Source organism: Rattus rattus, chromosome 5 (genome assembly GCF_011064425.1).
Source record: "Rattus rattus isolate New Zealand chromosome 5, Rrattus_CSIRO_v1, whole genome shotgun sequence".
Lineage (NCBI taxonomy): Eukaryota > Metazoa > Chordata > Mammalia > Rodentia > Muridae > Rattus > Rattus rattus.
In genome coordinates this window covers 127,859,320-127,931,408 of record NC_046158.1, presented here as the reverse complement: position 1 = coordinate 127,931,408, position 72,089 = coordinate 127,859,320, and positions in this window count along the sequence as shown.

Here is a 72,089-nt window from a genome sequence, read left to right as displayed (position 1 = left end):
GGGAGGGGAAACTGTCAGTGCCCTGTGCCCTGGGTTCTCAGCTCTGTCGAGCCTGGGACAGATCCCATCAATTTCTTTTAAAGAGAGAGAAAAAAAAAGAAATGACAGTAAATCTCAGTAACCTGGAAGGCTGAAGCTTGGTGCTCTAAGCCAGCCCACCTCCTCCTTCAGCCCAGCTGCCACAAGGGTTCTTCACAGGACACTCACTCTGTCAGCCCATTTGGGAAGTTCATGGCCAAGTTTATGCTTTCCTCAGAGAGGAGTGCAGTTGATATCTAATCTCTGCTGTCCTCAGCCCATCTGTGTTCTGTCACGTTTTCCCCGGGAAAGACGGGATGACAGCGTGAATCCTTAATCTTATCTGCAGCTGTCATCTTTGAATAGTTAAACTAGTGTCTTCATTATTCATGAGGTCCCAAATGCTGGGTGATACCTCCCAAGCCCCTGTCCATCATTCTCAGTGATTTCATCCATCTGCTTCCCCATAGGCAATGAGAGAGGCCTCCTTATAGTTGTCTTTATTGAGAAAGTCTGTCTTACCCTCATAGAAGAAACCTCTGATGTCTTCTGGATGTGCCTGAGTGATCTCTCAAAGAGTTAAGTTCAAGGTCACTGTTTCTTTCACAAGCACTGACGCAGTTTCATCAGACATCAGACACAACCAAACGATATATACCTCTGTCCTTCACACCAGACTGTTGGTCACTACTGCCTGTTGTGCCCTGCCCTGCCGTGCTTTGAGCCTGTGCCGAACAAAGGTTCATATGGAGGATGAGGAAGGGCGTCCTTCAAGCATGTATTCTTATGACAATTCCTAGCTATGTCTGGGAGCTCATTCTGTCTCAGAAACAAAGCAAAAACAAATAAGACCAAGGCAACCTGACCATAGTAGAAAGCAGGACTTAGAAGAACACAGATAGGACTCATCACATCCACACCTTTTATCTTGTGCAAACACTCAGAGGGTGTAAAAGAAGGTTTCACTCCCATCTTACTTGACAAGACTAAATGTGGATAGGTTATTTAACTTCTGCTAGAATAGCTCTTAAGAAGGTGTGGGAAGCTGAAGGGATTTACAGTGCACGTAATCTCTCTGCTATGTAAGAAAACTCATCTTAACCTACTGAAAGTGACATCATTGTGACCTAGAAGCCCTGCTTTTCAGCTAGGTTCTTGTGAGCTGTTATCCATCCTTTCACTGGGGGCCCCTTCCTTCTGTCCTCCTGACAGACATAGTTGATGCTTCTGAGTTCTGTCTCCACCAGCCCCTCACACATAGTTCTTAAGGTCTTGCCTTCCAGAGTGTCTATGTCTTTTACCTTGGCTTGTCGCCAGGGCTCTGAAATCTGGCGCTCCCTCACCAAGGTCCATGGCGACATCTTTGATGCTGTCCAGCATGCTTCAGATAATAGTTGGTGTCATCTCCAAGGAGTTATAGCTTTTGGAAAATACATCCGGATAATTCTACTCTCGTGCAATCACACACTCTCTTCTGCCACAGCTTCCTGTGGTGTGAGAAAATGTGGAGCTTTGGGAGGAATCAATAGGGGGAAATATCAGCTGAAATTCATGAGTCAATGTCTCCACACCATAGCTCTCAACTATGATCAACCAGTGACTCTGATCATCAGTAATACCTAGATAGTCAGCACAGATTGAAGAGGAGAGAAATAGCAAACTGACGTGAACCTAGAAGATTCCGTAGCTTTGAATCTTATGCTGCGGTAAGCACTGAAGAGTATTCTGGCTCCAGGAAATGTCTCCTAAGTCAAGTCAAGGCTTTTGGTCATTGCTACCACAAGTGACCAAAACGCCAAATTCCAGGACATGTAATTCATATGTATGCATGTATGTATGTATGTATGTATGTATGTATGTATGTATGTATGTATGAATGAATGAATTTATTGTGATGGAGTAAAGCTCAGGGACTTGTGCATATTCCTGCTGGGGTTCAGGTTCCTGCTCTAAGGGAAGAAGTGTCACACACAGGAGGTCATGCTAAGGCTGATGTCCAGGGATAGAAAAGAATCATATTGCCCAGTCAATTAGATAGCTTCCAATATTGCCTGTATTCCTCAGACCAGAGAATGTGATTTCTAACTGTGGACTTTGGGGAGGCTTTTCAAGTGCATAGCCATTTCTGAACTGTCATTTTCTTCATAAGCTCCAAAGCTGTTTTTAAATGCTGAATTCAGAAACTAAGGTTTCTAGGTGACTTGAGTTTCCTCTTTCCTTAAAGCTATAATTTGGATCTGAGTGTCTCCTAAGGTCCATGTGCTAAAGGCTTAGTCCTTTACATCACGGGGAGCAGGCCTCAGAAGGAGAGGTTGGGACCCTGATCCCTCCTTTGTCTTTCTTTCTCTCTTCTGGACATCATGAGATGAGGAGCTTTTTATAGCACCATCCTCCCTCCAACCACGGTATTCTGTTTGCTCAAAAGAAGTAAGAGACAACTGACCAAAACTGAGAGAAACCTCTGAACTCATAATGTGAAGCAATCAATTCCTTTCCCTTAATACATTGATCATCTTAGTATTTAGTCTTGGATGTATACTTTTCTAAGAGTTATAAATTAATCTTTAAAAAAAACTTTTTTGAGTATGACTGTTTGTTTGCATGTTTATATTTGGCCACACATGTTCCTGTTACCCAATGAGGCCAGAAGAGAGCATCAGATCTCCTGGAACTGAAAGTACAGACAGTTGTGAGCTTTCACATGGGTGCTAAGAATCAAGTTCAAGTCCTCTGCAAGTGCAGTCAATGCTCTTAGCTGCTGAACCATTACTCTACATACCTCCCCTATATTAAACTTTTAATTGATAATAATGGGTTACTTTGTTGGGGTGGTTCTTTTTAACTTGGGAAACTAGAAAACATAAAGGAAAAAACCCCTTATTCCATTAGAGAAAGAAATTACTTCATGAATTTTTCTCCCCCACCACTGTTACCAGGCATACTCTAGAGAGATGTCTGCCTTTGCTGCCGTCTGCTCTCCCAAAGGTGGCAGCAGGTTCCCAGCAGTGGCCTGAGTATGGATTCATTTTGACTTGTCTTGAAGATTCTGTGTATTATTCCCTGAAAAGCCACTTCAGTTGTATACAACTGGGCAGGACAGGTATGTTGGTGGTTATAGTGAACGTGTAGAGGCCATTGGACAACTTCAGGCATCAGTTCTAGCCTTCCAACTTGTTTGAGGAAGGATCTCTGTCATTTGCTATTGTGAATGTAAAACTAGCAGGCCTGCAGGCTTCCAGGGATTCTTTACTCCCACCCCACTCCACCACCATTAAAGGCCACTGGGAATGCAGGCATACTCTGCTACTACTACTCAAGAGAACTTCATGTGGGTTCTGAGGATTCAAACTCAGATCTCACACTTGCGTGATAAGAGCTTTACTCACACCCATCTGCCCCAGTCATCGCCTCAGCTCTGAATGACCTCACAGAGGATTACAGTGTGTGGACATTGCACATTCCATTTCATTCAATCTCTTAGGTGTTTTCGTCCATCTTAAGTACTTTCACACCAGGTTTCCTTATTAGTTATTTGCAGGCCTGTAGTTTTTCTTTTGTAGAAATAGTTTTCTATTTCTGATTCTTCATTTCTCTTTCCATTTCATCATCTTTTCTTTCCCAAAACATCATAAATGCACATGTAAAAGCCAGTAAATATTTTTGTCCCCATGTGATCCTTGTAGAGCAGAATGAAGTTGAATTTCTTTGATAGGACTCACACTCTGATTTTGCTGCCAGTCTCGTTATCTCTACACCCTGGAAATTTGTGCACTTCCCTAGGGGCTTTGTGTTCAGTCTGTCTTCGAAGAAGATATAAAGCATGAAGCTGACTTCACTGGTGTCATTTCTTATCCTCTGTGACAGAGCCACACACTTTTGTGTATGCCCAGTGGGTGACGGTGGGTGACTGTAAAGTAGTCAACCTCTCTTATATCTTGTGAACAGCTAGAAACTTAAAGGAATGACAAGGAACTAGATTCAACGAACTACACTGATCCAACCAGTACAACTGTGTCCAGGTACTGAAAGTCACGCTGTCCTGCAGTTGCAATTTTATTGTGTATTAATTTTTAAAAATCAGGCTGAAAAGAGACGTGTGGCAGTAGCAGAAGCTCCAACCTAGATGACCGTGGGACACTTCCTTCTCGGTTGGGGGCGTCTCCAAATTTTTCTACCTTTGCCTAGAAACTAGGGAATTTTGGAGTCTCTGAGAATCCTCAACTTCAGATTCATCTGAGGAACTTTATAAATTGCTGAAGAATTGCAACGCCTGACTCTAGGCATTTTCCCTGGATGTTCTTAGTGCCAATGAACCTGAGACTTCTCACTCTAAGCCTTGTGCCTGAATGTGGAGACCTTGGAATAGTTGGCCAGTTAGGGATCGGCTTGCTAGGGTTTTTAGATTTACAGCTCCGAACCTTGTTCACTGTCTTCTCTTCAGCACTTTGAGAGCTCTCCATTGCATGGAGTAGAAAAGAAAGCGTGCAGGACTCTTTTCCTTCTAAGGTCAAGAAAAACATAGTCGAGGAGTTGGGGGCATTGCAGAGCCACACACCTCTGTCTCCCAAGTGCTGGGATAAAATACATTCAGCATTTGTCTCAACGGTGATTAGCTTTAACTCTTGCTATAGCTGGCAAGTTAGGCTTGCAGAACAAAGGCCTGGATCCTAGCTGGTGGCACTGCTTTTGGAGGTGGGGCCTGCCTGGCCAAAGTAGAGCACGTAGTGCCTTTCAAGGCTCTGCCTGGTCTCCAGTCCCGTTCTGTGCCTTGGCCTCAACTATGTGAGATGCTATACTACTCTGACTGGTCTTCCCTGGCACAAAGGAAACTGTGTCAAAACAGATCTGTCGCCTGCTCACCTCCCGCCCCAAGCTGTTAATGTCAAGTGTCATGTCCAAAGAAAATTGGCTAAAATAGAAAACTCCCAAATATGCTGTTCTGCGTGAGCTGGGGTAAGTTAATCTTTCTATACAAAGGGTCCCCACCCTGGCCTCTCTGATGAAAGATGGAGCTAGTCACACCTACCACAGGGTATTCTCATGAGGATTAACCCATACCCAGAGGATGGTACGAAAAGCTCTTTGCACTACAGCAAATGCACAGTAAGTGCCAAACAACTACTATTTAACTATATCATTGAAATTACACACACATGTATTTATTGCAAATTTATTTTCCAAGTTTATATGGTTATTTTTACTCCTTCAGCGTGTGTTCCCAGAAGTCAATCTCTCTCTCTCTCTCTCTCTCTCTCTCTCTCTCTCTCTCTCTCTGTCGAGTGTGTGTGTGTGTGTGTGTGTGTGTGTGTGTGTGTGTGTGTGTGTGTGTGTATGTATGATCACATGCTGCAGATGTTGAGTGTCTTCTTTCTTTATCTCAGTTTTTGAGACAGAGCCTCTTAATGAACCCAGTACTAGCTATTTTAGAGATACTGGCTGGTCAAGGCCCTGGGATCTGTCTTCAACACCATCCCCAGTGGCACCACACCATGCTTGGATTTTGAATGGGTGCTTGGGATTCAAATTCATGCTCGCACAGTGATTTTACTTGTAAGAGAGTCTTTTGTTTTGAGATTTCTGTTTGTGTACTGGTTTAACTAAAACCAACTCTTATTTTTGTTAAAAGTTTTATCATCGTGCCTTTTACACCCTACCTCTGATTTCTCTACAATGACTTCTATGTATGATACGAAGGTCAAGGTTCATTTCTTATCCACACAGATCAATGGACCAAGTACAGTATTGAGTAGATCCTTACCCACATACTGCCTCTCAGGTTCACTCCCTTTGTTGTGAATCAGATGGTGGTCTTGTCTACATCTGTGCTGTTTTAGCGGCATACATATGGAATCTGCAAGGAACTCTTACAGGAGACAGGTACATATAAATGGGTTAATGCATTTTATAGAAATTCAAATCCATTCTCATCCTATGTTCATATTTCCTAACTTCTAATTCATGTACTGAGCATCCGCTTCTTAACAGTCTAATAATAAATATCTGTGTATGTCCCACTGAACACCTACATAGCTCCCCATTTGGGTGAGTACTTTGGTTATTCCCATTTACTTTTGCTTATGTGTAATCACGCATGTTTCTAGATTGTAGAAATCTTGCAGCTTCAGTCACCTTATTTCATGTAGTGTTTTACCTTGTGGTTTTACGTTTCTGGTTAATGGTTCTGAACTAGGCAGAGAAGCAAGAGTCTAAGGAATTTGAAAGTTCAGGCCCTGGGTCAAACAGAAGCATTGGGAAGACAACAGTAGGACCTAGAATGGATTTGAAAGTCAAGGGTACATGGATGGCATGAGGCTCTCAGACTCGTGTATTAGGAGATATTTATGTTAGAAATTAGGAAATGTCCTATATATAGTCTAATTGTTATAAAGCCAAATGCTCGAAGCATTTCTGAAAACAAAAGGAAAATGAGACCCACCCTGGATGTGTTTTCTGGAGAAAGTAGGAGAAGAAAGTCCAAGCAAACCTGGACGATGAAAGGAAGCCAAAGAACGCCTGGCAGTGGTCGACTTTGTCTTCTAGCAGTGGGTTTACGAACATTTGGAGCAAGATAGTACTCACCTCACTGTGAACACTTCAGTGTGCTGGGTACAGCCTCACCATTTCAGTACTTCTGGGAATTCAGTGATAATCCTGTCAGGCCTTGTCAAAAGACATCAATATCACAGACATGAAGCCATTGTGTTTAAGATTAGAAAGGAAATTGTGTTTTTCCACTTATAACAAGGACTAGCCAGAAGAAGGAAGGAGTATAAGGGTCTTTCTCTTTCTCTCTCTCTTCCCTTCTGTGTGTGTGTGTATGTGTGTGTGTGTGTGTGTGTGTGTGTGTGTGTGTGTGGTGTGTGTGTGTGTGTGTGTGTGTGTGTGTGTGTGTGTGTGTGTGTGTGTGTGTGTGTGTGTGTGTGTGTGTGTGTGTGTGTGTGTGTGTGTGTGTGTGTGCCCCCATGTCTAAATGTCAATGTCAAATGTCTTCCTATTTCTTTCTGCTGTGCGGTTTTTGAAACACAGTGTCTGACTGAACCTGGAACCTGACATTTTGGTCTTAGCCTGCAAGGACTGGATATTCACAGAACTACCTGAGATTTTAAACACCTTGTGTTAGAGAAAAAAAAATCTGCCATTTTGTGATGTGACATTTAATGTGCTTAAGAGTGGTACGTCACTTTGAACATGGACTTTGGTTGCTATAAACCAAGTTTCCAGAAGGATTTTGAAACAGAATCTTATGGCTTTATGACTTGCATTCTCTCAGTATAATTGGAGGGACAATTATTTTTTTTTCACTTAGGAATATTAGTCTCCAGGGATTTGTGCAACATTCGGTCTTCTGAGTAGTGGCAGATGGAGCCAACTTCAGCAATCCCAAGTATCTTGAGGTGGGTGTGGTGGGTTCTGGCTCCTGTGGTATTATTACATTGTGTTTCATTGTTTTGAATGCTCAGACAAAATCAGCTCGTTGTAGTGTCAACTGAAAGCCCTCTTCAGAGAACACTGAAATACACAGTTTGAGGAAGATGTATTAGGTTAGAGACTTGAGTGCATTCTTCAGAGAGTGTTAAGGACAGTCCTTCCTCCCTATACTAAATTTAGCAGATAAGTATACGAAGTCAAAATACCTAATCTAATACAGAGGGGATTTCTATTTCATCATATAAAAGGGCCAAAGTTCATCGGTCATTCTGTTTAATTAGACAGTTATTAGAATATGATTTCTGTATGACGGGGAACAGGGGAAGGTTGAGTCTGTATGTAAGGACTCAAATGAAGGATGTAAGGACTAAAGTATAGCTCAGTGGTTAAGCACGTGGCTAGCAGGTACAAAGTATGGGTTTGATTCCCAGTACAGGGGACAAAAGGAAAGAAAAGAAGAAGAAAAGGGCACAGCTCATTCAGTCTGCCAAATACCAAGTGTGTCTATGAATCTGCAAGACGGTCGCTACTAAAGGTGGCTGATCACATTAACCAGAACTGTCATATATATTACGGCATGAATAGCATCTCTCAAAGCACAGAAAGGACTTGGGTCCATACTTCAGGAGTGGCTCAGATCCAGGAGTCTCAGGGCTGAGACTCTTACGGGATGCGGGGAAAGTGCAGGAAGCAGATGTAGTAGTCACAGCTCAGGCAGTCGTATCCCAGCTCTCCGGCCTCCTGCCTTGTTTCTGTTTCCCTCTGCACTCACATCTCCAGACTCCCAAGTCAGTTCTCTGCTTATCACAGCTTTGGGAGGAAGATGAAATGCCAACCTGCGGATAAGTTTGCACCCGACCTCTTGCCACACAAGGACAACCTGTTTTGAAATTTGGGCACAGGTGACTGCTTTGGCTTACTGTGCTTTGGAACGCCGCAGAGAGAACTCCCCGTAGGGTTTGAGCCTCACCCAACATTGCAGCAGTTTGTATGGAGACTGGTTGATTTTGTTGAACGATGCTCAGGCCTCAGGCAATGCTGTCCCCTTTTGTGTGTTTCATTGATGTCAGCCTCTCTCACTTCGGTGTACGCACTTTACTATTTACCCTTTCACAGCTGCATCATCTTCCATACAGTGTGTTCCTCTGTCCACATAACTATCTCCTTTGGATGAGTATTTAGATTCTTTGTAATTTCTTTATGAAGTTCAACCACATTCGTTACTATCAAAAGTCTCAGTTTATCTGTTTCTAGATTGTAGGAATCTTAAAATACCAACACTGGATCAAAGGTTATGTGGCCTTAATAACTATTGCTAGATACTTGCCCAGATGAATTTAGTAGTCAGCATAACTATCAGAGTGGTGTGAGGGGGTTTATTTGCTATCCCTGTGCTAACAGTGCTCACTAATATTCTTCTGAGGGAACTGTATCAAATTATTGTTTTAATTTATGTATGTGTTGTTTTCCTGTGAAGACTGGAGAAGTTAAAAACATTTTAAGCATATATTGCTTCTGTGGATTTCTTACAATCATTTTTTTTAATATTTTAGTGACTATTGTTCTCTTTCTGTATGATATTATCAGACTTTTCTATGCTATTGAGATATTGCTTTTCATTTCATGCTAATACTCTACGAAAGGTTCCCTAACCCCAGCATTAATCATGTTAACTTTTCCCCCTCTAATTATCTTAATTTTATGTGGGGTTGTTTGTTTTTAAAATAAATAAGCCAGGGCTTCTGAGCTTCACCTAACCCATCAGAGTGTGGATTCTTCCCAGCTACAGACAGCCCTTCTCCCCTCAAGAACTTCTGCCTCCACATCTCTACCGCAGCTCACCTCCCTCAGGGCCCAATTTGGGCAAGCTTCTTGGTTCCTTAGAGAAAATTGAATGGGCTAAGGAGTGTAGTGAGTCCCATCCAGAGTAGATACTGTTCCTATTTGAGACACTGCCTATCATTTCCGCTGAAGCTTAGCCCAAAAGCTCCCACGTCCTGAGCTCATAGGCCTGGTGGAGGCCTGAACCCAGAAGCTGATAGGAAGATGTGGCTCAGTACCTCAAGTTTCCCTGTGGGACCCTGGTATCCTTTTGTCTTTAATCTCAATGCAGAAATAGGAAAAACTCTGGCTAAGGCTTGGTGGGTTTGATCATTGAGGATGTACGTTGTGTATGGTAGCCTCACCTCCAGTCCAGTCCAGTCCTTGGGGCTGCATTCTGTGTGCTCCCAGCAGGGAGAGATTCATTTAATATGGCACAAGGATATGCACTGCTGGCGAGGAGAGGGACTTTTGGCAGATCTCTTTCAGTAGGGCAGCCAGATGCTGGCTTCAAAGCCCTGAGCCACCTTAAGCACCTTCTCAGAATTCTGATGTGTCAAGCACATCTATAATACACTCTCTTGTTCCAAGGAGAGTCCACTTTCCTGTGAATGGTTTATTGAAAAACACATGGGCAGAAATGCATCTGGGCACAGCATAGAGACTTGAAATCCATGAGAATGGGCACGGCCTCCTCCTCATCATGTTCCCTTTATAGGGTATCCCAACTGCTGTGTTCAGAGTGCTTGTGAATCCGTTTCTAACTTTGATGTATTACTAGACTGTACTCACAATAAAACTGCACAAATTTGACATGATAGGCTTAGAGGGAGGAAAAGGCTGGCTTAGATGATCCTTCTTAAGATCATTTAGTTCGTGCCTTGTTGCAACCACTTTCCTGAGATCTGGAAATGAGCAGAGGAAGGAAATGTGAAGCATGCATAACACTCTCCCTGGGTGTGGTTCTTCAGTCACTTTTCAGTGCAATTTGTTTTTGGAAAAGACCAGTCATTCTTTCCATGGGCATCTGCCTAATGGACAGTGGGCCAGAGGTGGGCAGAAGTTAATGTGTGTGCTGTGGACTATGTTTGCCCCCCAGAATCACATACTGAAATTCCGCCCCCAAGGTAATGGTGTTCCCAGGCATTGCTTGGTGGAGGTGATTATATAATGATGACAGAGTCTCCATGACTACAATTAGTAACCATGTAGAGGAGATTTCTGGTCTCTTCTGCCAAGAGGACACAGCAAGAAGTTGTGATGTATGAGCCAGGACTGGCCTTTCTGTTTCCAAATCTGCCAGCATCTTGATCTTGAATTTCCAGCTCTGAGCGCTATAGGCAATATATTTCTGTGGTCTGAAAGTTGTTCAGTTCCTGGCTTCTTGTTATAGACCAGAATGGACCATACCAGGTTTAAGTTACTTTTTTTATAGGAACAAGTGGCTTGGACTGGTTAGGCGGCCACCGTCACAGCCTGGAAGAAGAAATTGGGTCCATGACTGCCAGCAACTAGACACTGCCAGCCTCATGATCCACTTCAAAGACAGGTCTGAAAGGCTGGACTGAACTGTTGCTTCATTCTAGACTTTCCATTCTGGGAAGACCCTAGCTGGGTATGAGGAGAGAGAACTTGAGAGGCAGCAGGGCTTCTACTGGAAACTCCATGAAATGCATGTGAGAGCTTTTCCTAATTATTGAGGGCATCTTAGGAGAAACTTCTGGTTAAACTCAGGCAAAAATAGATTCAATTGTCCCAAACTGAGATAACATCTGTGTTAGGCTACACATGGCCAAAGCACTTCCCCATCCATAAAACTTACTGACTCAGTGAATGGGATGTGTTGAGAAGGATGTTTAAGAAGCACAAAACAGTCGTCTCTTTGTCCTGTGGCTGCACATGGGTTTAAGTTACCCAATTAGAGGCCATTTTGTTCCTTAAAAAATCATCTTCATCCTTTTCCGGCCTGGGCTGGCCAGACAGCCTTTTTGACTTTGTGGTGATGGGTGCCACAAGCTTTCCTTGCCAATCTCATCTCTGGACTCACATTTCTTCCTTCTTCTGTTCTTTTTTTGTTCATTCCCTCCATTGCTGGAGTGCCTTTGCTATTGTCCTTGATACTAGGACAGAGTTAAGCTTCTGCATAGAGCCACCATCTTTGCTGAGTGGGACATGACGGTACTCAGTAATTGTGTGTGCTATAAACATGACAGACTTCTTTCCTGAGTCCTCTTAGACCTGACCCATCACTTACATTCCATGAAGCTTCTGCCTGAAGGATTAGTATGGGATAAGAATATTCTGGTCTTAGGGGAGACTCAAACCTCAGCTCAGTGGTCCTAGGGAGGGTCTTTTCAACATTAACCAACCACAACACGCCACATGAAGGGTCCCACCCAATGTATAGGACCTGTCCTTTGAGTAGGGACTTGCTCCTCGCTGTATCTGGACACACTAGTATAGTGTATCACACAGCACAGGGACATATTTGCCACTGGTTCAATGAAGAAATATACCTAAATTTCAGTGTGCATGGCTGAGCCTTCCAGCAAGGCCATTCTGCATTGTCTGGGGACAAGCTGCCATTTAAAAGCTCCCACTGAGATTAATTAACAAGCAGCAGAGCCTGTGCATAACTTGGGTGTAGCTTCTGAGATCATTCAGGAGACCAGGAATCTTCAATACTGTGCTGGAGGCAGACAGGATATTTTTGTTATAGGAATACAAACCAAATTGCTCCTTTCAACTCTCAAAGTGCTCTCTCTCTCTCTTCCTCTCTACCCTCTCCTCACACACATAATTTACACTCTTGTTTTCTGAGACAAAGTCTTACCATGTAAACCAGGCTGCCCTGCAGCTATGTATCCCAAACTGGCTTCAATTTTTCAACTCTACTGCCTCTGCTTCTTGTGTGCTAGGATTATAGGTATACACCAAGGTATCTGGCTATAGACTTGCATTTCCTTACATTTAAAAGTGTGTGTATGTGTGTCAGTGTGTGCACGCATGCATGCCAACACATGGAGTGGAGGTCCTAGAACCACCTGTGGGGGTCATTTTCTCCTTTTGCTTTGTGAGTCCTGATGTTTTAACTCGGGTTATTAGATCTCTTGGCAGTAAGTGCCTGTATTTGCTGAACCATCTTGCCTACTGGGGGTTCATTTTAAAAGTTGATAGAATATAGCTCTTTTGTGGGAGAAAGAATGCAAAATATTTTTAAAACATTAAACTTGAAAGGGCATCGGAATCCCGCATGAGCGCTCAGATGACTGGTTTTTGATCCAGCTACATTAGGCGTAGTCCTATAATGGAGTTTATGAAATGTTCCTGGGGGATACTGGTATCCTGTTATGAGTACCATGCTTGTATCCCACCAGAGCCAAGTCACACCCAGGAGCATAATGCCTCAGAGCACCTCCCTCCTCAAGACACCAAAGGACGTAGCAGGTTGGACTTGAATGACCCAAACACCATTTTGAGTTACCAGCTGGAACCAATATGAAACTGTTGTTTTTATATGCAGCAGAGAACTAACCCATTGCAGAAGTCTCTCACAGCTGAGGCACAGGAGAGAGAAGAAGCGATACAGGAGCAATAGAGATCGGGTATACAGCTGCTCCTCAATAATAGGGTTTGTGGTTCTGTAAATAACTGGTCAACATCTCTATTACCAACACGGAACAGAGGAAGACCTGTGACCTCTCTCAGTTATCACTCCCATCATGCTAAGCCATAGTAAGATGATATTTTAGCTTCCCAACTTCGGAAACTGCCAGAAATGCCATTTGGATTAATTTTTATTTGGGAACTGGCTTGAACTGGCTACATTTTTAAATGCCTTAGGATAAACATCATAGCATTGCCATTCAGATACACATTCCCTGACTTAGGTTCAAATAGGCCATTACAAGGACGTGAAAAAATTGTTTGAAGTCCCATGACATATTGACTTCTCTTCCATATTCAAAGTCAACCAAACTAAATTTCTAAATTGTTGGCATGCAGTCCAATATATTATACTCTTCAGATACGTAAAATTTCAACTAGCATTTCTTTGTGGGAATTCTAGCATCATGTATAGATTAAAGAGCAGCCCATTTAAAGTGGTACTGTAAAACTGTGAGGAGTGTCAGAAAGTTGATGTTTCCAAGCACAGCTAACATTGACAGTATCTATCAGGAATCTTTCCCCTTGCAGACTATGTTTCAGAGAAAACATAAATGGATCTTATTCTCTGCTTCAGCTTGGCTTTCAAAGTTGTACACATGAACTATCGAAAAATAAATTAGTGTATGTTTAAAATAAAGGATGAGAATTGATGTAAAATCTGAAAAAAAAACATTGTTGTGATTACTATCCCCTAAATTTATTTGACTGTTGCACTGGGACTTTAAGTAGAAAAATACCCTGGTCAAATTTCTGGCTGTGTTTGGGTATGAATTCCTTCCTTTGTGTAGATGTGAATGGAGAGAGGGAACCACATTGAGGAGAGGCTGTAGTCATCCAGGATCTTGATAGCTGACCAGTAAGTTAGGCATGAAGCTCTGACTGGCTCTGACTATCATTTCCACAAAGAAGACTGTGGAGGCTTCCGCACAGTTTCCCTCACTGTAAGAGATTTGTATGTGGGAGCGGTCATTTTTGTTTCTAGATGCTGGATGTCAAATGTACAGATTCACTTGCTGGAATTGCCCAGGTCAGGTCATACACAAGGGGACAAACTGAAGAGGAGGCAGAGCAGGGCAGGGGGGCTTGAGTCCTGGATGACAAGGCTGCTCATCATTCACTGGGTCCAGCAAAGGTTTTAGTGTCTGTGGGAAAGCCTTCTTTGCCTGCCATGAAGGCATCAGAGCTAACAGAAATCAAAATGGGAAACTTGGGGACCTCCTGGAACCAATGTTTCATTAGCTTTACTTCATTTTCACAGCACATCTTTAAAACAAGCCCTGTGATGATTCGTTATTTAAAACATCCACTGGGTGAAAACAGTTCTAATCAATATGATCAAAACTCACATGCACTCACAGAGGCTGAGGCAGCAGCACTCACAGAGGCTGAGGCAGCATGCACAGGGCCTGCATGGTTCTCCTTCAGGTCCTCTCAATATTATGGCTTCTAGTATAGTGCTTTTATGGGATTCTTGAGCATGTGAATGAGCAGGTCTCTGATTCTTATGCCGTTTCTTGGGCTCTGTTCTGCTGTTTGTCTTGTCCAACTCCAATGCAATAGTTTTTGTTTTATCTTAATTGATTTCATTTTGTTATATCTTATTATTATTCCTTAGAAGCTTATTTATTTTCCTAATGAGAGACAGAAAAGGAGTGGATCCAGATGGGAGGCAATCTGAGGAGGAACTGGGAGGAGTAGAGGAAGAGGGAAATGTAATCAGGATATATCATGTGAGAAAAGAATCTATTTTTAATAAAAGGGAAAAAAACAGAGCTCTTACCTACAGATTTGTCTAGATTGAAGAGATATTCACTTACCCAACTCTCCTCAGATGAACCATGAATCATTGCTTAGTTGATATCCAATTCAGATCATATCTCTTTCCAATTTACCTCCCATTTTAAGACTATCGGGGGGCTAGTGCAGTAAAAGCACGTCTTTTATTCATTTGTTTGGATGGTCTGTGGTAATTGAGACCAAGTGTGCTGTAAGTGTTGCTAAAATTTGTGACATAATCATGCTTATTATTTAGCCAGGAAACTTGAATAGCCTTGCCTGGGGGCTGGAGTATTTTTTGAAACTGGACACATGTCCCATTCCATTCCTTTTGATCTTTGTGTTTTTCTTCTGTTTATATGAAGCATGAATGATGGATCTCATTTACTCCTGGGTGTTTCCCCATGATTTGCTCCCATCACAACCCACTTTTACATCAGTGCAGAGTTACCATTCTCACAGAAGTGAGGAGAAGGCCCTTATTCACCCAGGTGTTGGTTCATTAATTGTGGTTCCACATCGTTGATAAATGCTCAGCTGAGTACTAGTATCTAGGCTGTAGCTTCTCACTTATAGTTCCTTTCAAAGTAGTGATGGGAGCCTGCTTCATGAGGAATAAAGGGTTTCCGTTTATTCTTGAAAGGAATGTGGAGATGCAAATCCCTAAGAACTACTGTCTATCTCAACCTTTCCACTTCAAGAAAAGGAATCTTGGAGTCATGCTGGCTCAAACATTGTCAACACTACCATATTATAATCATTAGCTTGATTAAGTTTAAGCAAAATGATTGAGTGTTTGTAGTTTTTCCAGGACCAAATGAAGCTAGCCAAAATTTGGAGCATGCAATTCAACAAGGAGATAAAAGGTTTAATAATCAGCAGTCATAAGAATGTGAACTCTAGATACAGCCTTCTCCACACATCTTTGGAGTTGAAAGTGGGTTGCCATGATGGGAGCAAGTATTGGGAAAATCCAGAGGTAAATGAGATCCATCCTTTATGCTCTGTGTAAACAGAGGAAAGACAGAGTGAACAAAAGAATGGTGTGGGAAATGCCTCAAGAATACTCCAGCCCTAATATCCAAAATATACAAAGACCACAAGAAGTTAGACTCCAGAGAGCCAAATAACCCTATTAAAAATGGGCTACAGAGCTAAACAAAACATTCTCAGCTGAGGATTATCGAATGGCCAAAAAGCACCTAGAGAAATGTTCAACATCCTTAGTCATCAGGGAAATGCAAATCAAAACAACCCTGAGATTCCACTTCACACCCGCCACAATGGCTAAGATCAAAAACTCAGGTGACAGCAGATGCTGACAAGGATGTGGAGAAAGAGGAACCCTCCTCCATTGTTGGTGATATTGCAAACTGGTACAACCATTCTGGAAATCAGTCTGGAGGTTCCTCAGAAAATTGGACATTGCACTACCTGAGGACCCAGCTATACCTCTCCTGGGCATATACCCAAAAGATGCTCCAACATATAACATACAACAAAGACACATGGTCCACCATGTTCATAGCAGCCTTACTTATAATAGCCAGAAGCTGGAAAGAACCCAAATGCCCTTCAACAGAGGAATGGATTCAAAAAAATGTGGTACATCTACACAATGGAGTACTACTCAGCTATCAAAAACAATGACTTCATGAAATTCACAGGCAAATGGAATGAACTAGAAAATATCATCCTGAGTGAGGTAATTCAATCACAGAAAAACACACTTGGTATGCACTCATTGATAAGTGAATATTAGCCCAAAAGCTCGAATTACCCAAGATGCAATCCACAGACCACATGAAGCTCAAGAAGAAGGATGACCAAAATGTAGATGCCCCCACTCCTTCTTAAAAGGGGAAAACTATCTATAGGAGGGGATATGAAAGCAAAGTTTTGAGCAGCGACTCAAAGAACGTCCATTCAGAGCCTGCCCCACATGTGGCCCATAAATATACAGCCACCAAAACTAGATAAGATTGATGAAGCTAAAAATGCATGCTGACAGGAACCAGATATAGATCTCTCCTGAGAGACACATCAAGAGCATGTCCAATACAGAGGTCAATGCTAGCAGCAAACCACAGAACTGAGAACAGGACCCCCTTGGGGGGAATTAGAGGAAGTATTGAAAGAGTTGAAGGAGCTTGCAACCCCATAAAAACAACAATGCCAACCAACTAGAGCTTCCAGGGACTAAACCACTACTGAAAGACTATACATGGACTGACCCAGGGCTCCAACTGCATATGTAGCAGAAAATAGCCTTGTTGGGGCACCAGTGGAAGGGGAAGCCCTTGGTCCTGCCAAGGTTGCACGGCCAGTGCAGGGGAATATGGGGAGGGAAGTAAGGGGGATGTATGGGGAGATGGGAGGAGGTGGGGGCTTATGGACAGAAAACTGGGAAGAGGAATAACATTTGAAATGTAAATAAAGAAATATATCTAATAAAAAGTTTTAAAAAAGAATATTCCAACCCCCAGCCAAAACTCAATGCCTAAAACTGGATTGCATGCTTGTTCTTGAACCAGGGTCTGAAAGGGGCTTCAACATGACACTTGGGGATGGGAAAGTTGTCCCCATGGATTTAGTCAGGTCCTTCTTGCTCCTAGTACTGCTTTCTAACAGACAAGGGTGGACTGAGAGTGAGGGCAAGGTCGTAAAACACCATCTCTAATGAGCAGATCCATATCTGTGTCATATAGGCAAGACTTTCTCTTGGGTTTTAGAATAATACTCACAACTATACACATTCAGAAGGATCAGCATTACTTATGGTTCAGCCTTGTCCTTCTCTTGGCTACAAACTCACATTGTCCCAGACCTCTGTTCTATCTCTTGACATTCCCAGGATCAAAAATTTCTCAAAACAAAAATAAACCCACAAGTGTGCTTCTCATGCATTGAAGAAACTAGACACAGAAGTCAACACAACTTGAATCTAATTAAACCATGAAGGACATAAAAGAACTGTGGATGCACAGAATCATAAAGATGACAGATCAGAGCAAATGGGAAATAAACACATGGTTGAATATGAACTGTTTCTCTTTGGCTTCTATGTCTGAAATCTGAGTAGAGCTGTTTGAGGAGACTGGGGAAACTTTGGACATGGACCTAGCTTAGCAGACCCAGGGCACTGGAGGAAGGTGTAAGGAACACATCCCAACTCCCTGTTCACTTCTATTCTCTGCTTCCTAAGCTGCCAATATGTCAATGACCTTTGTTTCACATTCATGCTGCCATGTACTTTATCTTGTCTTCCTTCCATGAGGACTAGATCTCCTTAACCAGGATCCAAGGATCCCAGGTTAAAAGATGTGATAGAAAAAGGTTTTTAAAAAGTTAAGTTAAACTCCTCCATTGTTGGTGGGATTGCAGACTGGTACAACCCTTCTGGAAATCAGTCTGGAGGTTCCTCAGAAAATTGGACATTGAACTACCTGAGGACCCAGCTATACCTCTCTTGGGCATATACCCAAAAGATGCCCCAACATATAAAAAAGACACGTGCTCCACTATGTTCATAGCAACCTTATTTATAATAGCCAGAAGCTGGAAAGAGCCCAGATGCCCTTCAACAGAGGAATGGATACAGAAAATGTGGTACATCTACACAGTGGAATATTACTCAGCTATCAAAAACAGTGACTTTATGAAATTCGTAGGCAAATGGATGGAACTGGAAAATATCATCCTGAGTGAGGTAACCCAATCACAGAGAAACACACATGGTATGCACTCATTGATAGGTGGCTATTAGCCCAAATGCTTGAATTACCCTAGATGCACAAAACACATGAAACTCAAGAGGAATGACCAAAATGCGAATGCGTCACTCCTTCTTTAAAAGAGGAACAAGAACACCCTTGGCAGGGAATAGGGAGGCAAAGTTTAGAACAGAGGCAGAAGGAATGCCCATTCAGAGCCTGCCCCACATGTGGCCCATACATATACAGCCACCCAATTAGATAAGTTGGATGAAGCAAAGAAGTGCAGGCCGACAGGAACCGGATGTAGATCGCTCCTGAGAGACAGCCAGAATACAGCAAATACATAGGCGAATGCCAGCAACAAACCACTGAACTGAGAACGGGACCCCCATTGAAGGAATCAGAGAAAGGACTGGAAGAGCTTGAAGGGGCTCGAGACCCCATATGAACAACAATGTCAAGCAACCAGAGCTTCCAGGACTAAGCCACTACCCAAAGACTCTACATGGACTGACCCTGGGCTCCAACCTCATAGGTACCAATGAATAGCCTAGTAAGAGCCCTTGATCCTGCCAAGACTGAGCCCCCAGTGAATGTGATTGTTGGGGAGGAAGGTAATGGGGGGGAGGATGGAGAGGGAACACCATCGAGAAGGGAGGGGGAGGGTTGGGGGATGTTGGCCGAAGGAAACCGGGAAGGAATAACAATTGAAATGTAAATAAGAAATACTCAAGTTAATAAAGATAAAAAAGGAAATGTAAATAAGAAATACCCAAGTTAATAAAGATAAAAAAATATATAATTTATTCACTGATAATATAACATGATACTTTTCTAATCTTTCATTAATGTCTTGTAATGGTTCACATACTAAGCTAAAGTAAATAAAAGTATATTTCAATGATAGATATTAAAATTATTGCATTCTGACTATAGTGAAATAAATAAAAAGTGAAAAAAAAAAGAAAAAAAAAGTTAAGTTAAAAACGCAATAAATCTGATTCCTAGAAACAGAAATCTGCGAAAGTGGAAATTTCTCTGCTACCCCTGATATCCATCTGCTTCTGTCAGGTGATTTCAGTTGTCTTGACCATGAAGTATTCTCACCAGACACTGTGTAAACCAGAGACAAGGTCTGGAAAGTAACTGGAGGATGATTTAAGAGTAGCCAGAGTATGGCTCAAGAACAAGTAAAAAGGTCTCCACCCTTGTTACCTTGGTAAACTAAAAGAGATTGCAAGAAGTACGTCATGGATCTCTGAAGAGTATCTTAATGGTCCACAAAAGATATTAAGATGGGTGTGCCTTCTTCTCCACTCCCCATAACCTCAGTCATGGAAACTGAAGTGGCTGAGATAAGGCGATCTTACCCTGACTCATTTCTATGTATGAGAAGGTGGTTGTTTTCAGTCTTTGACAATGCATTCTGGACTTCTGGGAACATGACCACGGCTCAAGTGCATTACCAAAATACCTACTGAGTGTATAACCAAGATACATATTACAAGTTCCCCTGACCTATACCTGACAATGATGTTATTGTTGGTTTTGTGGGGTCTGTCTTTAAAAATGCTGTACTCCCGAGTTTCTGTATCAAGAGTCTTTCTGAGGCATCAGCCCACTCTTGATTGCCAGCTTAAATGAAGGACTCTCAATTACGCTTGTGCAGTGATCTGTAACTCTCACCTGGACTGTAGGGGAAGCCCCTCCACAAAGGCAATTCACTCTCTTGGTATAACTTGATAATGGAAGCTTCAGACCAGTAAATTCTGTCAGAAAGCAGACTTCTATCACAAAGTTCCTTCTCATAGGCCAGAAAGCACTGACTTCAGTGTAGTAAACCTTCCCTGATTTGTGGAGAGTGATAAGAATGAGGGTCCAAGGAGAGGAAGAACCCATGTGATCACCAGGAGGAGAAAATACTGAATTCTATCAATCATTTGAAAAAGGCTTAACAGTAATACTTTTCAAGCTGTTTTACAAAGTAGAAAGGGCAGGTACATGACTAACTTCATTCTGTAATGCCAGTAATACCCTGATACCTTAAGTGGTTAAAGACAATAAATGAAAACTATATATTTATTTTCCTCATAAAATGATGCACACATTCTCAACAAAATGCCTACCAACTAAATTCAAGAATAAATCATGACAAAGACATTTTCATCCCCACATGCATGGTTGGTTCCATTAGCGTAATACCAATAAAAATAAACTTGAGAACAGAAATCGCATGGTTATCTCAATAGATGTATACAGGCATTTGAAAACTTTGTTATGCCTCCATGTTAAAAGAAGAAACTAGGCACAGATGAAGCATATCTTAACATAATAAGAAATATGTATGACAAACCTGTAGCCAACATTATATTAAATGGGAAAACTTGAGAATATTTCCTCTAAAATTTTAAATAAATAAGGATATCCAACTCTGCTCTTGTTAATATAGTGCTTGAAGTCTTGGAGCAATAAAATATGAGAAAGAAATGAATTGAATACAAATAGGAAAAGCAGAAGTCAGATTTACAAATAACATGATTTTATAAATAAAATTTCTGTTCGTTACACCAGAAAGCTCTTAGATCTGATGAAACTTTCAGCAAAGTTGCAACTCACAATCTAAATATGAACAGCAAGTGGTTTTCCTATATACCAATAATGAACCCGTTGATAAATGTTAGGAGAAAATCTGTTCACAAGAGAAAAAAAATCTAGGGACACTTCTTTTGTCTCTTCACTAGATGGTAAGACTTTATTGCTGAACATACCACACCCTAGAATTGCAGGACACAGAGAAATGAAATTTTAGCGGAACAGTAAACTCTTGGCTGGCTAGCTTTGACAGTGCTAGAACGTGCTGTGCAGACTGTTAAAGGAGAAAATTACCAGTAATGTTATATAGCACCAAACCCTGCATGCTATAAAATGACTTAGCCTGAAAGATGTGCCCACTGGTACAATAGTGGCAAGGCTGTTTATAGGACTAACCAATTGCTCTCTCAATTGGATCTGAATCTTGCTGAACAAGGGAGAATTCATGCCTGGTACTGTGGATTTGGTCAAAATCCATTGCTCATACAGTCTCAGGTCCTAGAAAAGAACCTAATGATGTTGGTGTTGTTTTGTTGGACAGTCCTGTTGTCAAATAACCTCCTAAATATTTATGTCCATAGTATTGTGCTGATCTCAATCTTGGTCAGAGAAGGTTCTTATTGCTGAGGGTAGTGATTAATGCAAAGATGCATAACTGCTGAAAAGGGTGCGACTAAGTGGTTAAATGTGTTCAGCTTTAATTAGGGCATCTACATCTCCCCGCAACCGAGGCTCAGGGAACATTGCAGAAGAGGAAGCAGAGAGGAAGTAAGAGCTGGAGGATGGGGAGGAATACAGTGAAAACCTGGACTCTGAACATCAAAGGGATCTTCTACACATGAACTCATAGCAGCTGTGGTAATCTTCACAAGACTCCCCTCCCTCATGAACAAGTGTTAACAATTTTAGCATGGAGGAGAGAAGGCTTCTGATACTCAACCCTAGTCAAAGAGCTAATGGCTATGGATGGATGCTGAGAGAGAGAATTGCTTTTCTTTGTATGTATGCTGTCATTGATAGGGTACCCATTCCTAATGAGTGAGTCCACATATATGGGCACATGAGCAGCACTTATTGGACTTAGTGAGCTATAAAATTTAAAAAGTCATAAAGTGGGGATATTTTGGGAATAGTGCAGGGAGGTGCTGAAGGGAGATAGTTGGATGATGGATATAATCAAGTTATATTGTAAACATCTATGACATTTGCAAACAACAAAATGAATAAAATACTGAGTCACCATGGCTTTCATCAAGAAAACAAGTAATGGGCTGGGGAGATGGTTCAACAGTTAAGAGCACTGCCTGCTCTTTCAGAGGTCCTGTGTTCAAATCCCAGCAACCACAACACAGTGGCTCACAATCATCTGTAATGAGATCTGATGCCCTCTTCTGGTGTGTCTGAAGACAGCTACAGTGTACTTATATATAATCAATCAATCAATCAATCTTTGGAAAAAAGAAAACAAGTGACAATAAAATGCTGGTAAAGTTTAGGAATCAAGATATTATTCTTGGAAATGTAAATTGGTGATATATATATGTATATACACACACACACACACACACACACACACACACTATAGAAACCAGTGTGCAAGTGTCTTGTCTGAAATTAAAAAACAAACCAAACACCAAACAACAAAAACCACGAAATGAAACCAAAACCCTAAAAATACACCTGCCAGATGACCCAACTATTCTGGCATCACCGGAAGGACTCTTAAGTTTTACCAATCTTGTACATCTGCGTTTAGTCACAACAGCTAAGAAGTGGAACCAACTTAAATGTGCATAAATAGATAAACGGACAAAGAGAATGTGGCACACATACACAGAGGAAGTGTATTCAGTCATAAGAAAGTATGACGTTATGATACCTACAGACAAATTCATTGTATTAGACAAAGTAATCAAGGTTCAGAAACACAAATGGCACGTGTTTTCTCTTATATGATGATCCTAGTTTTAATTTTTATACATGCATATAGGGGTGAAATAGATCATGAAAATAGAAAGGGGGTTGTGAAAGGGGAAAATGAAGTCTTGAAGGAGGAGGAGGGCAGTAGGGTGGGGAGAAAGGGTAATATGATACATGTGTCCTGAAAGTGGAATGAGAGCTACTTGGAAGGGGCAGGAGTGGGGCCAGGGGTCATCAGAAACAGGGTGCGCATGAAAGTTCACTGATTAGCTTCACCGTTTTGTACATAATTTTTTAAAAGAATGTGCACAGTAAATCCTCTCTCCTTTAAGTTGATTCTGTCAAACATTGTGCCACAAGAAAAGAAAAAAAAATCACACAAATACCTTAATAATTTTGGGGTGCTGATGTGACTTCTAGGTGTTTCTCTCAGGGTGTGTACATTTGCATGTTCTTGTGGGACCCATTTCAGTGCTTGTGCCAAGGCTGTAAAGAGCCAAGGACATCTTGATTGGATATTGTTTGATGGGATCTGCCTATGTCAAAGATCAAGGCCTTGGATTCACCTGAAGTCGGCAAAGTCTTCCTTCATCCTAACCTTCCACCAGAACACTGAGCAAGCCCTGGTTCTGGCTGGCTAGCCAAGGCCATTTGCAGGAGTTCCTCACAATCACCTTCTCAGGGCCAAGTTAAGGTCAGTTTCAGAATTAGGAATTTCCTTCTTTACAGCAACTCCCCAGCTTCTACTAAAGATAGAGCCACACCTGGGCTCGGGCATGTGGTTCAATTCACCTTCACCACACCCACTGAAAACACTGTGTGTCCTCATTTTGTTTCCAAATCAAGTCTATTTCTAGTTTCATTCTTTAATGTATTAGTCAGCATACAAAATAATAGGTCTCATGATACTCAAACCCAGGGACATGTTCATACTGTGCTCATACTCATGTCTCCCTTCTCCTCCTGCTGTCTTTCTTTCTAGCTTCAGACATAACACAGTGTGAAAAGCACTGAAAATACTTTTAAAGTTTTAAACCTCTTGAAAACTAAAACTTCTACCATATAAGTCAATCTATTTTTCTTTTCTGATAGTTCACATTAACTTTTTTCTCTCCTTACCAGTCTTTTCATACACACTGCATGAAAAGCCAGACATTTCTCTGAGTGTGTTTTGCTGTCTGTTTTGCACTGGTCTGTAGCCCCGCAGCCCAAAGGGTTTATAGCCCCGATTTCGTTATGGTACGCACAACCCTCAAAGGATCCACGGCTCCTTCACCATTGAATTCATTGTTTTGCGGCAAACTCCTGTCTCATAAATGCTGTTGCCCACACATGTAGTCACTGACTTCAGCTCATTTTCTTAGCTCAGTATTCTCAGATATGGAATCAATGATGCAAAAGTATGATTTAAAAGCCTCCCTTTGAAGAACTCTGAGCCTCAGGGTGGGAGAGTCTTTTTGAGATGATCCCAAACCTGAAAATTCACTAGACTAGACATCTAGTGTTGATGTTTCCACTCAAACTCACTGTAGTTATGGAATTGAACACTTTTAACATGTGTCAGCTTTTGGAATAATCATACTGTGTTCTTTATTATCCATGCTGGCCCCACTTCCTTTTGGAGAATGTAGCAAAATGCAGAGCCATCCCCAGCCATTCCACTTGGTGGTGGAAACTGTATTACCATGTACACTCATTTATAGACACAGACACACACAGTGACATGGACATACACACAGACACACAGACTTACACAGAGACACAGACACATTCAGACACAGACACACACACACATAGACACTGACACACACACACACACACACATGCACACACAGCCAGACACAGACACACAGTGACACACACACACACACACACACACACACAGACCCTGACACACACAGACACAGACACACACAGACACACATAGACACACACATGCACACACATGCAGAGACTCACACAAAGACACATACACATACATACACAATAACACAGACACACAAACACATACACAGAGACAGACAGAGAAAGAGAGAGAGAAAGAGAGAGAGAGAGAGAAGAGAGAGACTCATACCATGTGAATGCATATTTATTGACACAGCTCCTCACTCTCACGTTTCCTAGGATTGCCAGAAAAAATACAGATCCAGAATAGCCATTTATATTGGACTTTGGATATGCAATGGATGAAACTGTAGCACACATTTATTCCTTGCAGCATTTATAGTATTTATGGGTACCACTTGTGAGCATAATTATGGTAAAATATTATGCATTCTTTAATGTGAATTTAAATTTAACTAGATATCCTAGACTTTTATAAGCTACTTGTGGTGAATCAAACATTCACATATCAAGCATGTGCTTGCTTACACATAGTCACATGGACTCATGTATATGCACATTTACATGCATGCTAACATACACATATACTTCTTCACTGTCCTCTACAGTACTTATTGTTATCATAAGAGAATGCCAGAAACACTTAAGTAAAAAAAACAAATTACTGGTAAGTATTTTTTGCTCTAAAAAATAATTGATTAACTTAAAGAACAGTGGATTCCATATCCTACAGGTGGTCACTGATATAACTCAATGTTCTCCCTTGGAGTTTTAAGAAAACACTTTCAAGCTCAATGATTCAGTACAGTCAGTGGGATATGGGCCTCTACAGGCATCTTGGAATAGTATTTTAAGATATGAAATGTGTGTGTGTGTGTGTGTGTGTGTGTGTGTGTGTGTGTGTATGAGCAGTACGTGCATTTTTGCTTTTAGAAGGCAATCTCGCTGTGCCTGTTATTTTTCCCTTTTATTGAAAAGTTTTTTCCCCCTCACAGAACATGTCCTGATTACAGTTTCCCCTCCCTCTACTCCTCCCAGTTCCTCCCCACCTCCCCTCCCATCCGGATCCCCTCATTTTGTGTCTCTTATTAGAAAACAAACCAGCTTCTAAGGGCTAATAATAAAATAAAATACTTTATAATAAGATAAAAAAATTAACACCATAGAATTGGACAAAGCAAACAACTGAAAGGGAAAAAAAGCCTAAAAGAAAGCACAAAACCCAGACACCCGCCCATTCTCACACTCAGAAATCCCATAAAGACGCCGAACTGGAAGCTACAATACATACACCGAAGACCTGGCCCTGACTCCTGCAGACCCTGTGCATGCTGTCCCAGTCTCTAAATTCATATGTGCTTTGATCATCTTGAATTTATCGGACCTTCTTTTCATGCTATTCTCTTTCCTTTCTGACTCTTACATTCTTGCTGCCTCTACTTCCACAGGGTTCCTTGAGCCCTGAGAGGAGGGATTTGAAACAGACATTTTATTTAGAGCTGAGTGTTCTACGGTCTCTCGGTCTGCATGTATGGCTGTGGGTCTCTGTATTGGTTCTCATCTGCTGCAGGAGAAAGCTTCCCTGATGATGGCTGAACAAGGCACCGATCTTAAGAGTATCACAGAATGTCAGAAGAGTCATTTTATCCTCTTCTTTTTTAAAATTTTTTGTCTCTGCTTTACTCCTCTGAGTCCTCTGCTCAACCTCCCCTCTCACCCAGATCCACCTTTTCTCTATTTCCCTTCAAAAAAGAGTAGGCCTCTCAAGGATATCAACCAAATATGGCATAACAAGATACATCCACAATTCTGCTGGGAGTAGATGTCCCAGAGTGGGATGGTACCCAAGGTGGGGCTTCCCCTTCTCTGAGGAAAAGAGGAGGGAGTAATGGGGGAGGGATTTGTAAGAGTGGAACTGGTAGAAAAGGAGGGAGGTGGTTGCAATCAGGGTGTAAAGTCAACAACAACAACAACAACAAAGACAAGGCACAAACCCTCATATCAGGGCTGCGTGAGGCAACCCAGTAGGAGGTAAAAAGTTCCAAAAGCAGGAGAAAGAGTGAGACAACCTGCCTCTCCCACTGTTAGGAGTCCCACAAAAACCTCAAGCTGAGAACCCTAATGTATACACAGAGGACCAAGTGCAGACCCAAGCTCTATGATTACTTCAGTCTTTGAGAGCCCTGCTTTCTTGATTCTGTGAGCCATGCTCTCCTGGTGACCTCAACCCTCAGGCTCCTAAAATTATTCCTCCCGTTTTCCCCAAGCTCCAAGAGAAGGGACCCAATAGAGATCTCCAATTTGGGTTTTCTGTGTGTCCGATGTTTGACTTTGGGTCTGTGTATCTGTTTTCATCAGGTGCCAGAGGAAATATCTCTGATGACAATGGGCTAGGCAACATTGATCTATGAATATAGTAGAATATTATTATGAATGACTTTATTGATTTCTCACAATATCCGAGGTCTAGGGGCTATCCAGCCTCTAGTTTCTGGTCACCCAGGCAGTATCAGGCCTGGTTTCCCTCTCCTGGTACGGGTTAGTCACTCCCACAAGTTCTATGTCTTCATTAGCCTAGCACATCTTGCAGGCAGGACACCATGGCAGATCAAAGGGTTTGTGGCTTAGTTGGCATTTGCAGAGTACCTTCCTGTGTCAAAGAAGCTAGCACACAGGAGTAATAATGGCTCTATTTAGCTCCCAGTTTGACCTCTTCAGATTCAGTGAATTGTGTAGGTCTTGTCTTCAGCATTGCGGCCTTGACTTTGTTTTGTGGAGAGCAATTACAACTGTCTTGGCAACAATTTGAGTTATCTGTGAATTCCCATAGGATCTCTTTGTCCAAAAACTCAATTTGATGTAACCTAATCCTGGGAAGCTTTATTTAGTTACTAGAGATGGCCAGTTAGGGCTATGTCTCCCTCATTATTTGGCAATTTCAGTTAGATGAACTTTATGTATGTGTATATTTTAGGAAGCTCCTTCTATATTAGGTTTCCATACTATGTCCCTTAATTTTAGCTGTCTTTCTCCCATTCCCTACTCTTTCTCCCTCCTCACTAGATCCCCAGCTCCATCTATCCATAACTATCCATTCTATTTCTCTTTCCCAATAAGATCTATAGGTCAGCACTCTATAGCTAACCTTTGTGGTTCTACACATTTACTAGTTGAGCTCCAATTGCTTGCAAACTGTGGCTTTCACAAAGGATACCATCTACAGGTAGACTATAGATATCCAGTTGCTGCCAGGCAGTTTCTCAGCTCCTTGTAAACATGTCCCTTTGTACTTCCTACGATCTGGGTGTGTTTATTTTATAGAAAAGATTCTCAGCCCATCTGGGATTTGTTTGGAAGAGATTGCCTCTTTATTTTCTTTATAAAAATAACCCTTCCCTTTATGTAACTGGGCTGACCATCAGTTTGTTAGGCAGACCTCACCTTTTCCTGGGAGTGTCCTTGGAAGCCTTGGTGTCTGTGGGTTAACCCTTCATGTGCTCTGACTCTAGCTTCGTCTTCTGTAGCATACAGAGTCACCTTTCTAGGCCATTTGTTCCATCTTTTTCTCCAGCATTGCCTGGTGTCTGGAGTAAATGAGCATGGTTGTCTTGTCTTAAATGAATGAGAGAGGAAGGAAATGAACAAACCAAATGGATCGCTTGCTGCCTTGTCCAATGTATTTGCCATTGTATTCTATACAGAGAAGCAGTATTATTAGATGTCCATGGGTCCACCCTGACCAGGGCACTAGAAAAAAACACCTGGTCTTATAATTAATTCCAAAAATGGCTTAGGAAGTTTTCACTTATTTTTCCAGTATAGAAGCTATAGTTGTATGGAAGTACAGTAGCAGTGCAGCAGTGAGCCAGACTAAGGAGCAGAAAGACACAACCCCCAAAGACTTGCATTCAAGGGCTCACTTAGACCAAAGGAAGGAAATGGAAAGAAAAGGACCAGAGCCTGATAAGAATAGAGACAGGAAAGTGGGACTGTGGGATGCAGTGAAGGGTCAGTGTGCTCTTTGAAGCTGTTGAGTAGTTAAGATCATGTTCCTATTTTAGTTAGGACTTGAACCCATGCTGTGTAGTATTAGAAAACCCAGAGGGGTGGAGCAGACAAAGATTTGATATTCTAAAGCTAGTGGTCAGTTACCAGGGGCCTTTTTCCTTGCTCTAAGGAGTATGAAGAACTTTTCACTGATTTCTTGAAAAGCCTGGTGATACAGGGATGTGTGCAGAAATGCTATCTGCATCATACATGACATTGAAGTAAGGGAACAATGAAGTAAGAGCAGTTTCCAGCACCATGGCCCCTGTGCACTGCCTCAACTTGCCATTGTGCTCTTTTGGGGCTTTTAATGACAGAATGGTAGACTTAGTTCAAAGCAATGCACACTAATATGCAATAACTTCCTGAAATCCATATCTAAGTATACATGTGATTCTTTTGACAGTCTGGAGACCTCCTAACAAAGTCTTCTTGCAGAAAGACCCATGGTCATGCAGTCACAGACTTCATTTCTGAGAAAAGACAATTGTTTTATCATAGGAGGAAGGATGTTGGCAGGAAGTAGGAGACCATTTGGCTTTCATCTTTGATTACATAGATGCTTCCAAATACGTACACAGTAACATGCAGTCACCTGTGTGCAGGCTTCAATAAACTGGAGCCCTCTCAGCATCTTAGTGCTGTAGAAATAAAACAGGAGCTGGATCATCAAAGAGAGGAGCTAGCTCTTACCCCTGAGTGTAGCTGTACCTGCTGACTTGTTTCCAAGTAGTAAAACATGGAAAGGGGAAGCTTCCAGGGTGAAGAAAAGATCATGCAGCGGTTTGAAGAAAAGATCATGCAGCGATTTGAGCAGGCCTTCACCAGTTCATTTGTTGTAAATTTAATGCTGAGATTCATATGCTGATGCTTTCGAAGGCAGGGCTTTTAGGAAGGAATTCGGTTTCCATGAAGTCATGAGGGTATAGGCTAAGGATGGCATTGATGACTTTACAAGAACTTAGTGGTACACTCCTATAATCCTACCCTGCGAGGTAGAGGCAGGGGGTAGCATTTTGGATAAAGGCTGGGCTATATAGCATGAATTTGTTTCCAAGGAGTAACATAAAATAAATAAAATCAACATGATACACAACAACCAAAATGAGAGAGAGAGAGAGAGAGAGAGAGAGAGAGCGCTGTGGTGCTTGCTTGCATCCTTTTGACAGGTGATGAGGCAGTGAGAGGCCATTCCCAATATGAATCAGATCTCACTTCCTTCATTGTGTGCTTATCTGCATCCAGAACCTTGAGCCAAATAACAGTTCTTAGTAAGTGACTCAAGCTCAATGATTTTGTTATAAGAACAGAAGGCACAGTACATGTAGGAAGTCATGCTGAAAGTATGAACACTGGACATAATCTTAAGACCAGCATACTTTCCTGATGATTTCCACACCCCCATCCATGGCCAAGCTAGAACCTATCTGTGGGGAGCTTAAGTAAGATAAGGGACATTCTATAAAGTATCAGGCTAAGGCTTCTTGAAACTATAAAGGTCATCAAAGCCAAGGGAAGTCTGAAAAATAGTTATAAATCAGTAGGAAAACAAAACAACTCCCCCCAAAACCCACAAAACAAACAAACAAACAAAAAACCCACAAACAACAACGAAAACCACAATGAGATTCATTTGGTGATAGGGCTTCTGAAATTGAAAAAGGGAAATGGGGGAAAACTTCTTATGTCCCAATAAAGCATGAATTTAACAATTATTGATATACAGAGGTACTGATGTTGGTCCTAAGGGTTTTATAGGCATATCCTGCGATATAAGATGAGAATAATTGGAGAAAGTGAGGGCTGGATACAAGCAATTTCTGTGCTTGTATCTTGTCTATAGATCTAATATTATTTGAAAAACAAAAGGTTATTATTTCAGTGAAAATAATAATAAAAGAAGGGTGATCCTGGTTCCAGATGGCTGAGCTTACAAGGTAGATTTACAGAATTTTGCATGAAGTTAAAGCTCTAGGGTTCTTTCTAAGTTGCAACAGACAAGAAGCTTTTGATGAATGTTGGAAATAAGATAAAAAATTCAACATGAAATAGTTGCTTATACTAAAAATTATAAACACCCAACAACAAAAGAATCTAAAATCAAACCCCATTTATTTTCTGTGGAATCCTGAATTCTGATGAGCAGAGGTCATTTTTAGCACTTGAGAGACAAATCTATGGGACTTTAAGGATCACTGTGGACCTGTGGTTAAACATGGTTTGATCACAAGTCTTTGTTTTTCACTCTTTTCTCAGATCACTAAAATTATGGTCAAGTAGGGAGATGTACAGCGGTCTCATCAGCATGAAGGATATCAAGGAGACATTTACTCAATGATGCTTTAAAGGAGACATGACTAACAGCGAACTTGTGGCGGTCTACTTCTTTTCCTAAGGTAGAATGAAGTGGATGAACTGGTAGTAACATCTCAAATGAGTGGAATGTAAAAACCATGTCTCCATGGAAAAACTAACATTAAGAAGTTAGTATTTTTGCAGAAAGTGCCAGTGGTCATGTGTGAGCATTCCAGCATCCCTAGGTCAGACATGTAGGACAGAAAAGAGAGGGAAGTTGATGGTACCTTCAGTTACCCAGGACAGATCCTCCCTAACCTTACAGTAGTAGATCACTTTGTTTTCTCCCAAAGTAAGAGAGAATCCTGGACCCTCAGTGGAGAGAAGGTATCAACTGCAAGAACAATAATAGCGTAACTCATTAAGACTCTTCATTATGAACAATGGTCCAATATGTACCCTCTACCATGAATGAGAAGGCTCTTTTGAAGAAATAGAGCTGGTGCTCAATGTAGCCAAAGAAAGCTCCCCAAGATGAATTCGCCTGCCCCCGAATTCACAGAACCTTGAAAAATGATGTAGTATTAGAGACAGGGTTTCAGAGAGGTAATGAATTCAAATAAGACAGTTGGTGCGGGAGTTGTGTATCACATGGCTGCTGATCTTACTAGAAGAGGAAATCTAAATACAGACACATCAAACATATGCATAAAGAAACTGTCATGGAAGACAGGGCGATGAGACACCACCTACAAGCCAAGGAAAAAGGTCTCAGAAGATACTAAATCTGTTGGCACATTGCATGTGAACATTTACATCTACAACTGTGAGTATATAAATGTCCATAAAGCTTTGTAATGGGAGTGCTGGCAGACTGATACGGATATGCATGGATTTCTTCCAATACAAAGGCCAACGATTCTTCACTGAAGCCACCCATTACCAAGCTTTGTCCTGGACCTGAAGTTTGGTAATGGTCAGGACCTCTGAATGAAAGACAGATGGCACATTCAAAAGAGAGGAGGAGAGAGTTTAGTAAATGATCTATTTAATGGGAAGAGGGCGTGGCTAACAGAAACCAACAAGATTGTAAGTTCCATGGAAAAGGAGAAAGAAATAATTCCTAGAGCCCAAGGAAGAGCTGTTGGAGAGGGGGTGGCTCTTGGGCATGATGCCTTCAAAGGAGGAATACAATCTCAGCTCAGTAGGGAACATGTCTTCTCTGCCTGACATTTGACCTCTTAACAATGTTGTACATTTGTTACTTCCAACAGAAGTCAGTGTATAAAGGAGACTGGCGAGCATGGCAGAGGTTCCAGGATAGAGGACAGCATGGCTAGAGTGGATCTGAGAGGACAGTTGAGAGATTTGCAGTTCCCTTTTCCTATCAGCTTCTCAGTAACTGATAAATGTGAACAGGCTGCTAAAGTTCTCCAGATAGCTAAACTCCTTTCAACATAATAAAGGTCAAATCAGACAGACAAACAAACCCAAACAAGTCAACTGAAGGAAATTAGAAGAAGCAGATGATGTGGTAAAGAATTGAGAGAGAGAGAGAAAGAGAGAGAGAGAGAGAGAGAGAGAGAGAGAGAGAGAGAGAGAGAGAGAGAGGAGGAATTCACAGGACACATGGAGCAAACAAAAACAAAACTGATATCCAAAGATAAACTATGTTATTTCAAAAATAGGACTCCCAAAAAGAAAAATCAAATAATCCGAAAGAAATCCTAGAGCCTAAATGTGTTATAGACCAAAATATTTGTACTTATTTTGGGGGGGCCGCCATAACAAAACACCACCACCTGGCAGTCTTATAAACCACAGAAGTTCATTTCTCATAGTTATGTATGCTGGAGGTTCAAGAACACAACATGAGTAGATTCAGTGTCTGGGGAGGACTTGCTTTCTGCTGTGGAGATAGAAACTTTTAAAGCTACCTTTAACAGTCTTTTACTTATTCTTTTTTTATTCAAGTTTTATTTCCATCTTTATTAAATTGAGTATTTCTTATTTACATTTCAATTGTTATTCCCTTTCCCAGTTTCCAGACCAACATCCCCCTAACCCCTCCCCCCTCCCCTTGTATGTGGGTGTTCCCCTCCCCATCCTCCCCCATTACAACCCTCCCCCCAACAATCATGTTCACTGGGGTCCAGCCTTGGCAGGACCAAGGGCTTCCCCTTCCACTGGAGCCCTTACTAGGCTATTCATTGCTACCTATGCAGTTGGAGCCCAGGGTCAGTCCATGAATAGTCTTTGGGTAGTGGTTTAGTCCCTGGAAGTTCTGGTTGGTTGGCATTGTTGTTCATATGGGGTCTCAAGCCCCTTCAGCTCTTTCAGTCCTTTCTCTGATTCCTTCAACAAGGTTCCCATTCTCAGTTGAGTGGTTTGTTGCTAGCATTCACCTTCAGGTTCTGTCTCCTTTAGGCTCTGCTGTCTTTGGTCTCTTACAGAAGGCATTACCCATATTCATAAATCCTCTGCTTTTTCATATGATCACTTTAGATGGTAGGGTTTCAAGATATGAACCTGGGGCTTGCTAACAAATATTAAAATCATAGCACGGTTATAGAAAAGAATTATCTTGAGAAGTAGAAGAGAAGAAGGAAGAGATTTGGAATCTACCAATAAGATACACTATCTACCTCCTCAAAGTCCAAAGAATGTTGAATAGATTATGTAGAACTTATACAATACATCTGAGAACTGGTATCTTCCTCTAGGGTCCCTGAGATCACCAGACAGTACAGGCTGAAGAGTAACCGAAGCCTGCTGCAAAGCACAGAAAGAAATGACAACCTTGTGAATTTTCCGACTTCTAGAGTGCATTATTCAGAAAACAACAAAAATATATCAAGGAGAATGAGAAGGAGGGAGAACGCCATGCTAAGGAAGTAAATCTAGAAGTTGGTGTTGGAGGAGTCCACATGACCAGAGCAAAGCCTTAGGCTTCTGATGAAAAGTAGAATTCTGTTGCAGCCAAAAAATGAAACATCAGGAGTATGCCCTCCAGGATGATAGGTGACCTCTCAGTTCTTCCTGCACACTGAATTAGCAGCATAAGAAGACTGAGAAGTCAAGAGAAGAAGGCAGACTGGCCGGTTATCTCCAGACCTGAGGAACAACATAGTGGTTTGTTTTAGGACCTCCTTGTTGACCCAGTTCTCACAACACTGGAATGAAGAAATACCAACAGGACCAGATGAGACAGGTCCCAAGAGGGCCCATTTAGTTTGATTGAAGGACTAGAAACAGCAACTTTTCCACAGAGATGACTGCACAGTTGTCCACGTGGCCCCAAAATGCACTAGTCAAGGCCCAATGGGGAGTCTACACCCTTACCTAACAATGAGAAACTCAACCCCATCAAGGAGGTGAGGGAAATCTGTGTAAGGAGCTAAGACTCATATCTGCCTGTGAATAACAAGATCCCAACTCTGTGTTGCTAGGGAGACACAGAGAGTCTAGTTTTGTAAACATTCTCAATCAATTTAAGGGCATTCTCTTCTAATTGTATACACACCACACTACACACACACACACACACACACACATGTGTAGTGTGTATGTGTGTGTGTGTAGTGTGTGTAGTGTGTATGTGTGTGTGTGTGTTGTGTGTGTAGTGTGTGTGTGTGTCTTCTGTATATGCTATGTGTGTGTTCAGGTGGCTGGAGCCCAGAGGTAGACATTGGGTGTCTTCCTCTTTTACTCTGTCTTATTTTCTTGAGACAATGTCTCCCACTATATCTAGATCTTGGCACTTTCAGAGCAAAAATCTGCCACAATCCTCCTGTCTCCACTCGCTGTCAGTACCTAGCTTTCTATGGGAGTGGTGGAGATATGTACTCTGGTCCTTGTTCTTACAAGCATTCATATTCACTGAGCCATCTCACCAGCTCATCTGCTATATTTCTGGGAGATTACTCATTTATTTTCCATAAATGAGTATTAAATTCTCTTCTCGACATTGACGAAATGATGTGATCTCTCCTCTTTAACATTAGTTAATGCAGTGTGATACATTGACTTATTTCTAAGAAATGCACCTTATAATCCTGGAAAATGAACACTTGACTGTAGGATATAATTATTTTTATATATTGCTGAACTCTCTCTCTGTCTCTCTGTCTCTGTCTCTCTCTCTTTCTCTCTCTCTCTGTGTGGGGGGGGAGAAGAAGAAGAAGAAGAGGAGGAGGAGGAGGAAGAGGAAGAGGAAGAAGGATAAGGAGAAGGATAAGGATAATAATAATAATAATAATAATAATAATAATAATAATAATAATAATAATAATAAGAAGAAGAAGAAGAAGAAGAAGAAGAAGAAGAAGAAGTTGCTACATTGCCAAGGCTGGCCCTGAAGCTGTGGGCTTAAAGCATTCTCTTGCTTCAGCTAGGACTACAAATGCTACTGATCCTGGCTGCTAAGACGCTATTAGGACTACTGCCTGCATATGTATGAGATACTTTGTTTTGTTTTATTTTTTCCTTTCTGGAGTGTCTATCTTGTTTGGGTATCAAAATAATGCTGTCTTCATGAATTTGGTACCCCACCATCCTCCCCACTGTGTTCTTTTAATTAAGCAGTCCCTCAGCCCCCATGCAAGCTGTCTCTCATTTACAAAAGAGCAAAAAACTTAATGCTTAGGAAGGCTTTAGCATCTGAAGTTCAAGATAAAATACATTATCTCAAGAACAACTTAACAGTGAAATAGTACTACTGTCTTGCAAAGGTCAGACTAAATCTTTTCTAGGTGGAGAGTGGAAGGAGGAGGGAGGAGGGAGAAGGGAGGAGGGAGGAGGGAGGAGGGAGGAGGGAGGAGGTCATCTCGCTTTTCTGCCTTATCGCCATTGTTTCTATGGGAAATGTGTTTTGAGTTTCTAGAACAAACAGACTTGTGTAACCCAACCCTTTCTTTGTGTGCCACATTGTACTTTTCAATTCAGAAGTCTAAAAGGCCAACAGTGTTAATCCATAACCGGTGCCTGGCAGGACTACCAGAGCCTGAAAAGGAATTAGATAAGAAAAGAGTGGTGATGGCTGCCCAGGGTATTAAAAGTGCCTGAGATATGTTTTCCTGCATACGCAGGCTGTTCTACATTGGATCTGTGCCATTCCTAGACAAGGGATAGCTGACCCAGGGTGTGTGCTTCCTCCCAAGCCCATAGGCCAGTACTGGAGTGCTTCCTTGATGGCATGTGGTTTCCTGGGGAGCCTCTGTTCTCAATTCTTTCTTAGCCTGGTCAGCAGAAGAGAAGCCTAATGCTTTCCCATGAACTGAGCTCCAGATGCACAGCTTCATGATAGTCCCACTTGCTCAGACTAATGTTAGTCAATCTTGCTATTAAGTCTACTTTATAAATAAAGCTGTCACACAGTATTCCATGCTAGGTAGGGTGATCATGAGGGGCGTTGATTTCCAGGGTTTGGGGGACTCTTTTAGAGAATGTCTGTTCTTCCAGGCGTTCTTCCAGAGTTCTTCCTTACTTTAGTTGTCAGTGTTGCCTTGATATTCTTATTTGTCTAAATTCTCCAATGTCCTAATCTTCCTCGCTGTCTCTTTGTCATAGAGGCTCATCCTCCCAAGATCGCCTCAGGGAGGGTGGGCTAACTGTATAGGTATTCTCATTTACCTGACCACTGACAGTTAACCTCCTGCCATTGACTTTCAATTATCTCCTATATTTTTAAATATTTACTCTGTCTTCTTTGTTTTCCCAAAAGGACATCACAACCTTGTTCTTCTGTCACCCCACTGGACCGTGTGTGGATACCATACTATATGCTGAATAGTGGTGGATATGGGATGCTGGTCCTTAAGGTGACTAGTGTGTTAGAGACAGATGTAGACACTTGGATTACAGAAAAAACTGAGATGAAGTCTGTGCTGCTGAGGAAGCTAATGCAAGCAGCTTCCCTTTCGTCTGTTCAGCTTGAAGTCTATAATGTGCCTTTAACTGGTGGCTGACAGTGGATACCAATTGTGCTAAATTTGTTAAATTAAAAGGAGGGCTGAAAATTTTATATACAAGTACTACGTTTAATCATACATCCATACCTCCTTCTTCCTTTCCAACTCCTTTCCTTTCTGCCTTCCACTCTTTCTCAAACTCGTGGCCTTTTCTTTTAAAATTAGGATTGGTGTGTGTGTGTGTGTGTGTGTGTGTGTGTGTGTGTGTGTCCCCAAATGTATAGAACCTACTTGTTCAATTTAATATTTCTCTTACATATATGTGTTTGAGGCTGACTACTTGGGATTAAATAACCTGTGATGGAGCTTGTCCCTGAAGAAAACTGATTCATTTCTCTCTCTCTCTCTCTCTCTCTCTCTCTCTCTCTCTCTCTCTCTCTCTCTCTCTCTCTCTGTTTCTCTCTCTCAGCCATTGATTTGCTATAGCTCTTCATCTAGGAGTGAGACCTTATGACATTTCTTCCATCCACAATGGCATGTCTACTGGTGTTGTCACTAGAGGAGAACTTACTGGTGCCAATTTCCTAAACCGATATAATTTCTACCTGTATTCTAAATACTTTTCCTAATGCCCAGGTAAGTATGGCTCTCACACCTCATCAGAGAAGCTTCTTTACTGCAGCAGATGGAGGCTACTGCAGAGATTCACAGCTGGTCAGAGTGTGGAGCATAATTGATCTCGGGGCGCCTAGTCCATCTCATGCATCTGACACCTTTATACCTAAGGCTTAGGAAAAATTATGGTAGAGGGGCAGACGAATTCTAAAAGCCAGAAGATCAGGACCTGTGCTGCTACATAGTATCTTTTAGACCTGACAGCGAAGATGACTCCAAGAAATCTCAACAGTAGGGTTGTGCTGCTCTAATTTAAAGGCAGGCTGTGGTTAGTCATGTATGTGAGGTCTACAGGTTTCTTTGGGCCTTGCACTCCTTGGGCAGTCTGGCAATCGCTCTGGCTCCTTGTTCCGAGGAATGCTCTTAGACACTTGAAAGGAAAACATGCAGCACCTCTGAATACAAGCACCCAGCTGTGTATGTATAGGGATATGTGTGCACTCTGTCAATCAAGATGGCTTCCAGTGACAGCCATGGCTATTTTTGTGATTTCGACACAGAAGGTTGTATAAATGGATTTCAAGGTAGGGTTACACATAACTTCTGATACAAAAACATCTCTAGTTTCTAATGGAGATACAGTAAAAGATCCTGATAATAAAGTCATGGCAGCTGCCTTGATTCATGTTGCCAAATTTCAGTTATAGACTTGTGAAAATAAAGGTCAGATTTCTTCTCTCCTGTGTGTTACTCGGTGTTATTGTTTGAGTCTGAAATGTCCCCTACAGGCTCCTGTGTTTGAACAGTTGGTCCCTAGCTGGTGGTGCTGTTTTGGAAGGCTGTGGAACCTTTAGGAGGTACAGCATAGCCAACAGACACAGGCTACCAGAGGTTATAAACCTTGGAAGGTTATAGTGCACCTCCAATCCTGATCTAGCTTCCTATGTTATGTCTATCTGATGACATATGGTTAGATGTGCGCCTCTACCATCATGGATCAAGCTGCTCTGCACATGCCTGCCCTGCCAGGATGGGCTCTCACATCAGTACCACAAGTCAAGATACACTTCTCTGGGCTGAAGTTGCTTCTGACACATATCCTTTCAAAGTAATGAGAAAAGTAACTAATATAGTAAAATTTCAGAAACTGTAACAAATACCTGGGAAAATCAACTTAAAAGAAAGGTCAATTTGGGTTCACAGTTTGGGAGGGGTTAATCTGTGGTTGACTGGCCCCATTGTTTGGCTTATGGTGAAACAGCACACATTGGCAGTGGCTCATGGCAGATCAAAGACACTGACTTCGTTGCCAGGAAGTAACAAACAGAAGGAATGGATCCAAATATCTCCATCAAGACCTACAATGACTCAGTCTTCCCACTAGTTACCACCTCCTAAAGGCTCTTCCACCTCCCAATAGCACCATTATGAAGAGATAACCTTTGTCACATAAACCTTTAGGGGACACTAAAAAGCTAAACTACAGCACCATCCACAATTATATCCTGTTAAATATGTACAGTGACACTAGAGTAAAGACGTCCCTCTGCTCTTAGCATAAGAACACCATTTTGAATTAGCAATAGGATCTTTGGGTTTGCAAAGACCCCTGGGAGAATAAGAATAGAATATGAACAGCATGGTATTGGGAGAGGCTATTTTTATACCTTCAGGAAGCTTGTGGCCAGAAGTTCCTGATGGTACGAAGCAGAGGAGAAGATGCAGTATAGACCCTTTGTTAGAGGGATATGGGGAAGAGTGGAGCCTAAGAGACTACAGGAATAGGGTGCTGAGGTCAGGGAAAAACAGTGTCTGCTTTGATGAAAGGTCTTATAATTTTTCCTTATCATTCATCTTCTTTCAAAACATTAGGCAAATGCTCCTTTGTTACATATCAAAGAATGATTGCTAAAATACAGTATCTGTGTGTTAATTTTTTTTGAATCCTTATATGTTGCCTCTTGTTTGTTGGTTAGGCTGTTTCTTCCCTCTGCTGATTGTTTCCTTTGCTGTGTGAAGCTTTCTAGTTCAATCCCATTTGTCAATTGTTGCTATTATTTCTTGAGCTATTGGAGCCATGCCAATGGCTTGTGCCTGTTATGCCCTGTGAAATGTTTCATATATTTTAAAATATGGTTACCAGCCTTTAAAAATTAGGCTATTTCATGTAAATACATAAAATGCCAGTTTTTCTTGAAAGGAAACAGTAAGTTAAGAGAGTGAATCTCTTAAGGATCCAGAAGACATGGGATTTGTTGCTTCCTGTCTTAGGTTGGAGTGGGTTCTTCATTTCCCCATTGGGCATTAGCACATAGTATTTAGCCCTCTGATACAAAGCTGGGTCTTTGCATGAGTGCCACATCTACAAGACTCCCCGGGTGCAATGGTAGAAACCTTTTCCATCTCTCACATTTCACTCACTTCACCGTGACTCTCTCCACTCTCTACACTCTTTCCTCCCACTTTGCTCTGTCTGGGCTCCAGTGAGATGGTAGATTTATGAACACTGGTGAGAGTAGGTCTCCAACAAGGGTCTGTAAATCCCCTCTAGTCATCACTCCTCTTCGTGTTGCCTTCGTCAGTTGTGGCTCTAGAAATGCTGATCTCAGCCAGTGGTGCTCAGGCTGCAGCTGTGTCATCACAGGTGAAACACAGACTCTGGGGCTCTAGCCCTAGGGATATCAAAGCAGACAAGTCCCCAGGTACTGTTCCAGTTCCTGGTCTGGGAACATACTTGGAACCTAGGTACTCTAAATGGCAACCTGCCTGCTCTCTTCTTTTCTGTCACTCACCAGGACTGAGGGAAGTAGGTATCTTTTCCATTTTTAATTACAATTCTTACCCAAGCACTCCACCCCAAGCAAAAAAAAAAAGTACCACAAAATACGCTTTATTACCTAACTCTGACTGTAGCAAATATGTTCTTTCACCTTGAAGGCAATTTAAAAGTACAAGGAAATGGTCCAGCTACTTGGTTCTTATCAGTTTGACATCCTAATATGTGATTTTCTTGACCATTTCAGATATATCCATTAGTAATCACAGCACAGCACCATCATCTCAAAATCTCAGGTTTGAGCACACTATTCTCAAGTCAATCAATATGTTCTTCTCACCCAAACTCATTCACACTGTTACCTCTATATGCAAGGGCCCTAAGTTCAACTATTTGAGGGAATGTCCTTTGAGCCAAGCCACCAACATCTTGGGGATGTCAGTTATTCCTTCTTGCAAGATCATTCCAACTGGTCTTGTTGGCTGTTTATACCATAATGTGGGGGAGGGGCAATAGTCACTAGACCCTCACGTGAGTATCCAACTGCTCTCTACCATCTGTTGTGTGCAGTTATGCTTTATTGCACATGGCCTGGGCTAGGAGTAGGGTTAGAATATATAGGTTCCAAAAGACTAGGGCAAGGAACATTCATCTATTTCCTATGGGGTCCTAGGGAGGTCCTCCTCCCTAGTGGGTGAAGGCTTTCCAGATGCAGCCTGTTGAGGGGGAGGGACACTCACAATTCTGTAAGTAACCCCCACCTGTGCTCTATAAAGAAGCCCAATAAACTCACTGGCTCTCCAGAGTGAACATTGGTGGAATGGTGTGTAGTTTTATTGTTGTAACCTTAGGAGAAGGAGGAGGAGGAGGAGGAGGAGGAGGAGGAGGAGGAGGAGGAGGAGGAGGAGGAGGAGGAGGGGGGGAGGAGGAGGAGGAGGAGGAGGGGAGGAGGAGGAGGAGGAGGAGGAAGAGGAGTATCTTATGTTTCCCCCCAGGGAAGAAATTTTAGCAACTCCCTATTTTCTTACTTTTCAGCTCTCCTACACTTTTTCATTCTCCTATCCTGCCTGGGAAACTTCTCTGGACTCCTCCTCCTTCAACTCCTTTTCATCTTCTTCTCTAAAAAATCACAACTCAGTCAGAAAACAGACAGTTCTATTAACCAAGACCAATACCCAAGGACCAATGGCTGGGATGGAGGCCACATCCATCTAACTTTTAAAATTTTTAAACAACTCTTGGGATAATTGTAGATTCATTTATGTTTATAAGAAATAATAGGTCCTGTGAAGCATTTCCAATGAATTCCCAGAAACATCTCTTAGGGACACAGTACAAGTCACAACCAGCGCATGACATTGACATTATCAGATTCAGGAAAGTTCTATTACCACAAGGATCCTTCCTGTTGCCTCTTTATGACCCCACCAGCTTCCCTCCCACTCCATTGCTTCCTTTCCATTCTTTAAATGTATCATTTCAAGAAAATTACATGTGTTGAACCACATTAACTTCCCATCTATTTTCCACCCCTAAATCGATGTTTGTTTCTGTATTTCCCCCATTTAATAATTGATTATTTAGTTCTTCAAGTTTTTTATTTAGTCTGCATACTAACCATTTGTTATACCTGTTATTTAAACACTTCCTTTTGGTCAATAAAGTTTCTGGTGTTGGGGTGTGTGTGTGTGTGTGTGTGTGTGTGTGTGTGTGTGTGTGTGTGTGTGTGTGTTGGGGCCTCTTTGTTGTTCATTGCTGTCTAACAGGCTTCTGCCTGTCATCTCACTGTGGGAGCACTGGGGTTTCAGGTGCATACCTGACTTTACCTGGATTCTGGAGATTCAAACTCAAGTCCTCACCCATGATCAGCAAGTCTCTTCTCCACTGAGTACCCCAACCCCAAGCCTAAGTATGTCTTTTACTCTTTCTAACAGAAAAAAAGGCCTACTAGTTTTGATGAAATCAGATATACCCAGTGTTCTTACTTCTAAGCTAATGTGATCTCTAAGAATCGTTCACCTAAAAAACCTAAAAATTCTCTTTCAAGAGGCTTATAGTTGTATGTTTCATATTTAAGTCTGTGATACTTGCTAATTTTCATAAAGGGAAGGAAGTATTTTGTCTCTGGGTGTCCAATGACTCTAAAACTTTTATTTAAACTGTCTTTAACCCATAGAGCTGATTTTTGTGTCTTTCTTTCTGTGAGTCTGTGTCTGTTTTTCTATTGTGTTCAGTGAACTAAGTGTCTGTCCCTTTGCCAGTGACTCTGATTGTATTATGAAGTCATTCACATACATGACAGCTGGAATTCACTGATTCCAATCTCATTTTACCAAATCTCCCTATTGTATCCTTTTTCTAATCTCTAAGGATGGTCATTTAACTTTTCTTGGCATCACTAAATGTCTAACATCCATTTTCTGCATTTTATCCTCAGTCTGTTTCCTCCTTTAATATTTCCCTGAGGAACTGTAACAGGTCCTTAGAAGTGGCTTTTGCTGTAAAGCATTTACTCTTTGCTCAGGGACTCAGGGAAATCAAAGCAGGATAAAATTCTCCGGTCTCTGCCTTCATGTTTTTGTCTGTCTGCTTCGCTTTTGCTTAGAGCCTGTTTGGCTTGTCACATGTTAATCATTTGATAAGTGCTTGTATAAAAGCTCATGATACCTAATTTGTCTTATCTCTGTTCAAGGCTGAAGGCACAAAAATAGAGTAACTGAGATATCTAACTGCCAGGGTTTTGGTTTTTTACAATGTCTTATTCTTGAAAAGGTGCCTGAACGTCTCATCTCAACTCATTGTCCAAAACCTGTAGTCATCTTGGATTCCAGGAACAGCATCCTGGCGGACATATCACTCCATGGTGAGATCACCCCTAAGCAGGAGCAGTTACCATGTTGGAGCCATATTGCTAACTCTGTATTTTCTTCTCCCCTCCCTGATGTGCCAAATTTTCTCCTTTATTCCAACTAGGAAAAACAGATCATAATAGCCTCGTAAGCAGCAATAACAAAACCTCTGTAAAGAAAATCGCCAAGAACTTTGACATGAACCAAACCTTTTGAAAAATCTTCTACAGAATTCAAGCATCATCTAAATATATCTTTCCTGTTTGTCTGGCTTTTCTGGGCTCTGGACCATTCATTGTCTTTGAGTTACTTATCAACTTAGTTGGTGATAACTTATAGTACCAATAAAGACATTTATCCATGGATACACAATCTCTGTCTTGGATAAGGACTTTGAAATCCCCTTCTCTGAACTCTGCAGAAAATGCCAGTTTGGTATTATTTATAAATTTGTCCTAGAATCTTTGATTTCCCAGATTAAGTACTTTTGATGTTTGTTGGGGTTTACCTCAGACTCTTTGATGAAATCTTACTAGTTCCTTCACTAATTGAAGAGTTGAATAAAACCTTTGATACGTGTTCATTTTTCATTTGGTAAATTATCATTTTAACTTTCAAAAATTATTAACCCTTAATACACTTGTAGAACCACGTTGCCCTGAAGCCATTGTTCCATTTGTCCCTCTCTCCTTCACTGACACTCTGCTGAAACATTGCCTGTGACTGCTGTGCATGCACCTAGGAGTTAAGTGTAATGCAGGGGAATCAGGAATCATTTTGTACATGCCAGAACCACAGACAAAGTGCTTCTCACATGCGGAGACTGTGGGATGAAGCTTGGGCTAGTCTCACAGGCTGTATCTTTCTCACAGTGACTGAATGGTTTACTATAATCAACAATACCACAGAGTCTCTCGATTGAGTTTTATGATGCACTTCAGATGATTGCTGGGGTCCAGAAACAGTGTTTAAAAATATGAGGAATCCTTCAAACCATCTATATCACTGGTAGACTGAGAATTCTTGCTGCATTTCATATAGTATCTGGCATGGAAATAGTTTAAATTCTACTCAGATAACTGTAGAGAAGGGTTTCTTAGCTTGGATCCTACTCATCATTTTGTCAGCATGAATATTTACAACAGGATAGTATAGTATAGGGTGCTCATAAGTCTCTCTCTCTCTCTCTCTCTCTCTCTCTCTCTCTCTCTCTCTCTCTCTCTCTCTCTCTCTCTCATCTTATTCCACTGGGTGCCAGTAGCCTCTTCCTCTTTCTAGTTAAGATGTGCAAAAACGTCTCCAGGCATTGTGAAATGCCCATTGGAGGAGAAAAATCATCACAGTTGAGAACTACCATCCTGAATCTCTAGATATAACTAGTTACTCTTGACTATCCTCATATGACTTATGCACAGAGCCAAAGAAACTCATAGAAGTGGTCATTTCCTCCCCTGTGGGAATCTTCCTCCCACACATGCATCATTCAAAATGGAAGTATTCTCAAAGTTTTGATTTGTCTATTACATACTAAGTTTAACCCGCTGAACAAAAATAGAGACATGGTGGTTTCTGCCCCAAATTTTCAGCACGACAGTAGCAGACTCTGAGGTTCTGCTCTTGTGGAATATCCCTGTGTATGTCCCTGAGGAGCCTTTGAGGGGGAAATTTCAAGCCTTCTTTCGTGTGTGTGTGTGTGTGTGTGTGTGTGTGTGTGTGTGTGTGTGTGTGTGTGTGTGTTTCGTTTTATGTATATCACTCTCTGTTAAGCGCTCACTTGATTGCTCTACTCAAAACACATTCTTTCCCAGACTCAAGTCAGGCTGACAGGCTTACTTAAATCTGGGTTTCTGCTGGGAGTCTAAGTTTACTCAGGGCACCAGTCCTCCTCCTGGGTCAGCTCTCTGCCATCCCATTCTCTCTGAACTGACATGAAACCCCCATCATTTTCCTGATCCCAGTTAAAGTCTCTTTTATTTATTGAATTTCCTGTGTGTTAAGGGAAAACAACAGTCCTTGCAGTTGTGGGAATCGATTTGCTGAAGATGTTTATAGCATTTCCAGCAGAGTCCCACTCTGGGGGGAAAGTGGTTTTCTCCCCTCAATCAACTGCAGATGTTCACACTGTGTGTGGTGGTGCCCTTTTCATGTGGTGATGATTTTCCTTCCTGCCTGGGTTATGAGCTCCTTAAAAACGAGGCATCTCATATTCTTCAGTGACCTCATGTATCCCTACACTAGCCTCAGGCAAATATTTATTGATAGACCAACAATTACACAGTTAACTTCTGGCCTGAATCTGTATTTATTAAACAACAGAGCTAAATAATGGCCTTGGGATCACTGCAAGATTTATTGATCAGATATTTAATTTGCATCATCATCCAATTCCATTAACCAAAAATATAGTGGGGAAAAAGACAAAACTGTAGCTGCCCCTGCCCTGAGTAAGAATAAGGTTTTGGCTGATGTCACTCTTCATCATAGATTTGAGGCTGAGATGTAGGTAGATTTCACAAAGCCCTTATGGAATGGACTCAGAGAAGGCTGAAGTCTGTGTGGGGTCTGCTCCCAGACTGTGGCTTGTTGGAGCATGGTCTGGGGGCTTTTCAGTGATTAGGTTGGGGGTAATCTTGGCTACAAGTTGTAGCACAGAAAAGACAGTCATCATGACACATTATTCCCTTGGCATGTAGCTGCAAAGGAATTCTACACCAGATGTCAGCATGACTCCATTTTAACCAAATCTACCATGTAAATGTCACCGCCTGTCACTTGAACTGCTGCTTCTCTATCCAGGAAGTGGGGACACAAGCTCTCTGCATTCCCATCCAGAGAAGATACACACAAGGAAACAAATGTAGAAAATAAGACAGTGGGGTATCAATGAGTATCATCAATGGAAAGAAACCCACATCTTTCCATTTGTATGTACAAACCAAGAGTGATAGCATTTTCTAAATATCTTTTAAATAAAAGATTTATATTTAAATTTTAATAAATATTAAATATTTTAGTAAATATTTAAATAAAATATAAAGTGGAGATTTGGCTTTGTAGGTGGAATACTTAATAAAGCAGCCAAGGTCCTAGGTGTGATCACCAGCATTGAGGGCGAAAGTGTCATTTTAGGAGAGAGGGGAAATGAACTTGATACATACAGAGAGCTGACCTCAGGAGGACTAGTACCCTGGGTGAAGTTGGTCTCTCAGCAGAAGCCCAGATGCTAAGTAAGCCCTTACAACTCAACTTGAATCTGGAAAAAAAAAGTTTTGAGTTGTGCAATCAGGGTGGCTGGTTTCTAATCAGGATATGACCAATACTAATATTCAGGGGAGGAGAGCACAAGTGTGTCCCACTGTCTGTCTTGAGCAGGCAGTACAGTTGAGGTTTGGAAGTGAGCTGAGAACACCAGGTACTTCAGAAGAAAGATGGTACCCATCTGCAGAAATGCGTAAGATATATTTCTCCTGATCTAGCTCTTTATATGTTGTGAAAAGACTCACAATTCCTTAGTTCAGAGCCTATTTTAAAAGATAGTTTCACTGGTAACTACCTAATCCAGTAGTTGTCAATCTCCCTAATGCTGTGACCCTTTCAATGTAAGTCCTCATGTTGTGGTGACCCGTGACCATAAAATTATTTTGTTGCTACTTCATAACTGTAAACTTGGTACTGTCGTGAACAGTAATGTAAATATTTGATATGCAGGATGTCCTCTATGTGACCCCGTGGGGGTTGCAATCCACAGGTTGAGAACAACTGACCTAATGCCTACGCACTCTTATTTTCATAACAACTTTTGCGCTTAAAAAAACAGTAAGCCCAGGGGTTGGGGATTTAGCTCAGTGGTAGAGCGCTTGTCTAGCAAGCACAAGGCCCTGGGTTCAGTTCCCAGCTCCGAAAAAGAAAAAAGGAAGAAAAAAAAAGGTAAGCCTGGACATTTAAGAGATCCATGAAAAAACTGTGCTTAATTTACCTGCATCAAAACAATAAGAAAACAGGTATGCTGTTGCCACTCTGTAATTCCTGAACTTAGAGGGTGAAGCAGGAAACTGTAAGCCTGAGGATAGCCTAAATACATAATTAACCTTTTCAACTTTCCCCCCAAAACTCATACAAAAATACCCCCAAACAAAAAAGAAATTTGAGTGTTCATGTTATAAAAGATCACAAAGCTGAGTAAGATGGAAAGCTGAGATGGTTGTGGGAAAATGGGTTCTCTCATGGGTTGAAGAATGAGAAAAAAAAAAAAAACCCTCTGTAGCCACTAGAAAAACTCAGATGCTAGGGACCCAGGAGGTTCTCAGGACCCAACAGGGAGGGCATTAGCTGAAATACCCAACGAAGGGGAGATAGTACCTGCAGAGACCATATCCGATGGGTAGGCACGGCCCCTGGTTGAGGGATGAGGCCACCCACCCACCTCAAAAATACTAATCCAGAATTCCTCCTGTCGACAGGAAACGCAGGGACAAAGAGTGGGGCAGAAACTGAAGGACAGGCCAGCCAGAGACTGCTGCACTTAGCTCTCAATCCCATCTGCAGACATCAAACCCAGACACTTCTGCTGAAGCCAAGAAGTGCCAACTGACAGGAGCCCAGTATAGCCGTCCCCTGAGAGGCTCTGCTAGAGCCAGACTAATATAGATGCGGATATACACAGTCAAACATCAGAGTGAGCACAGGGACCCCAATGGAGAAGTTAGGGCAAAGGCTGTAGGAGCTGAAGAGATTTGCAACCTCATAGGTAGAATAATATCAACCAATGAGACTCCCCAAAGCTCCCAGGGACTAAATCACTAACCAAAGAGTACACAGGGTGGGACCCATGGTTCCATCTGGACCCATGGCTCCATTTTGCTTTATCTGGCAACACTAAAGAGAGACCCCGTGGATCATGTGGAGGCATGATTGCCCAGGGTAGGAGAATACTAGGGTGCTGAGGTAGGAGTGGGTGGGCAGGTGGAGGAGCACCTCATAGAGGCATAGGAAGAGAAGAGAGGATAGGGGGCTTGTGGAGGGGAAACTGGGAAGGGGAATAACCTGAAATGTAAATAAATAAAAATAAACAATAAAAATGAAAAGAAGAGGAAATATAGTAGCTGGGGTCACAACCTATTGTGGCTGCTTCTAAGCAAAGAAATAGGAAGTAGCTCATAGAAGCCTGAAGCCTTAGAACCAGAAGAACCAATGATAAATTTGCAGTCTGATACTGAAGGCCTGAAAGCCACCTGGAAACCCACTTATTTGTATAAGTTCATGTTCAAAGGCTGAAGAATCTGGAGTGGAGCATCCTCAGCAGTAAAACTTGGACATGCTTAGGACCGTGTGTCAGGAGACACACCAGCTATCTCTTTCTTCTTTTGCACTGCATCATGGCTTCTAGACTACTGAATAATGTCATCTGTGTTCCAGATGAAACTTCTCCATTCAGTCTGATAACCTACATCTCTGGAAACATCCAAACAGACACTCCCTAAAGTGTGCTTTACTAATTTTCTAGCCATCCATACAACCAAAACTAACCATCAGACAGTCCAGACCCTTCACCTCAAGACTGGTTTAGGAGACCTTTGAGCTGCTAGGGCAGGCTGCTGGTTATCTCAGCAAGAAGTAAAGCAGTTACCAATGGAGAAAGGCACTGGAGCAAGTGCTCTCACAGGCCTACTATAGTCACCATGCCGGTCAGTTCTTTTGTGAGCTTGATACAATCTGGGGTCAAATCTGAGAAGAAGAATCCTCAGTTGAAAAATAAATAAATGCCTCCATCAGATTAGCCTGTAGCCAAGTCTATGAGGTATCTTGATGGGAAGGCTCGCCCACTGTAAGTGGTTGCATCCCTTGGTGGGTGGTCCTGCATTGTACAAGAAAACAAACAGAACAAACCAATAGTCAGCATTTCTCAATGCTGTATGCTTCATAGGTTCCTGCCTTGAGTTCCTACTCTCACTTCTCAACATGATGGATTGTAAACTATATGCTGAAATAAACCCTTTCCAAGTTGGCTTTGGTCATGGTGTTTATCACAGGAATAGAAAGCAAACCATGACAATTACTATGATGCCCACAAGGATGAATAACTATAGTACTGAAGAAAGATTCTGGGTTGAAAAGTTGCCACAAGACAGGGTAAAAATCATGTTTATTGGATGCTTTTTCTGTAAAAGTCCATGTTTAGGTACATGTAGATAGATGAACTTGAAGAGATATTCAGGAAGATATTTGTCTACCAAATGATGATAACAGTTCTCCCAGGACCAAAGAATTGCAAACGGCCTTTCTTGTCTTCTTTCTGACTTGGCTTTTCTAAATGAAATCATGAAAAATGCTTAGTACATTATTATACCAAAAGGGAATTACATTTCATTCATTTGGGAAGTATAAAGGTGCCCAGTAGTTGGTGATATAAGTAGGAAGAGCAGCTGTCTAGTACAAGTTACATCACAGTAACTAAATAGGATGGAAATGTAGCTCAGTAGGAGAGTAATTGACAAGCATGAGTAAGGCTCTGGGTTCAATACCCAGCACTACAGAAGAATAAAACAGAATGTCAGCTACACTAAGTGCCATGGTAGCCAATGACCTCCAGAGAAAGAAACCAGTAGGAAGAGAGAGACAGACAGAAACAGACAAGACAGAGAGACAGAAAGAAACAGACAGGAAGAGACAAATAGAAAGAGACAGACAGAGACAGAGAAAGACACAACAGTGTGACAGACAGAGAAAGAAACAGACAGAGAAAGGGACAAAGAGACTGACTTAGATAATGGATGGGTGGATGGACAGACGGACAGATGGATGGATGGACAGATGAGAGTAGATTTGTTAAGAGAATTGGCCCACTAAGTTGTGGAGGCTAAGAAATCCTACAGTCTGTCTTCTAAAGAGTTGGAGGAGATGAGGAACACTTTTAGTGTAGATCACTTCAAGTTCCAAGACTTTAGAACCCAAGAAGGCAATGATGTTACTCTTAGGCTGAGAACTTAGGAATGAGGGGAGAGCATAAGTACAAGTCCTCAGACCGAAAGGCCATAGAATCTGTTTTAAAGTATGAGGATAAGAAGAAAATAGTGGCATGGCTCCAGGAAGCAAACAGTGAATGAAGCTTTATTCTGTCACCTAGTTCTATCACAGTCTTCAGACAGCTGGATAGTGTCCACCCATGGTGAAGGCAAATCCTTACTAACCAGTCTACCCCACACCTTACCTAGGACTTAAAGTCACAGATCCACCCAGAACCAACACTGTTCCTGCTGCCTAAATATCCATTAATCTAGTTAAACTGACACCCAATTTTAGCCATCAGTCAGGCCATATTAATGGAAGGTATAACAGACCTTTGAAGAGAGCATGTGGCTGTTATGAACTGAAGTTTTGTGCTCCATGAAGTTTTATATGGAAGCCCTAATCCCTAACAGGGTTATAATGGAACAGAGGCTTCTAGGAGGTGCTTTGGGTGCTTTGTACATAGGTCACAAGGTGACAACTCTATCTTGATAGCATCATAAAAACAAGAAAAGATCTAAGTACTTCCTGTCCACCACATGGGAAGATGATGAGGGTGTTGGACATAGTCATCCTGAGGAAAAGAAGTCATCTCTTGACTGAGATGCACACAGTTTATGCAGAACTTCATTAAACAAAGCAAACATCCCAAAGGTGAATGGAACAATACCACTGTACGTGTGTAATGTTCAAAGAATAGCCTTGAGTGTCATTTCTCTGATGCCCATCTTGTTTGTCACTGTGTATATCAGGCTAACTGGAAAATCTCCTTTCCCTGCCTCCCATCTCCTTGTAGCAGTGCTGGGAGGATATCTGTGCTACTATGCCTAGATTTTACATAGGTTCTGGGGATCTAAATACTAATATCAGTAGCTGGGACTTCTGTATAACAGCCAGTCTCCCAAACAAGATACCATTGAGCTAGGTTTGTGCTGGAGCAGAGGGAGCAAGAGATTCTGTGGCAGTCCCTCCTCTCTTCTTGCAGGAGGGAAGGGTTCAGAAACAATTTGAAAGGGAACACTTCATAATTCTTTCTCCAACCTGACCTTGATGCGTAAATTGCTTGGCTGAGGCATCCAGACCTTCCACGAGAACCCATTTAATAATCTAATAAGATAATTGGATGCTTCTTTGACATCAGAAATGTCACCAGGGCCCAGCCAGCTCCTTTTTTTATAATAGAGCTTAAGTGGCTTTGCTACCTCAGCCAGAGCACAAAACACATAATTTTCGAATTCAATGCCCTACTGAGAAATACAGGCTGGACCAGAAAGCTTCTTTTTGGAAGAAAATTCTTTCCTCTCATCATACGCATGTACATGCACTCCAGATTCGTATGAACTTCTTTCTGATTGCTTTTTGAGCATGGTTTCAATATAAGTGGACTATTGGATATTTATACTCTTTGCTTAAGTTATAAAACAACTTTCTCCCTTCATAGATTTCACATTGGCATCCACTCTAAGGGACCAGCTGGACGAAACACAAGGCAGAATGATATATTTTGCTTTCTCTCTTGGGAAGGAGGCAGGTAGAACAATACATTTTGAAATGAAATCTGAAAAAAGAAAGTTCCAAATGCTGTAAATGACGCAGCCTCTTCTTCAGTGTGTCCTGTCCTTTCAAATTGCTTATATGAAAAGAAACCATAGGAATCTACTTTACATAACTTACTGCAAAAATATACTGTTGCTATATAGACTGCTTTCTGGTGCAAGGTCATAAATTTGGAGGAAACACACTTCCCTTTTATTTATATAGAAACTTTCCCAATGTAGATAGCGTATTATGTTGGCATCAGTGAAATTTTACTTTTTTGTCTACCCAGGCATTTTCATGTCACAGGTATATTGAAACATTCTTCATGCTTATCAATACTTCAAAATCACGGTCAGCCATGATAAGGCTTTACTGCTGAAGGCAAAACTTACAAAAAATGGGCTGATATCCAACTAGAAGTTTTATCCCTACTGACTAGCATGCATGTCTCTGGAAGGTACCAGAGGAGAAAAATAACCATTAATTTTATCCAGCTGTAAACCCTGTGACCTACAACAGAGACTTACCTTGTAATATTTACTGGTGAAATACTGTCACATACACTAAAGAATTAACCAATCACTTTTTTAAAACTGGGTTTAAGACATGTTCCATGAGATGGAACACATCCATAACACTTTTGCCGTGGCCAAGAACCTGAGGATAGATCGAACTGTTAACTGTATCTAACGATAAAATAACTCCTACTGACATGGTGCTATAACCATAGATTGGCATATCACTCAGCAGGAAAGCTTCTGGCAGTATATGGTAATTAATAAAGAGTCACATAATTGGGCAGTGTTCAGAGTGAGAGACTTTGGAACACTCTACCACAACTGGGTTGTCTTCCTCAACAACTGTCTCTCACTCCCATAAAATTGTGGGGATCTATGGAAGATGAAAGGTGGGGAGATTGTTAAGAGCCAGAGGTGGTAGATGACTCCAAGGAAATGGTATCTTCCAGACAAAACAGGATTGATGCACACATAAACTAAAAGAGATTATGCTTACAAGACTTGCACATGTTCAAATCAGACAAAATCCCAGGACTGGGAAAGTGGATGAAAGCCCAATCCCTAACCAAGAAGCTATTTGTAATTGATACCTGCTGGAATAGGGAAAAAAATCAGTTTTTTCCAATTGACTGCCACTGGTCTTATCAACCACACTCCAAGGCAGAGCCTACGCCCAGAAGTAGCTGGCCAACACAAAACAGACCCCATGTTGATGGTGTGTGTGTGTGTGTGTGTGTGTGTGTGTGTGTGTGTGTGTGTGTGTGTGTATGCATGCATGTACAATTTACATCTTAGTATATTTCTATTTTGTTTTTGTGATTTTGTTTTCTTTTGTTGTTCTTCTTAGAGAGAGAGAGAGAGAGACAGAGACAGAGAGAGAGAGAGAGGAAGAGAGAGAGAAAGAGAGAGGGAGAACAAAGGTGGGTGGGTAGGGAAGTGGGAGATTTGGGAGGAGTTGGGGGGAAATATGATCAAAATATATTATATAACAATTTAAATAAAAACTTATTTTTATTAGATCAATTAATTATTTAGATCAATTAAAAAACCCACTTTGCTCCACTTTGTCTCCCTTTTGTGCCCTATTTACTTGTGCTCCAGTTTCTTCAAAATCTACTTTCAATCGACGCCTGGCCTGCAGGTTGTGATTTCTTTAAAATATTTTGACCACGTTTGTCTCATGGCAGCCGAGTGGCTACAGTTGCTTCAACCATGATCGCTTCATACCACTCTAACCAGGAAGAAAGTCTTTTCTTCTAGAAACTTAAAAAAACGTGTAATTCTTACTGCTCTAGCAATAGAATGAAGGCCTGAAAGATGATTTGATGGTGACCACATTTTTATTAAAATTTTGTTTTTTAATTAAAAAACATTTCTATATATTTTGATCATTGTCTTAGAGTTTTATTGCTATGAAGAGACACCATGACCATAACAACTCTCATAAAGAAGAACATTTAATTGGGGCTGGCTTACAGTTTCAGAGGTTTAGTCTATTATCATCATGGAAGGAATCATGGTAGCATCAGACAGACCTGGTGCTAGAGTAGGACCTAAGAATTCTACATTTGGATTAGCAGGCAGCAAAAGACGATGTGCCACACTGGGTGTAGTTAAAGCATCTGAGACCTCAAAGCCTGACCTCATAGTGACATACTGCTTCCAGCAAGGCCACACATATTCCAACAAGGCCACACCTCCTAGTAGTGCTATTCCCTATGGACCAAGAATTCAGATTCATGAGTTTATGGGGACCATACCTATTCAAACCACTACGACCATATCCTTTTTTTTCCCAATTAAAAAATATTACCAATGTTAAAGGTTGGGTTAATTTTCACTAAAAAATTACATAAAATTGAAAGAGGTATTCCTATGCCAACAAACAAGCAAATAAACAAACAAAACGAACAGAACATAAATGAAAAGAAACTGTTTACTAAATAATTGTTTTTAAGTAAAGATTAATTAAGCAATGAGCCTCTACTTTAGTTATTTCATTTTAAGGATGTGAATGTCTTTAATATGATACCCATTGACCTTGGGTCATAAACTATGATTAAATATACAAACATCTCTGAAAATTTCCCCCAATTCTGAACTTTTTCTAATATATGTGAAATTCTCTTTAAATGTTGAACTAATCTTAGACTTACAGAAAGGTATTGAGAACTATATAAGCCCTTTCTGAACACTCTATTTCCCGAAAGCTAATGTTTTCCTCATCTGTGCAGTGCTTAGCTCTCTCTTCAAAGGAAATGTGTAAGTTTATTCTTGAACAGCAACTTTCAATAATATATATGTATTGAAAGATGCCATTCTAGGCAACATGAGTCTGTCCATTCATACTTGATTCAAGATATCTATGTCTATATCTATATCATATCTATATCCATATCCATATCTATATCCATATCCATCAGTAACTATATCATCTGTATCTATATCATCTCTCTCATATATATATGGATATATATGAATTTCCCAGATATATTGGTGGGGACATGAGGCAGGCTGACCTCTGCAAAATGGGGAAATCTCTACTATGGTCTTCAGATGTTGTCTGATGACAATATTAGCACCTGGGTTTGTGGAAGCTTGGAGTCTGTTAGTACAGCCTGATGTTTTCTCTGAGAGTCACAAGGATGTCAGGAGAGACAGAAGGTCAAGGCAAGGGTGGCTATTAAAATCTGAGGACAACTCTGTACCCAGATCCCATAGGGAGAGAGCGGGACTCTCAGAAGTGGAGACAATCCTGAGAGCACAGGGCAGACCACCACTTCTGCTCACATTCCTAGCTCAAGAGGAACATGCCTGGAGCCCTCTGGACACAGGAATCTGGGAGAAGATTGGGAAAGGATCCCTCTAGTTTCCACCTGTGCCCAGAGCAGACTCTGTGACACAGCTCTCTATACCCAGATCCCGCCAGGAGAAAGCCAGTGTCCAGGAGTGTTGATACACCTGAGAGATGAAGTAAGACTACACTTCTGCTCCTAGGGACCTGTGTGGAGCCTGCAGGATACAAGAACCTGGAGCAGTCTGGGACAGGATCCTTCCTGTTCCCTCCTGTGTCTAGAGCTGAACTGGTGCCAAAGCTCTCTGTACCCAGATCCCATTGGGAGAAAGTTGGACTCTAGGGGTGCTGACACACAGGCTTACAGGAGGGTCAAACCACTGTCAGAGACAGCAAGACCAGCTAATACCAGAGATAACCAGATGTTGAGAGGCAAGCACAGGAACCTAAGCAACAGAAACCAAGACTACTTGGCATCATCAGAGCCCAGTTCTCCCACTAAAGCAAATACTGGATATCCAAATGCACTGGAAAAGTAAGATTTGGATTTAAAATCATATCTCATGATGATGATAGAGGACTTTAAGAGGGGCATTGATAACTCCTTTAAAGAAATACAGGACAACATAGGTAAATAAGTAGAAGCACTTAAGGAGGAAACACAAAAATCCCTTAGAGAATTACAGGAAAACACAACAAAAGAGGTGAAGGAATTGAACAAAACCATCCAGGATTTAAAAATTGAAACAGAAACAATAGAGAAATCACAAAGGGAGACAACCCTGGAGATAGAAAACCTAGGAAAGAGATTAGGAGTGATAGACGCAAGCATCACCAAAAGAAAATAAGAGATATAAGAGAGAATCCCAGAGATACCAGAGAAAACATTGACAACCATCAAAGAAAATATAAAACACAAAAAGCTCCTAACCCAAAACATCCAGGAAATCCAGGACACAAAGAGAAGGTCAAACCTAAGGATCAGAGTATAGAAGAGAGCAAAGATTCCCAACTTAAAAGGCCAGTAAATATCTTCAACAAAATATAGAAGAAAACTTCCCTAACCTAACTAAAGAGATGCCCATAATCATACAAGAAGCCTACGGAACTCCCAATAGGTTAGACCAGAAAAGAAATTCCTCCTGCTGCACAATAGTCAAAACACCAAATTCACAAAACAAAGAAAGAATATTAAAAAGCAGTAAGGGAAAAGGGTCAAGTAACATATAAAGGCAGACCTATTAGAATTATACCAGACTTCTCACCAGAGACTATGAAAGTCAGAAGATACTGAGCATATGTCATGCAGACCCTAAAAGAACGCATATTACAGCCCATACTACTATATCCAGTAAAACTCTCAATTAACATAGATGGAGAAATCAAAATATTCCATGACAAAACCAAATTTACACAATGTCTTCCCACAAATCCAGCCCTACAAAGGATAATAGATGGAAAACTCCAACACCAGGAGGAAAACTACACCCTAGAAAAAGCAACAAAGGAATCTTGCAATAAACCCAATAGAAGAGGGACACACAAACATAATTCCACCTCTAACAACAAAAATAACAGGAAACAACAATCACTATTCCTTAATATCTTTTAACATGAATGGACTCAATTCCCCAATAAAAAGATATAGAATAACAGGCTGGATATGTAAAGAGGACCCGGCATTTTTCTGCATACAGGAAACATACCTCAGTGACAAAGACAGACACTACCTCAGAGTAAAAGGCTGGAAAACAATTTTCCAAGCAAATGGTCCCAAGAAACCAGCTGGAGTAGCCATTGTAATATCAAATAAAATTGACTTTCAACCAAAAGTTATCAAAAAAGATAAGGAAGGACAGTTCATATTCATCAAAGGAAAAATCCTCAATATCTATGCTCCAAATACAAGGGCACCTACATTCATAAGAGAAATGTTACTAAAGCTCAAATCATACATTTCACCTCACACAATAATAGTGGGAGATTTCAATACCCCACTCTCATCAATGGACAGATCATGGAAACAGAAACTAAAAAGAGACACAGAGAAGCTGACAGATGTTATGAACCAAATAGATTTAACAGATATCTATAGAACATTTCATCCTAAGAAAAAGAATATACCTTCTTCTCAGCACCTCATGGTAACTTCTTTAAAACTGACCATATTATCGGTCAAAAAACAGGACTCAATGGAATCCTATCAGATCACTATAGCCTAAGGCTGGTCTTCAATATCAACAAAAATGACAGAAAGCCCACATATACAAGGAAGTTGAACATTGCTCTACCCAATGATAACTTGGTCAAAAAAGAAATAAAGAAAGAAATTAAAGACGCTTTAGAATTTAATGACAATGAAGGCACAACATACACAAACTTATGGGACACCATGAAATCAGTGCTAAGAGGAAAACTCATCACTCTAAGGGTCTTGAAAAAGAAATTGGAGAGCATACATTAGAAGCTTCATAGCACACCTAAAAGGTCTAGAACAAAAAGAAGCAAATACATCCAAGAGGAGTAGAAGGCAGGAAATAATCAAACTCAGGGCTGAAATCAATCATGTAGAAACAAAAAGAACTATACAAAGAATCAACAAAACTAGGAACTGGTTCTTTGACAAAATCAACAAGATAGATAAACCTTTAGTCAGACTAACCAGAGGGCACAGAGAGACTATCCAAAATTAACAAAATCAGAAATGAAAAGGGAGACATAATGAGAGAATCTGAGGAAATTCAAAAAAAATCATCAGATCCTACTACAAAAGCCTATACTCAACAAAACTGGAAAATCTGGATGAAATGGACAATTTTCTAGACAGATACCAGGTACCAAAGTTAAATCAGGAACAGATAAACCATCTAAACAGTCCCATAACTCCAAAAGAAATAGAAGCAGTTATTAAAAGTCTCCCAAACAAAAAAATCCCAGGGTAGATGGGTTTAGTGCATAATTCTATCAGACCTGCAAAGAAGACCTAATACCAATACTTCTCCAAGTATTTCATAAAATAGAAACAGAAGAAACACTACCCAATTCCTTCTATGAAGCACCATTACTCTTATACCTAAACCACACAAAGACCCTAGAAAGAAAGAGAAATTCAGACCAATTTCCCTTATGAGTATCAATGCAAAATACCAAATAAAATTCTTGCGAGCCAAATCCAGGAACACATCAAAATGATCATCCATCACAATCCCTAGGCTTCATCCCAGGGATGCAGGGATGGTTCAATGTACAGAAATCTATCACCATAATCCACTATATAAACAAACTCAAAGGAAAAAACCCACGTGATCATTTTATTAGATGCTGAGAAAGCATTTGACAAAATTCAATACCCCTTCATGTTAAAAGTCTTGGAAAGTTCAGAAATTCAAGACCCATACCAAAACAGTAAAAACCAATATACAGCAAACCAGTAACTAACATCAAACTAAATGGAGAGAAACTTGAAGCAATCCCACTAAAATCAGAAACTAGACAAGGCTGCCCACTCTCTCCCCACTTATTCAATATAGTACTTGAAGTCATAGCCAGAGCAGTCAGACTACCAAAGGAGGTCAAAGGCACTCAAATTGGAAAGAAAGAAGTCAAAATATCCCTATTTGCAGATGATATGATAGTATATTTAAGTGACCCCAAATTTCCACCAGAAAACTACTAAGCCTGGTAAACAACTTCAGCAAAGTCATTGGGTAAAAAGGTAACTCAAACAAATTAGTAGCCTTCCTCTACTCAAAGGGTAAACAGGCTGAGAAAGAAATTAGGGAAATCACATCCTTCACAATAGTCACAAATAACATAAAAAATACCTCAGTGTAACTCTAACCAAGCAAGAAAGATCTGTATGACAAGAACTTCAAGTCTTAAAAAAGAAATTAAAGAACTCAGAAGGTGAAAAGACCTCCCATGCTTATGGATTGGCAGGATTAATATAGTAAAAATGGCCATTTTCCCAAAAGCAATCTACAGATTCAATACAATCCCCATCAAAATTCCAACTCAATTCTTCATAGAGTTAGAAAGAGCAATTTGCAAGTTCACTTTAAATAACCAAAACCTCAGGATAGTGAAACTATCCTCAATAATAAAAGAACTGGGAGAAATCACCATCCCTGACCTCAAGCAGTATTACAGAGCAATAGTGGTAAAAACTGCATGGTATTGGTACAGAGACAGACAGGTAGATCAATGGAATAGAATTGAAGACCCAGAACTGAACCCACACACCTATGGTCACTTGATCTTTGACAAAGGAGCTAAAACCATCCAGTGGAAAAAAGATAGCATTTTCAACAAATGTTGCTGGTTCAGCTGTAGAAGAATGCAAATTGATCCTTTCTTATCACCCTGAACAAAGTTCAAGTCCAAGTGGATCAAGGACCTCCACATAAAACCAGACACTCTCAAACTAATAGAAGGAAAAGTGAGGAAGAGCCTCGAACACATGAGCACTGGGGGAAATTTCTTGAACAGAACACCAATGGCTTATGCTCTAAGATCAAGAATTGACAAATGGGACCTAATAAAATTGCAAAGCTTCTGTAAGGCAAAGGACACTGTCATTAGGACAAAACGGCAACCAACAAATTAGGACAAGATCGTCACCAATCCTACATCTGACAGAGGGTTAATATCCAATATATACAAAGAACTCAAGAAGATAGACTGCAGAGAGAGTCTATTCCTAGGAGGAGATATGGAGACAAAGTTTAGAGCAGAGACTAAAGGAAAGGCCATCCAGAGACTGCCCTACCTGGGAATCTAGCCCATACACATATACCCAGACAATATTGCTGATGCCAAGAAGTGCATGCTAACAGGAGCCTGATATAGCTGTCTCCTGAGAGGCTCTAACAGAGTATGACAAATACAGAGGGGGATGCTTACAGCCAACCATTGAACTGAGAACAGGGTACCCATTGGAGGAGTTAGACAAAGGATTGAAGGAGCTGAAGGGGTTTGCAACCCGGTAAGAACAACAGTGCCAACCAACCAGAGTTCCCAGGGACTAAACCACTAAGAGTACGCATGGACAGAGTTATGTCTCTAGCTGCATTTATAGCAGAGGATGGTCTTATTGGACACCAATGGGAGGAGACCTCCTTGGCCCTGCCAAGGCTCAATCGCCCAGTGTAAGGGAATGTCCAGGTGAGGAGGCAGGAAGGGGTGGACAGATGGGTAGGAGAACACCCTCATAGAAGAAGTGGGAGTGGGGATGGGATAGGGTGTTTATGGACAGGGAAACCGGGAAAGGGGATAACATTTGAATTGTAAATTAAAAAATATGCAATAAAATAACATAAGGACTGAGAATTCAGCTGTGGATTTATGACATTCCAACACTCCACGATCAGGAAGCTAATTAGTCAAAAGGCTCTGTAGAATCTGTAGCTCAGGAGTGGCTTCTTTTAGAAGTCTGGAGTGTGACTGATATGCCAGTTCTTGAACTGTCATTTTTTTCTGACTGCATGCTTTTAGGATCTATTTAAAATCTATTAGTGTAAGTTATAGGAATAATTCTAATTTTCATTCTTAAATGATTCAGTGTTGTTTATGATTATCTTTAACTTTTATTAATTTATTATTCTGTGTGCACATGTGTGTGTATGGGTGTACACATGCTGTGGGTGCATATATAGAGGTCAGAGAACAACTTGTGTGGATCAGGCTTCTGCATCCATCATGTGGGTCCTGGAATTAAATTCAGAATACAGCACTGATAGCAGACTTTAACTTATATAACCATCTTCCCAGGCCCCATTATGATTATTAAATTAACTAATGACATTAGTATAAATCACATACTATGTAATGTAACACTTAATATTGTTTCTAACCATAGTGTAACTTTTGACACATGATCCAATAATGGTTTTCATAGCAGGAAAGTAGTGATTTGTGATTTGTCTCAGTTAGTTTTTCTCAACTTGATACAACTTAGAATCACCTGGGTAGAGGGAACTTCAATTTAGGAATCGCCTCCATCAGATTAGCCTGTAGACCTAATGATTGACATGGGAGGATATAGCCCACTGAGGGTACCACTCCTGGCTGGGTGATCCTGAGTTGTATAAGATAGCAAGCTGATCAATCCATGGAAAGCAAACCAAGAAGCATCATTCTGCATGATCTTTGCTTCAGTTGCTGCCTTAGCCTTCCTGGGTAATGAGCTTGTATCCATAAGCCAGATAAATTCTGTCTTTCCCCAAGTTGTTCTTGCTCAGAGCTTTATTACAGCACAAGGAAAGCAACTTGGATTAGTCCTAACCAAAATTGTGAGACTCCTTAATGTACAAGAGAGCCTTTGCTTTTTTTTTATATTTTGGGGACACAGTAGGTAAAGAATGGTAGTGAGATGATCAGGTGCTAGGCAAAAGAAAGGTAAGGAATGAGACACTTGTAGCCAGCCTCCTCTCAGGTACCATTTCAGATATTAATGTGTGGATGTCAACATTCTCTGAAACAGATGTCCTGATCCATGCCTGATGTCATCCTTTTACAGATACACAGTAGGTGCCTTCTGTGTCAGGGGAATGCCTGTATGGAACATTTGACTGTCAGCATGGTGACATCCTCTGATATAAACAGCATGGTAGTCAGTGGCTCCCTTTCACAAATGGCTTGCTCCATGATCCATTACTGTAGCCTCTTTATGTAGACAGCAGGAGTTTCTCACACTGATGAAAGAGACTTCCTGTCTCAAGGAGAAATTTCTATTTTACAAACTTAGGAAGACTGGCCAGAAGGTAGAGAATAAAATATGACACATTGAAGACTTGAAAAGAAAATGGAACAGCCTCTCCCTTTATATATCTATATATCCTCTGAAGCTATCACCCAATCAGTACAGAGTTTCTGAATTTCAATTATAAAAGTCTGTCTCCTTTTCCTCTTTTCAACACCTCTTTCTAGACGCCAGCCAATATCACTTCAGCCTGCTCACCCCAACACCCAGACATTCTCCTTCTCAACCCACTTCCTTGTCCTTCTTTCCACACGGTGTTGAGAAGTCTACCTTGTCTACTCCATTGATTTCTCTCTCCGACTTCAGTAATACTGTTTTTTGAGTTTACTTCTGAGCACACTTTTAAAATTCTTTTGTCAATGAGACAAAGAGCCTTTAAAAGGTTATCTTCAAATGCAGTATGCCTGATAGTTGTGGTAAGTGGATATTAACAAGCTTGAAGGGCACCAAGGATGGACCCTTCCCTCATAATCAACTGTTGTAAAACCAGGAATGGAAGCTGTGGAATGTTGATTACTGGTCAAAAGAATAAGATCTGAGTCACGTCTCTGGTTCTGGGTGAAGACATGAGATTCTCAACTGCCCCAAAGACCTTATGATTACTATCTAGTCAGGATTTCTGGCAGAGATCAAAGGTAGACCATTGGTTCCCCCCTAAGCATTAAACAAAATGGGCCTGTCTATCACATGAACTTGACAATGCCCCTCAGGAATATGTCTGTTCCATAAACCTTAAGAAATAATATAGGGCTGGAGAGGTGGCTCAGTGGTTAAGAGCACTGACTGCTCTTCCAGAGGTCCTGAGTTCAATTCCCAGCAACCACATGGTGGCTCACAACCATCTGTAATGAGATCTGATGCTCTCTTCTGGTGTGTCTGAAGACAGCTACAATGTACTCATACATAATAAATAAATAAATCGTTAAAATAAAGAAATAATATAAAGCCTGTCTGAAAATATGGTTTAGTATATTGGCCACTTTGGTCACTGCACACTGTCATCTTCCCCACCGGAGTACTTCCCTCCTTAGTGGCCCATTCGGCTATGTCTACTTATCCCTTGAAAGTGCCCCACTTTTTCATGAACTCAATTTTCCTACACTGTACTCTTTGTGTCATCTCAATTCCTTTAATGCACCCCACAATGGGCACTGCACGAAGGGAAGGAAGATTCTGATAGTAAGTGCTTCTGTTTAGATTTAGGGTGTGCACTATGTCCACATCAGAGGTGCCACAGGGGCTCCACACACTTTAGTGTTGAGACACACACAGCTGATGGTGTTAACACTGAGTTCTTAGTTATTGCAAGTCTGTCAAATTTCTCTTACTGTTTCTGCAATAAACATTTTGAGATTAACATATATGATGAAGAATTTGTTAATACCTTGTTTGTTAACCAAATGCCACCCACTAGTTTTAGAATCCATCAAGAACCTCAAATGAATCTATTTTCACAGTGAGCTAAAATTCTCAGACAAAAAAAAAAGAATGAAAAAGCACAATGGAGAGTGTGTATGTTTCAGATTTGAAGATAAATTTTCTTCGGTCATTGTTAGTCCTCACAATAGCTATTCATTGCTTACTTTATGTTTGACTCACCATCACTGTGACACTCAGCTGCAATTATTTAATTTTCTTAAAAATTATTTTTGAGACTGGGTCTTACCATGTAGCCCTTGCTAGCCTGGAACTGGCTGTGTAGATCAAGATGGCCTTCATCTCAATGAGATTCATTTACATCTACCTCCCAATTTCTGGGATTAAGGTATGAACCATAAGTCCTGTCTCAGTGCAGTCCTCTGGGGACATACGAACATCATGAAACTATAGCATTGAAATATGATACTTAGAGTGATTTGAGCTCATTTTTTTCCTTTTTCCTTTGTCCTTTTATTTCTTTATTAACTTGAGTATTTCTTATTTACATTTCGATTGTTATTCCCTTTCCCTTCTATATGGGTGTTCCCCTTCCCACCCTCCCCCCATTACCACCCTCACCCTAAAAATCACGTTCACTGGGGGTTCAGTCTTGGCAGGACCAAGGGCTTCCCCTTCCACTGGTGCTCTTACTAGGCTATTCATTGCTACCTATGAGGTTGGAGCCCAGGGTCAGTCCATGGGTAGTGGCTTAGTCCCTGGAAGCTCTGGTTGCTTGGCATTGTTGTTCATATGGGGTCTCGAGCACCTTCAAGCTCTTCCAGTCCTTTCTCTGATTCCTTCAACGGGGGTCCCGTTCTGAGCTCATATTTTAAGGCCGTTACAGTCAATCATATTTGACGTTAGAAGATACTATCTTTTATTCCCTTTAAGGTGACACCTTGTTTTTGTACTAACAGCTTTGACATTCAGTGTGCATCCCCAAGGACAATCCACTTTGACAAGAGGAGCCACCCAAATTGGCAGGAGATCCCAGCATAGGCTCTTTGTGCCCAGATGTCCAGTGTCCCACCCCCACGTGGATGTTGGTGAATTCTTTCAGGGGCTATGGTTGTCCTTAGTTTTGTTGATGGTAACTAATTTATTCTGAGCAGCTTTTTGCACTTGACTTGGGTATTTTATTTTGTTTTCAGAGCACCCGGTTTAAATATCCTACTTTGATAGCTTTTCAGAAGACTTGGTTTCTCAGAGCATTTGGCTGCTTTTGCTTGTTTGCAGGATATTGGATTATGTTGCTAGTATTTGCCCATTTTTTCTCTGCCACTCTCCCACCTCAGCATCTTCCTCTCATCTCTCTGCTTATGACAACCATATCACTCTCAGTTTAGGTGATCTGTGAGTGCCTGGCCATAGAGATGCTGAAGGTAAGAGGTACCTGTTCTCTTCCACCTAACAGGGTAGAGGTATTAGAGAAAACAACTCAAGCTGTGTCATAGCATCATAGGAAGCCCTGAAATTGGACCCTGCTCCTCTTGCAGAAGGAATTTCAAGACCTTGAGGTTTCTTCTGGATCAACCTGCTATTGCTGATTCATTAGTGATATTGGCAAGTGGATCAAACAGCCGCTGCTAATTCATGTGAACTGAACCACTAATATCCTGACGTTGCAGATTGGATTTAGTCCAAAGAACTATTTCTAAATAGGTCCACATCCTCCTTTGCCTTATTAATCTTTCCTTTCTACTACCTCTGGTGGGTGGTGGACTAGAAGAGAGGTTAAAGAATTTAAGAACCCTTATCAAAAGTAGGTTTTGAAAAATATAGAAAAAGCAAGCAAGAAAGAAAGAAAGGAAGGAAGGAAGGAAGGAAGGAAGGAAGGAAGGAAGGAAGGAAGGAAGAATAAAAGTTAATCACTAAGTATCTTGAACTCCCTGTGTTCCTATGAACATAGGGGGTAAGTCTGAGACACTAACCCCAGAATTAGAGCTGAAGTAGCTACTCCCCAAAGTAGCAAATAAATCTGGTCTGCCGTGGGTCCTACTAGCTAGCATAAGGAAGCTTAGAACGGGAAGTGGGAAGTGTTCAGTAAAGGGGGAGATGTTAGGAGGAAAGCTGCCATTTGGTACTCCAGCTGGTTTTAGATTTGATAATTGCCATTAACTAACTTAACTTATTTAGAAAAACAGGCGAATCTGACTAAAGTTAATTTGTCTTTATATTTCTGTTAATGGGGAACATTTGATAATCTTAGTTTCTTTGTTTTTCTTTTCTCTTGCTAAACTTGAAATTTAGGCAAAAGAACTAAAGAGCACAGACTAGCATTATACTTTAAATAATTTAAAAAAAAACAGGTGGTGGAAGAGATGACAAGGCTCAGTGAGATGGCTTAGTGGATAAAGGTGATTGTTACCAACCCCAGTGACCTGCATTCTATCCCTTGGAATCACAGATGGAAGGAGAAAACTGACTCCTAGAAGATGACCTGATATGCCCCTTCCCCCAAATAAATAGATGCAGTAAAAACAATATACAAACAGAAATGATGGAGGTTAATAATTTACCTAAAAATAAGACTGTTAAACACTACATCAAAATTAGAAAGATGTTAACAAATAGGAAGTTGATTTTTCTTACATATCTTCATAAGTGTGAATGTCTGTGTAAAGGGCCAGAAAAAGGTGTCAGCGTCATGGAAGTGGAGCGACAGATTATTGTGAGCTGTTGCGTGAGTGCTGAGAACCAAACCTGGTTCTTCTGGAGGAGGACCCAGTGCTCTTAGCTGAGATGCCGTCTTTCCAGCCCCAGGAAAGTAATTTTAAAAGTAGAGGTGTGTCAGAACTAAAGATCAAGTTTGAAAAACTTCACCGTTCTCAACCCTCACTCTCCTCTGCCTTTTTCTGATCTTGTCTCTTCCTCCTTTTTTGTCTCTAATAGAACAAAATTCTGCATCCAAGGAAAAGATTATTCTACTCTGTTCTAAGATAAATTTTGAGTAAGAGGACCTATACTGTTGCCCTAACCCCCAACCCCCAGACAAAAATTGAGTTGAAAATTCCGACTGTGGTATTTTCTGAGTCATATCTGGGCCCTCTGAAATAAAGATGCTTGTTTCCAAACTTTCTTTAGCAGCAGGAAAAAAAAAGTTAAATCACTGTATAGCCTACAAAACAGATCATTTTTAATCAAAAATTTCCATTTGCAGAAGCATCTTTCTCTCTGCCAATTAGTTCTTAAAACAGGAAAGCTAACAGCCCACGAGTATGTAAAAAGCGTCTTGTCTCTATCTTTGCTGTCACTAAGTCTTCCTTATGCCTCCAAGGTGCAACAAAGACACTTCCTACCTGTACATTCTGATTTAATGTAGCTGTGCCAACATGCTTTTGAGAGTTATTTTCAGGTAACATTAATGTGCCATTTTGTGCCTAAAACAAGTCAAGACAAAAGTTCAGTCTACTCCAAGAATTGTGGGAAATAAACAACTATCTATATCTGTGGTCACTTTACTTCTATATATTTGCTTCTCAGCATTTTATTGATTCTTTGTATGCTCCACATCATGCACCTCAGTCCTGATCATCTCCCCACGCCCTCATAGCTGCCTTTCTCCCTAAACACACACACACACACACACACACACACACACACACACACACACACACACACACACTTATGCCTAGAAAATATCTCATTGTGGAAGGAGCTATGGTACGTTACAGTGTGTCCCGCAGTATATCCTCCTGCCCTTACTTCTTGATTTATAAATGTTCACTGCAATAAGTTATTCATCTGGCTTAAGATCTCTGGTTACTGTGACACCATCAATATTGTATTCTCACTAGGACTTCTCTCAGTTATCCTGTTGTTGCTCTGTGTCATGGCAACTCTTCACTTTGGATCAGCAGGACTGGCCCTTTCATGAATCACAACTATTCCCAGATGACATAGATTTCGGAGTGGGCCATCTCAGAGCTCTGGTTCTGGGTCTGCTGGTAGCTGAGATGGTCAGCATGCCAGCTCTCCCACATCCACACCACCAGGGTGAGCTCTCAGACACTGCTGCATCGAGGCCACCCAATGCTGCCATTGGCAGGAGGCTGAGTTAGCTCTCCCGCTCTCCTGCTATCTGGACAGCTCACCTGAACTCAAACCTCCACTGTTTCCCAGTCAGTGTGCTGGGTCCACTCTCCCAAGTGCTGCATCCTGCCAGGAACTGCGATGGCTCTACACCCTTGAGACTGGCTAACCAGTACCTTAGCCATCAGAACCAGTACTATTGTGTTGCCCAGGCGATGTGCAGGGAAAGTTCTCTGGAGTGCTACAAAGAGGGAACAGGACCATCTCTCAGACTACCATGGGTGGCAAGAGGGGGAATATTGTGGGGCAGTGGACTGTGGCCTTGAGGACACTGAAGGCACTGTAGGAGCTTCACATCCTCCCCAGTACCAGACTCCTGTCACATAGCTGCAGCCCCCCCACCCCAGAGTTTTTTGGCTGTCAGTCACATAAAGGCAATGCCAAGCCCTTCCACATGTAGATGAGGCATCCCTAACACCTCAGACCAAGACAATAAGAAGAGTAGGCTCAAGACAGAGATCTCCATGCTAATGAGATACATAGCCAGAGGCCTGGAGGGCATTGCCAATAAGATTCTCTTCCCAGACCTTCCTTCCTGCAAAAGGCATTTAATTTCAGGCCCACCCTGAGAAGTGGGAAATGGTTTCACCATCTACTTTCCACCATGACAATAAATGGTTTGAAGCTACAGACTGTCTCTTTTCATTGGGATCAGCCGTGGGGAACATGGACAAGGCCTACAGAGTCCCTGTCTAATCTCCCATAGAAGGCCTCTTTGCAAATACTGCCGCCAATCCTGCTGCCCATCAAGCCAAGAACAACAGTCACTGTGGGACCAGCCGGAACTCCCCCCGACACTCCAAGGCTAGACCCAGCCTGAGGACCCCCACTCTGTTCTCAGCTCTTCCACGACTCCCAGTAGCCCCTGGATGTCTAAGAGTCTGAGAAGCCTTTGGCCCCAGCCTTGTCACAGGCCCAGAGACCCCTGGATTTTGCACGTCTCAGACTGCTCTTGTTCAACAGCTCACACCCACCCCTAAGAGGCCATGCTCGTGGCAGAGTAGACCCTGGACCCACAACCCCACAGCCATCGCCTCTGCATCCAACCCACCTCACAGAAGACGTGTGGTAAGGTCAGATCTCCCATACTCTCACTCTCTGCCCTGCTTACCTGTGCCTGCACCACCAAGGTCATCTCTTCTGGGCTGTCTTGTTCTCCCAAGTGCTACAGCTGGTAAGGGGCCGGGATAGCTCTCCTGCGTTCATGATCCTGTGGGCAGTTTTCTCAATTGCAGAAGCTGGCAGAGGGTGGGGCAACACCTTTATGCCCAGGCTCTCATGCTACCCCATGACAAATGAGTGACAAGGTCAGGTCTTCCACACTCATGCCCTCATGGCTGACTCAACCACACACTTGCCACCAGGGCCAGGTTCACTGTGCTGCCAGGGTGAGGTACTCACCCCAGTGCTCTGCCAGTGAGAAATGGAGCTAGCTCTCCAGAGAGCTGCATCCAGTGAGGATCAGGGACAGTTCGGCACAGCCTCTGGACACCCACATGGTCCCCAGTGACTGGCTGACCAGGGATGTCTCCATGTTTTCCTGTGGTGATATGAGTCACAAACATCAACACTGACCCCTGGCACACTCTATGTAGCCTCAGACCAAGACATGGCTTCAGTGTCAGACTAGGCTGGGACCTCACCATGGCCCCAGGTGGCAAGGATGGCCACTCACACCAGGCTACTCCTCTTCACCCTTGAGTTTCTTGTTCCATTCTTTGTAATGTTCACACAGCTCTACTTCTCTTTTCTCTTATCCGTCTACCACAGACTGGTACATTGTGGTGGCTCCTGCTGCAGGCTGGCTATGGAGCTGACAGGCCCCTGGGTGATAGATATTCTCTGTCCAAGCTGTGTTGTATGACTTGACAGTAAGCATGTGCCTATGGCCCATCTGGGCTATGCACAGGAGGGCAGGTCAGTGGGAGGCATGGTGTCCGTAGGTCTCTGTCTACCTCCTCCCTCACTGCACTGCCTGGATTTGACTTGATTCCATTCAGTTTGATTTGTATGAGTCCTAGGGATAAGACAGCTTTGGCCATCAAGCCAGGCATCAAGTTAGGATGAACAAAGGACTGCCATTTGTTTTGCCCCTGATTTAGATAAGAATACCAAGGTGTCTCTTTGCCCATTACTTAAAACCTGGTGACTAGATTTTATCCAAATGCTAAGTGTGTGGATTGATTTGTTTTCCTATTGGGATAAAGTTTTCATTTGCCAGACATTGCTTTGGCTGTAGGAAAAATTCTATAAAATTAATGATCCTTTCTTGGAATATTCCTGCCCAATTACATGGTAATTGCAGAACTTACTTAGTGGGCAATATTTAAATCTATTTGCAAAATTTGGCCTACAGTACAAAGTTTTCATTGTACTACAATCTTCAATTTTCTAGATTGATGGTTACGTGATCAAATGACACTGATTGTCAAAATTGACTAAAATAGTATATTTCCTTAGCTAAAAGCACTTCATTGTTTCTTCTAACTTCAAGGTCTACCCTCTTTTGAAAAGCATCCATTATCTCCTCATAATAATAGAATTGAAAATCCTATAAAAATGGACAAAGGATGTCACAGCCTGGTTGCTTATTATCAATGCCTCTTTTATTAGTGATATTTGGTATATACAGAAAATACAATTTTATTTCAAAGAAATTATATTGATTTCTTCTGTAATATGACTATTCATATACTTCCCCAAATTGGATTCTGATGTAATACCAAAATAGTTGAACAATAAAAATTTTAGTCACACGATACTATTAAATATAATTGATGAATCATTTTTAAAATTAGAACCAGCTGCTTCCCATTAACTTATAGCAATGGCATTAAAATAGCCAAAGGATTTTTTTACTTCTTTCACCTCTACTACATTTTTTAATAATTCAAGTTATAAACATAGTATTCCATCACATGCTATAAATATTATGTCAGACACAGTGGCAGAGAGAGAGAAAGAGAGAGAGGGAGTGAGAGGGAGGGAGAGAGACAGAGAGAGAGAGAGAGAGAGGGAGAGAGAGAGAGAAAGAGAGAGAGAGAGAGAGAGAGAGAGAGAGAGAGAGAGAGAGAGAGAGAGAGAGAGAGAGGGATTAGATCAGATCTAGCTGTTAGTGGCTGCTAAATTTGCTATCATCCAAGGATTTATTCCTCGTGACCACCAACCACTTTTGATTCCTGAAGACTACTTTTCTACCTACACAGCCATGTCTTTAATAGATTCTGGGAATAAGACTCCTTAGTCACGTAGGATATAAAATAATATTTGATTTGAGTGTGCATGTGATCTAATGCTTGGCCAACTGAAGTTCTCAAAAAATAGAAAAAGTGGCAGGTGTATTAAAGGTTCTGTTAGAATATTGATTAGAATTTCTGTGGTTGTGAGGAGATTGAATATTCAAATCCAGAGCTTCATTATCTTGGGTTGTCTTTAGTCCCTCCCTGCCTTAACAGCCTTTCATATATCCCCTTCATGTTTGGCTCAACATCTTTGTGATTATCAGGTAAGCCCTTTTGAAATGTATTAACAGATCACTGGCTTTCACCAATCCCAAAGCTAATAATGTCCTCAGATAAAATATCTGAGGCCTACAGCAGAGATGTCCCTGGTTTTCTGTGACCTGCCTACCTAATATTCCCACCAATGTATTTGAAAAGTGTCTTCATTTGTGACTTTTGGTATATAACTATAAAAATTCCATGAGATGCTAGACTATAATATTTGAGGGATCCTAGATCATCAGTGTTCCCAGGTCATATATGTTTAGTTCCAGAGTAAACTCTTACTCTCTTTGAAGTGAGGCTGTTTTTATTGTTATGTTTTACATCAGTTCTGTTGTGATAGGAAACAATTTACTTTTCCTCTCCATCTTTTCAATGGCTCTGTATTCAAAGTTGATGTGCGATCCCCCATGTAATGCAACCATTGCTAACTTGTCTAGACCTTTTCTTCTTCAATGTCCTCTAAGGAATCACCCTGCTTACACCTCAACCCTCTTGACTGTTTTCAAGCAGGAGCAAAATTTGTCTGGAATAACATAAATCAAATCATTTCCAAGCATATGGTTCTACAAACCCACCTCATCAATTTCCCTATCCAAGAAATTAGGACATAGAAATTAGTAAATGTTTTATTTACAGCTTAGCCAAATGGAAGGACAGTAAGGAGTGCAGGGAGAAAATGGAGTTGAAGCCCCTCTCCAGTGTTTCTGTGTTTATCTTACAGGTTATAGGAAGCCTTGGTGCAAAGGTTAGAAGATATATAACTTTACATGTGAGATAGAAAGAAAACTTGTATCCCTGCTTGTCTTCATTCTGTTTGTTCTCTGTTACATGGGCAGTTTTTATTCAGAGTCTCACAAGGAAAATAGGAACATTCTGTCTTGAAGATTCCTATTTTATTTCTGTAACAGTCTAGAGGCTTTTCAAAAGTAGGTCAAAGAGTTCTCAAATCTTTACTGTGGAGATCAGCTTTAAGCTCAAATTCTTTATTATTATTACTATTATTGTTGTTGTTGTTGTTTATTTTTTAATTTTATTTACATTTCAAATTTTATCCCCCTTCCTGGTTTCCCATCCAAAAACCCTCCATTCCATCTCCCTCCCCCTGACTTCACGAGGGTGCTTCCCCACCCACTCCCACCCTGCCACCCTATCATACTCCTAAGCTGGGACATCAGGCCTC